The sequence below is a fragment of the Meriones unguiculatus genome (genome assembly GCF_030254825.1).
Source record: "Meriones unguiculatus strain TT.TT164.6M chromosome 13 unlocalized genomic scaffold, Bangor_MerUng_6.1 Chr13_unordered_Scaffold_47, whole genome shotgun sequence".
Lineage (NCBI taxonomy): Eukaryota > Metazoa > Chordata > Mammalia > Rodentia > Muridae > Meriones > Meriones unguiculatus.
Genome location: NW_026843653.1, coordinates 504,143 through 576,231, shown reverse-complemented (window position 1 = coordinate 576,231; position 72,089 = coordinate 504,143). Strand labels below are relative to the sequence as shown.

The following is a 72,089-nucleotide window of genomic DNA, read 5'->3' as shown; positions in this document are numbered from 1 at the left end:
AGGAATGGAGGGTAAGATTGTGAGGAGACGATGGAGGGGGCCACAGCCGGGATACAAAGTAAATAAATTGTAATAAATTAAAATAATAAAACAGCAGGGAAAAAAGGAATACCAATTATGTTGAATGATGACATCTCAGAACAATGTAGTACAATAAGTTTAAATGCTTGGGGCAAGACTGAAGAATGAGAAAAATATTTTGAGTCATTCAGAAAGGTAAACCAGAGTTCACACAAATCTTTCACTGACTTTTTACAAAGATTTACTTGGGATTTAGATAGAGCAATATCAGATCCAGATGCTAGAGAAATTTACTTGTACCTTTAGCTGATGAGTGTGTGAATGCTGAATGGAAAAGGGCTATTAGACCTTCAAGCTCTACATCTGCACCTTTTTCTGAATGCATTAAAACTACTATAGATATTAAGTGTAAAGCTAACAATTTGGTTGTGGTTGAACAAACAATTTCAAAAGATTTGTATGTTCAAAATGTACATTGCTCTGATTGGGTAAGATCAGCTCATTTCCTAAAGGACTGTTGACAAATGGTCCCTAAAGATAATTTATTTTTTTCTGGTAATAATCCAAGAAGAAAGTTTCCTGAGATATGTAGATTTGAGAGGAGCAGACCCAGGTCTTATGAATGTGGATCATTTAGATATGAAAGTGAATGAGGGGCCTAGATCAGACCCTATAAACACAATTTTAAATCCTGATCACTGGTCACTGATGCCTGAGCCCTGAAGCCTCAGGCTTAAGCCCTAAGTCCCAATCCTTGGCCCCTCTGTTATCCTTATGTAGTAGTCAATGCCATCATCATGTCTTGTAGCAGTAGCTTAGACATACTTCAGCTGCCTGTGACCCAACAAGGAGACATCAGGACTCAACACCTGAGACCTGAGACAAAAGGCAGAAAATAATATAGAATATTACACAGTACATTATATCACTATTTAGGAGGTTGTGACACTTGAAACGCTGGCCGCATCCTTGGCCCTCCCCCAGCCCCTTGCATGTCAGGTGGGTCTTCAGCTCCACCCCTAATCTCCCTGGCCAATCCAACCTCTCATGTGATACTTCTGGCCCCTTCCTGGCTCCACTCACATCATGTGACCCCCTCTGGTTCTTCCTCTCTGGCTTCTTCCCTTCTCTGTCACCTGATTTCTTGACACCTCCCACTGACACTCCTTTAATCCCTCCCTACACGTGCAAAAAGTCTTCCCGAAGAGTCCTCCAGGCCTCATCTGTGCTAACACGGATGAGTCATAGACAGCTGATTTTGTGGTCAGTGTTCTCATGGTATCTCTGATACCCCTGGTTCCTTTGATTCTTCCCTTCCTCAAGAACTCCACACTTGTACCTTGCATTTGTTTGTGGGAATCTACATCTATTCCCATCATTTCCTGGAGGAAGTCTCTCTAGTCTCTGATGACAGTTCTTCTAGGCTCCCCTGGCCAGCTCTTCACACTCACTTATCTGGACATGTCCTAAGTCACAAAATATGACTTCAACCAGGCTATAAGAGAGTCCTGACAAGTATGGTGGCACACACCCTTAATCGCAGCACTTGGGAGGCAGAGGCAGGTGGATGTCTGTAGAAGAAAGGCCTGAATAGCCAGGGCTACATAGAGAAACCCTGTCTCAAAAAAACCATAATAATAATAATAATAATAATAATAATAATAAAACAAAAAATCTGAGCCAGGCCTGATGGCACATTACTGGGTTCTTTTCACAAGGAAGGTACACAGTAGAGTTTATAGATAAAATAGCAGATTGAAAAAAGATTTGAAAATTCATTTTATTTCATTTTTTAAGTCTCCATTACAATAAATTCTTAATGGGTTGAAAACAAAAGAAATCAAAGAAGGCAGGAGAAAGTACAGAAGATCCACAGGGCAGGGGTGTGGAGAGACACAGGGTTCTAATTATTTTGTAAAGAGAACATGTGAAGAAGAAAGATGTGAAACACTTGAAATATTTTGCATATCTAGTCCACATAACCACAGTGCCTCTCAGCTGCACCTCTTAAAAATGTTTTTTTCTTGGAATTCCTCTCCATTATGAAACCTTTATAATGATGAAAAATATAGATATATGCAAAGCCCTCACATTTTAAAACATTCATTAATGTCTCTCCAGTATGAATTCTTTAATGATGATGACTATACAAATGTGGAAGAGCTTCACCATGCTAAATGCACTCATAGTCTTTCAGTCCAATATGAATTCTTTCATGACTTTGAAGATGAGTGTGAAGAGCAACTTTTAGAACATTGGTTACATTCATAAGGTTTCTCTCCAGTATATGTTCTTTCTGTCATATGATATTACTATTACGTCAAGAAGCTTTATCACATTAGTTACATTCATAGTTTTCCTCCAGTGTGTATTCTTCTATGTACATGGAGATTATTATGATATGCAAAGGCTTTAACACATTGATTACAGTCATAGGGTTTCACTCCAGTAAGTGTTCTTGTTCAAGATGACTCTTACATGAAAAGCTTTTATGACATTGGTTATTTTCATAAGAATTTTCTGCAACATGCATTTTTATGTATTAGGAGATGACTGTGTTGTACAAAGATGATGCCAAACAGATTACATTCATAATGTTTTTTTCTTCAAGTTGTGTTCTTTTAGGTTTTCAGAGACTACTCTGAAATGCATACACTTTATCATATGAGGTACATTCATAAGATTTCTCTCCAATGTAAGTTCTTTTAGGTACTTCCAGATGACTATTCTGTGCAAAGACTTTACCACATTGGTTACATTCATAAGGTTTATATCCAGTGGGAGTTCTTTTCTGTATTAGGAAATTACTGTTACGTGCAAAGTCTTTGCAACTTTCGTTATATTCATAAGGTTTCTCTCAGGTGTGAGTTTTTTTATGTTTTAGGAGAGCACTGTAACATGCAAAGGCTTTAGCACATTGGTTGCATTCATAAGGTTTCTCTCCAGTGTGAGTTCTTTTATGTACTACCAGATGACTGTTCCGTGCAAAGGCTTTACCACATTGGTTACATTCATAAGGTTTCTGTCCAGTGTGAGTTCTTTTATGTAGCAGGAGACTGCTGTTATGTTTAAAGGCTTTACCACATTGGTTACATTCATAAGGTTTGTCTCCAGTGTGAGTTCTTTTATGTGCTACCAGATGACTGTTCCATGCAAAGGCCTTACCGCATTGGTTACATTCATAAGGTTTCTGTCCAGTGTGAGTTCTTTTATGTATCAGGAGATTACTGTTATGTTTAAAGGCCTTACCACATTGGATACATTCATAAGGCTTCTCTTCAGGGTGAGTCCTTTTATGTACTACCAGATGACTGCTCCGTGCAAAGGCTTTACTGCATTGGTTACATTCATAAGGTTTCTCTCCAGTGTGAGTTCTTTTATGTACTACCAGATGACAGTTATGTGCAAAGGCTTTACCACATTGGTTACATTCATATGGTTTCTCTCCAGTGTGAGTTCTTTCATGTACTAGGAGAGTACTGTTACGTGCAAAGGCTTTACCACATTTGTTACATTCATATGGTTTCTCTCCAGTGTGAGTTCTTTTATGTATTTGGAGACTACTATTACATGCAAAGGCTTTACCACATTGGTTACATTCATAAGGTTTCTCTCCAGAGTGAGTTCTTTCATGTACTATGAGAGTACTTTTACGTGCAAAGGCTTTTCCACATTCGTTACATTCATAAGGTTTCTCTCCATTGTGATTTTTTTCGTGTATTAGATTACTGTTACGTGCACAGGCTTTACCACGTTGGTTACATTCATAAGGTTTCTCTCCAATATGTGTCCTTTTATGTGTTAGGAGGTGACTGTTATGTGCAAAGGCATTACCATTTTGGTTACATTCATAGCGATCCTCACCAATATGCATACTTTTATATGTGTGGGGACTAATGTGACGTGTAAAGACTTCGTCATATCGAGTATCTTCAGAAGCTTTCTCTCCACTATGACTATTTTCAAACCTGCAAAGATGAATGACACATATGAAAGCTTTACCACATTCATTACACTAATGAATCTTTTTGTCCATGTCACTTAGTTTTACAATTTGGTGTAAAATGTAAAGAGGAATTAAATCTTAAATTTTCATCATTATTTTTACATTCATAGTGTTCTCCTTCTCTCTAGGGTTTGCATATTTGAAAATACATGTGATGGTAAAAACATTTGTTACCTGGCTCACACTTACACTATACTTTCTTCTATAAGATGGTTTTCCATGTATTTGTAGAAAAATCCAAGACCTCAGAGCTTTAACACAGTGACTGGATGAATAAATGTCCCTATACTGTGTGCCATCCTAAATCTGCGAAGATAACTGTGACAAACAAACATTTATATATTCCTAAAACTTATATTTTCTGCAGTGTGATTTTGTGAGAATTACTAATGAAGTTAAGGAACCTGTTAATTGATGTTGGTGTATATTTTGTGAAAGTGTGTCAGTATAAGTAAATGCTGATTGCTGAGCCAGCAGAGAACTAAGTGCTGACAAGATTGTAGTATTGTTCTCTTTATGGCCCATTATCACCTGTCCTATATTTTGTAAACATTTGTCATTCCTTACTTATCTATTGGAAATAAAAGCTGACAACTGATAGTAGGGCAAAAATGGAGGGCAGAACTTCTGAGTGAGAGAGGGTTGCTGGGAAGAAGAAAAAAATCAGGCGATTCACCAGCAGGACAGTGAGGTCATCAAATGGACATGAACAGGAACAAAGAGGTAGAGCTGGCCAAAAAGTGGGACACTGTGTTAAGGTTTATTTGTGTTAGAGAAAAAGAGGGTTCAGAATCTGACCAGTTAAATTGACTAAACTTTAAAATATTACAAAGCCTCTGTGTCATTAGTTGTATTGCTTGCATCTCTGAATAGCCCATATAAAGCATAACAGGTATCACCTTTTAAACATCTATTCAAAATGGGGACTACTATTTATTTTAGTTGTTCTGGGTGGTCCATTGTTTCTTTCAATATACCTATAGTAACATGATTTGTATTCATTGTGATATATGATATAACTGTTAAAAGAAAAAAAAATAAATGACATGGTTTCACGTTGCATTCACAGATTTGATTTTTTTTTCATCAGAGACATGTGCTATAGGGATTATGGTTTTTCCACAACAACATTCTTTACTCTAAAAAACTGACCTTCTCACAAAACTTAGCAACATTACTACAAGTAAATAATTAACCCCAGCTTTACTATGGACTATATTGATCAGTATAATGTTTTGGACATACTTTCATTAACTATTTACCGTGAATACCTTTGGCAATATCTGAGTTGTAGGAGACTAAACAAATTGCAGTTCTACCTCATAGCGCTAATGACTAATCAATTTTTTTTCAGAATCACTTTCATACCCGCTTACATATGAAAATTACCTTGCATGTTTTCTAGAACTTTGACAATTCTCTTCAATATTATGATATTCCAAATTGTATCCTAAAATACAGGAAAAGAAAATGTATAATTTGTAATTGGAAATAAGGCAAAATTTAGGTCATGATGTATGCTCAAAGAACCATTCACCTCATCCTTCTTCATCCTCAAGAAAAATTACAGAAGTGGATAAAAAATGAATAAAGAGTCTCCCATATTTTAAAAAGTAAAGAAAATTCACTGTCCTACCTATAGCAGTGAGGTTCCTGTAGGTCTCCAGCATTACCTCTTTGTATAGACTCCTCTGGGAAGGATCCAGCAAAGCCCACTCTTCTCGAGTGAAGTTCACATGCACATCATTGTATGTAGGTCAATGCACTCTAAAATATTCATGCACATGTACATCAGAAAGCATGATACTTAGAATACTGAAAATGTATCCTTCATTTACAATATTTTCAAAGAATTCTGGTGTTTCTTTTATTTATTTCTCATACACAAGTTCTAATGTAATAACCAACTCCTTTTAGGAGGAAACTGAATAGTGAGTTACCTTTCTAATTTTTACATCCTTTAATTAGGATATAGATTTGCAAGAGAAATGCCAATTAACAGACAAAGAGACAGAGAGAGTAAACATATCTATAGTACTGAGCCCACATGAGAGAAATAGTATAAAAGATTCCTGACTATAATAACAATGGGCAAACTGGGTGTATTTTCTGATGTCTTTAATTCCAAAATCACTCAGGAGACAGAGGATGGTGTACCTCATAGAGCTGGATGCTAGCCTGCTCTCTGCAATAAGTTCCAGGACAGTCAGGAGTACATAATAAGAACCTGAATAATCTGCAAAAAAATCAATCAAACTAAAAACATGGAAAGAACTGAAAGATCATTCTCAAGTTTCTACAAAGAGTTATATATTCTATCCAGTACTGTATACATGTCTAGAAACCTGAAGTGCCTCACTTAAATTGTAACATTAATACGATCTTGCTAAAATGAAATGAAAACTTGAACAATTACAAAAGGAGAGATGCAAATATTAGGAATGTAAATGTTGATCATAAATAGGCAACATGGGGGCTGGAGGTATGGTTCAGTGGTTAAGAACACTGTCTGTTCTTCCAGAGGACAGGGGTTCAATTCCCAGCACCCACATGACAGCTCATAGTTATCTGTAACTCCAATTCAATCAATCTGACATCCTCACATCAATGCACACAAATTTAAATTAAATTATTAGAAATAAAAAATGAATGAATAAATAAATGAAATAGGCAACATAGGACATGAGAGATGGCTCAGCTGTGAAGAGATCTTGTTGGTCTTGCAGATATTTGGGCCTGATTGCCAGTACTTACACAGATGGCGATCAGGTACCATGGGGTAGGTGGGTTAGGGGTGACAGGGTCCACACAGAAACCTGATAATCAAACTCCAGAGACAACATTCAAAGGTGCAGATCAAACTTTGTTACAGCGTTACAGCCTTTAAATGACTGAAAGCCCAATCAGACCATCCCATACTAGCCTCAAATACTAGTAACAATCAATCAGGTTGGTGCAACTGTAAGGAATGTGAGAGTTGCCACACCACAACTTAGTTTTGTGGTATATATTTCCATATACCTATATGGAAAGGGGAAGCAGCACCGCACTAGCCTTGGATCCCTTTGAGACTTCACTAGTGTGCTAGGAGTCACTAGTAAAGCAACAGTGTGCATTGGATCAGAACCTTTCAAGGAGAAACAGGAGTTCCTGAAGCTTTACTTGCCATTCCGTATGGGCCTCTTAAAGGCTTACCTTGACCCAACACATAGAGGCTCACACCTATCTATTATTCTAAATTCAAGAGTTCTGAATCTTGTGAGGACCAGGCACACATGAGATATTTATTCACATAAACAGGAAAAATAGTCATATTCATTCAAAAAATTTTAAAACAAGCAATCGTATGATTCAGAGGTTCAAACAGTATTAATATCCTAATGAAGAGCATATGTTTGACATATACAATATGCACATTCCAGGCCTATCACATAATAATATAACAAAGAAACAAAAAGGCCAGGCATGTGGGCCCACAACTAATCCCAGCACTCTAGAGACACTTTAAAGTGGATCTCTAAGTTGAACCCTGCCTGATCTACATACCTACTTACAGGACAGTCAGGACTACAAAAAGAAAATAACTTCAAAAACAAAAAGAACAAACAAACACCACAAAACAAAAAAATAAACATGACCTACATACACTAAGGAAAAAGAAGCAGTCATTAAGTCTCCAAAATAAAATAAAAAGCTCTGAGCCAGCAGGTTTTTGCACAGAATTCTGACAGGCTTTCAAAGAAAAGCTAATACAAATACTCCTTAAACTATTCCACAAAATACAGAAAAAGAAGGAACATTGCCAAAATCATTCTATAGGATCACAATCACCCTATAACTAAATAAAATAAAAACACAACAGAAAAAAAGAATTTCAGAAAATCTCATTTATGAAAGCGATCTAAAAATACTCAATATAATACTCAGAAACTGAATCCAAAAACACATCATTAATATTGCCCACCAAGAGGAGGTAGCCTCCATCTCAGTGATGCAGGGATGGTTCAATATATGTAAATCCATCAATTTAATTCACCTTATAAATAATCTGATAGAAAAAAATCACATGGTCATCTCATCAGATGCTGAAAAGGCCTTTGACAAAAAATCTAACAGCCATTCATCTTAAAAGAATGTAGAGATCATGCACAAAAGGTTCAAACCTAAATATAATAAAGGCAATGGAGTGCAAGCCTATAGACTACATCAAATTAAATTTTAAAAAAATTGAAGCAATTCCACCAAATTCCAGGCTAGAGCAATAAGACAACGGAACATGTTCAAGGAGACAGATTGGAAAGGAAGATGCCAAAGAATCACTATACGAAGATGATATAGTAGAATACATAAGCGAATCTAAAAATTCTAAAAAAGAACTCCTACAATGACAAACACTTTCCACAAAGTGGCGCAGAACAAAATTTACTAAAAACATCAATAACCCTTCTGTATACAGACAGTAAATAGGCTTAGGATGAATTTAGGGAAACAACACCCTGAATAATAGTCACAAACAATATAAAATAGTTTTGGTATAATTCTAACCAAGCAAGTGAAAGATCTGTATGACTAGAAATTCAAGTCCCTGAAGGAAGAAACTGAAGAAGATACCAGAAGACGGAAAGATCTCCCAAACTCAAGGATCATACAATTAGCATTGTAAAAAATGGCCATCTTACCAAATGCAATTGATAGGTTCAAAGCAATTCCAATCAAAATTCCAACACAATTATTCATAGACTTTGAAAGAGCAACCATTAACTTCATAGGAAAGAAAATGCAATATAGATAAAATATTTCTATACTGTAAAAGAATTTCTGGCGGTACCAGCAGCCATAATTTCAAGCTATACTACAGAGCAATGGTAATTAAAACTTCATGGTATTGGCATAGAAACTGGCAGATTGATAATGGAACCAGATTAAAGACCGAGAAATAAACACACATTCCTACAGGAATTTGATATTTGACAAAGTCAAAAAGATACAAAGGAAAAATAGAAAGCATCTTCAGCAATTGGTGTTTCTCTAACTTGATGTCTGCATGTAGACACATGCAAATACAGCCATATTTACCACCCTGCACAAACCTCAAGTCCAATTGGATCAAAGACTGTAACATAAAACTGGATATACTAAACACAATAGAAGAGAGAGTGGGGAATAGCCTTGAACTCATTGGTACAGGAGACACCTCTGTGAATAGTACACCAACAGCTCAGACACTAAGATTAACAATTAATAAAAGGGATGCATAAAAGTGAAAAGTATCTGGAAGTTAAACAACTCTATCAATAGTACAAATGGCAGCACACAGACTTGGAGAGGACCTTTATGAACCCTACATCTGACTAAAGGATAATATTCAAATTAAAGAATTGAACAAATTAGACACAAACAAACCAAATAACCCAAATAAATAATGCCATACAGAGTTAAACAGAGAACTCTAAGCAGAGGAAGTGCTAATGGATGAGAGGTACTTAAAGAACTGTTCAGTGTCTTTAGTCATCAAGGAAATGTAAATTGAAGGATTCTTCATTTCAATCTTACACTTGTCAGAATAGCTCAGATCACGAAACTCAAGTGACAGCACACGGTGGTGAGGAATGTGGAGTAAAGAGAACACACCTCCAGTGATGGTGAGAATGAAAACTTGAACAACCTCTTTGGAAATCCATTTAGATATGTCTCAAAAAATTAAGAAAAGACAAATGTCAATTCCTACATACCTTAATAGCTATACCACTTAGGGTAATATACCCAAAAGATGCTCTACTACACCAGAAGAACACTTGCTTAACTATGTTCACAGCATATTCATTTGTAATAAACACAAACTGGAAACAGCCTAGACTTCCTTCCACTGAAGAATGAATAAAGAGAATGTGATACAGTTGCACAATGGAATACCAATTAGCTATTAATAAAAAAGACTTCATGCAATCAGCAAGAGAATGGGTGGAACTAGGAAAGATCTTTCTGAGTGAGATAACTGAGACCCAGAAAGACCCACATGGTACCTACTTACTTATAAGTAGAAATTAACCATACATTACAGGATAACCAGGGAACAATCCACACAACCAGAGAGTCAAGGAGAGTAAAGGCAGGATGTAGTAAACTCACTCTGAAGAGAAAATGAGATATGTATCTGAATTAAATAGAGGGAAGGTACAGAGTGGGAGAGGGAGTGGGTAGGGTAATGGGGATGGGCATCAGGTATGGGGAGAGTAGAGGGAGGAAGGTAACAAGAAGAAAAAATAGAAATCTGGGTGAGTTTCTGGGTCAAGGGAGGCTCCTGGAATTTTATGGGTGTGGCCATAATGTAACAGCATTGGTTAATGAGCCTGAAGTTGCCAAAAGAGAAATGTGCTCTGAAAAATTTCAAAATTCAAGATGTGAGTAAAGATCAAGTAAACAACGGGTTTGATATGAACAAATTTCAGGTCTATTAGCCAATAATATAAAAAGAAAACAAAACAACACTACAAAGACAGGCATGTGGGCCCACATACAATCCATGATCCAGATTCAGGTGGATCTCTAAGTCTGAGGCCCATGTGATTCACATACCTACTTACAGGACACACAAGACAACAGAAACTTTTTCTTCAAAAACAAAAACAATAAAATTAATAAAATGAAACAACAAAGCCAATAACACCTTAGAAAATGGAAGCAGTCATTAAAAATTCTGCCAACACACACACACACACACACACACACACACACACACACACACGCCCTGGGTCAGATGGCTTTAGCATAGAATCATACCCGATTTTCAAACAAGAGTAAATACCAATACTTATCAAACTATTCCAAAAATACAAACAGAAGAAACATTGCCAAACTCATTCTGATGGCTGTCACCCTGATACACAAACCAAAGTCTCAACAAAGAAAGAGAATTTCAGACCATTCTCACTTATGAACATAGATATAAATACACTCAATAAAACAGTCGAAAACCAAATCCGAAAATACATCAAAGATAAACACAATGAACGCATAGGTTTTATCTCAGGGATACCAGGATGGTTCAACATATGAAAATCCATCAATGTAATCCACCATATAAACAAAGTGAAAGAACAAAATCACATGATCACCTCATTAGACGAGATAAAGCCTTTCACAAAATCCAACACCCCTTCATGTTAAAAGACTTGGAGAAATCAAGCATACAAGGAATCAGGCACATACTTAACATAATAAAGGCAGTAAAAAGCAAGCTGAGAGCCAGCATCAAATTACTTGGAGAGAAACTTAAATTCCACTCATATGAGGTACATGACAAGGATGGGATGCCTATCCTCCCCACATCTCTTCAATATACTACTTAAGTCCTAGCTAGAACAATAAAAAATACTGAAGGTGATCAAGAAGATACACATTGGAAAGGAAGAAGTCAAATTATCACTATTTGCAGATGATATACTAGTATACATAAGTGACCCAAGAAATTCTACCAGAGCATTCCTACAATTGATATATACTTTTCACAAAATAGCTGGGAACACAGTTTACCAAAAAGTTCATTAGCCCTTCTGTATACAAATGAAAAATGGGCTGAGAATGAAATTTGGTAAATAACACCCTGTGCAGTAGCCACAAACAATATAAAATATTTTGTTGTAACTCTAACCAAGAAGTGAAAGACCTCTATGACTAGAATTTCATGTCTTTACAGAAAAAAAAACTGAAGAAGATATCAGAAGATGGAAAGATCTCCCAAAATCATGGATATGTAGGCTTAACATAGTAAAACAGCATTCCTAACAAATGCAAACTACAGATTCAATCCTTTTCCCACCAACATTCCAACATAGTTCTTTACAGACCTTGAAAGAGCAAGCACTTCATATGGAAAAATAAAACACCCTTGAGAGCAGACCGATCCTCTACAAATAAGGTCAGGAATAAGGACACAGAAATAAACCCACGCTCCTACTGGAACTTTACTTTCAACAAAGATAAAACCATACAATGGAAAAATGACAGCATCTTCAACAAATGGTTGTGGTCTAACTAGGTGTCTGCCTGTAGAAAAATGCAAATAGACCCCTTTGTATCACTATGCAGAAACTCAAGTCCAAGTGGATCAAAGACCTTGACATAAAACCAGAGATATATTTAGATAAGACATGGTGAAGAAAAGTCTGGAACTCCTTAACATAGGACACAATAAAAAAACAACAGCACAGGCTCAGAGATCAACAACTAATAAGTGGGATCTCAGGAAATGGAAGAGCTTCTGTAAGTCAAAGGACATTATCAATAGATCAAAATGGCAGCCAACAGATTGGGAAAATACTAACACCAACCCTACATCAGACAGAGTGGTAAAATCCAAAATATACAAAGAACTTAAGAAATTAAACACCAACAAATCAACTAAACCAATTTTAAAAATGGGGTTCAGATTTAAACTGAGAATTCACAACAGAGGAATCTTGAATGGATGAGAAGCACTAAAGAAAATCATCAAAGTCCTTAGCCATCAGACAAATGGAAATCAAAATGACTCTAAGATTCCATCTTATACCACTCAAATGGCTAAGATCAAAAACTCAAGTGACAACACATGCTGGTGAGGATGTGGAGAAAAGGGAATATTCCTCCCATGCTGATGGGAATGCAGACTTGTACAACTTCTCTGGAAATCAATCTGGTGCATTCTCAGAAAACTGGGAATAGTTCTGCCTCAAAACCCAGCTATACCACTCGAGGGAACATATTCAAAAGATGTTCCATTATAGGACAAGGACATTTGTTCTACTATGTTCATAGCTGTTTTATTCATAAAAGCTAGAAACTGGAAACAACCTAGATGTCCCTCAAATCTAGAAGAATGTATAAAAGCATTTCTGGTACATTTACACAATGGGATACTAATCAGTTATTAAAAATAAGAAATCATGGAAACTGCAGGCAAAAGGATCAAACTAGAAAAAAAAATTATCCTGAGTGAGGTAACACAGACATAGATAGAAACACATACTGTGTACTCACTTATGAGCAGATATTAAACCTACAGTACAGGATAATCATACTACAATCCACAGACCCAAAGAAGCAAAATAACAAGGGTCCACAGGAGGGTGCCAGTCTCACTCAGAATAGAAAATAGAATAGACAACAGAAATGGATGAAGAAACTGGGCAGAATTTTTTTTTCTGTTCGTGAAGAATGATATTATGCTTTTCATTGCATTTGCATTGAATTTGTGAATAGCTTTTGGTAGAACAGTCATTTTCAAAATTTTACCATCATCAATCCAGGAACATGGGATGTCTCTTCATTTTCCAGTGTCTTTCTTGATTTCTTCAGGTGTTTGAAGTTCTCATTGTGGGTGTGTTTTTTTCTTTCATCTGTTTATTACTAGATACTTTATTTTCTTTCAGACATTTCTGAATGGGAGTGTGTTCAAGATCTCCTTTGAATGTTTGATGTTGGTATATACAAAAGTAAATAGATTTCTGCAAGTTAATTCTGTATCCTGTCACATAGCTATATTGTTAATCATTTCATAATTTTTTTGTGATAGAATTTTGGGGAACTGCAATGCATATTATTACATCATCTGCAAAGAGTGATAGTTTGAATTCTACTTTCCCTATTTATATTCCTTTATTTATCTTTCTTTATTGCTTAAACAAGCACTTTGAGCAAAATATTGAAAAAAGTGAGGGTGGTGAACATAGATGACAAACTTCTGACCTGAGTATACTTGCCTAAACCTTTTCTCTATTAGGGATGATTGTGGATGCAGGTTTCTCATCTATAGATTTTATTGTGTTGAGAGGTATTGCTTCTGGCCTTACAACTTTTGAAACTTATATGATAAAGGCACGTTGGATTTTTTTAAAGACGTTTTTTGGTTTTTGTTTAAGCTATTGAGATGTTCATGTGATTTCTGTTTATACATCATTTATGTAGTTTTTATATTTATTGACTTATGTTGTGCCATATCAGGGATAAGCAAGTCATTCATAGTGGATAATAGTTTTGATGTATGTCTGTATTCTCTTCAGAGAAATTTTATTAGACTTTTGAGTCTATTTTTATTAATTTATTTTTAAATAAATTAGTTTATTCACTTTGTATCCCCACTGTATCTCACTCCATTATTGCCTCCCAATCCTACCTCCCTCATGTCCTACCATGCCCCACCACAAGATGACTGATATGGAAGGTATTCCTCCCCATCCACCTGAACCTAGCCTATCAGGTCTCATCAGGACTAGCTGCATTGTCTTCCTTTGTGGCCTGGTAAGGCTGGAGCCCCATCAAGGGAAGGTGATCAAAGAGCCAGTCACTGAGTTCATGTCAGAGGCAGTCACTGTTCCCCTTTCTACAGAACCCACTTGGAGCTGCCATGGGCTACAACTGTGTAGAGCTATTAAAGATTCTATGTTATCTCCATGCATGGTTCTTGATTGGAGTAGCAGTCTCAGAAAAGACCTTTAAGTTGGGAGCCGTGGCTCTGGCAGCTGCTTTGATATTTATATCTCAGTGGAAAGACTGCTTTTACCAGGACTTCACTGAAGTCAGGGAAGAATTTGCAAGTCCATCACCTTTTGTTTGTGACAGCAGGTGAGATAGCTTGTGAAGATCATACCTCTTGCTCCAGCTCCTTGTGGAAATTTAACCCATTGTTCTGAGCTGTTTTTACTGTGGCTTAAAAGCTGTCTACAAAAAAAATCAGGCTGTTGTGGCTAAGGCGTGTGGCTTGCTGCTGCTGCTACATCTGTTTGCTACTTGTGACTGCGGCTGCTGCAGTCCGGAGCCTCTTTAAAAAAGTTTCCTGTATGCTGTGTATTTGGGGTTTTTTGTTTGTTTGTTTGTTTGTTTTTTCATTAATTTCAATCCTCACTCCCGACTCAAGAACCATTCAACTCTCCTGGTGGGCTCTGGCACCCCTATGCCTAGATTTCTTGGATCTATTGTTCTCCTTGTGGAGATATTGTCCCCTCCAGGTCCTCTCATCTCCCCTTCTTTCATAAGATTACCTGCACTCTGCCTAAAGTTTGGCTATGAATGTCAGCATCTACTTTGATACCCTGTGGGGTACAGTCTTCAGAGGCCCTCAGTGGTCAGTTCCTGTCCTATTGCCTGGTATCTCCCACTTCCAATATCTGTCCCATTTGTCATTCTGAGTGAGGACTGATCATGTAACCAGGGTCCTCCTTGTTTACCTTCTAGAGGTGAACATATTTTAGAATGTTTGTCCTACATATGTCTAAAAATCCATTTATGAGTATATACCATGTGTTTGTTTCAACTTCTGGGATACCTCAGTCAAGATGAGCATTTCTAGTTCCCACCATTTGCCTGCAATTTTTATGATTTTCCTGTTTTTAATATCTAAGCAGTATACCATTGTGTAAATGTGCCACAATTTCTGTATCCATTCTTCATTTGAGGGACATCTGGATTGTTTCCAGATCTGGCTATTACAAATAAAGCTGCTATGAACAGAGTTGAGCAAATGCCCCTGTTGTATACTTGAGCATGTTTTGGATATATGCCTAGCTAGGAGTGCTATAGCTGGATCCTGAGGAAACAATATTCCTATTTCTCTGAGAAAGTGCCAGATTGATTTCCAAAGTGGCTGTACAAGTTTATATTCCTACCAGAAATGGAGGAGGGTTCCCCTTTCTGGACATCTCCTCCAGCATGTGTTGTCACTTGAGCTTTAGCCATTTTGATGGCTGTAAGATGAAATCTCAGGGTTGTTTTGATCAGCATTTCCCTAATGATTAAGGATGCTGAACATTGCTTTAACTGTTTCTCTGCAATTCAATATTCCTCCACTGAGAATTCTCTATTTAGCTCTATACCACATTTTTAATTGGACTACTTGTTTTATTGCTGTTTAACTTCTTGAGTTCTTTATATATTCTGGATTAGCCCTCTGTCAGCTATAGGGCTATACTTTCTCAATCTGTAGGCTGTCGTTTCATTTTGATGACAGAGTCCTTTGTTTACAGAAACTTTTCAGTTTCATGAGACCCCATTTATTAATTTTTGATCTCAGAGCCTGAGCTATTGGTGTTCAGTTCAGGAAGTATTCTCCTATGCCAATGAGTTCAAGGCTCCTCACCAATATTTCTTTTAACAGGTTTACTATGTCTGGTTTTATGTTGAGATCTTTGATCCACTTTGGACTTTAGTTTTGTGTAAGGTGATGAATATGGATCGTTTTGCATTTTTTCCTACAAGCAGACATCCAGTTAGACCAGCACCATTTGTTGAAGATGCAGGCTTTTTCCATTGTATGGTTTTGGCTTCTTTGTCAAAAAACAAGTATCCATAGGTGTATGGGTTTATTTCTACATCTTCTATTCAGTTCCATTGACCCACCATTCTGTTTATATGTCAGTATTATGCAGTTGCTTTATAGTATTGCTTGAGATCAGGAATGGAGATGCCTCCACACGATCTGTTGTTGTACAAGATAGGTTTAGTTCTGGGGATTTTTGTTGTTCCATGTGAAGTAAAGAATTGTTCTTTCAAGATCTATAAAGAATTGTGTTGGTATTTTGATGGGAACTGCATTAAATCCATTGATTGCTTTTGGCAGGATGGCCATTTTCACTATGTTAATCCTACTAGTCCATGAGCATGGGAGATCGTTCCTTCTTCTGATACCTCTTCAATTTCATTTTTCAGAGCCTTGACATTTTTTTCAAACAGGTGTTTCACATGCTTCGTTAGAGTCACACCAAGGTACTTATTACTGGCTAATGTGAAGGGTGTAGTTTCCCTAATTTCTTTCTCAGCCCTTTTGTCTTTTGTACACATAAGGGCTACTGATTTTTTTTCAGTTAATTTTGTATCCAGCCACTTTGTTGAAGGTGTTTAGCAGCTGAAGGCTTTTTCTAGTTCAATTTCTGCAGTTACTTATGTATATTATATCATCTTCAAATAACGATACTTTGACTTCTTCCTTTCTGATTTGTATCCTCTTGATCTGCTTTAGTTATCTTACTGCTCTAGTGAGGACTTCAAGTACTATGTTGAAGAGATACTGAGAGAGTGAGCAGCCATGCCTTTTCCCTGAGGTTTACTGGGATTGATTTAAGTTTCTCTCCATTTAGTTTGATGTTGGCTAAAGACTTGCTGTATATTGTCTTTACTATGTTTAGGTATGTGCCTTGTACCTCTCATTTGTCCAAGACTTTAAACAAGAAAGGGTGTTGGATTTTATCAAATGCGTTTTCAGGATCTAAGAAGATCATGTGCTTTTTCTCCTTCAGTTTGTTTATGTGGTGGATTATATTGATAGATTTCCATATACTGAACCTCCCCTGCATGCAGGGATGAAGCCCACTTGGTCATGGTGGATATCTTTGATGTTTTCTTGGATTCAGTTGGCAAGTATTTTATTGAGTAATGTTGCATCAATGTTCATAAGAGAGGTAGGTCTGAAGTTGTCTTTTTTTGTTGGGTCTTTTGGGACTTTAGGTGTCAAGGTGACTGTGGCTTAATAGAATGAGATTTCACCTCTGAATTTGATTATTTCTAATCATTTACTCCACTTGAGTGTGTCTGCTTAAGATGAAGTCACACCAGAATTCTACCAGACATTCAAAAAGGAGCTATAATAATCCTTCCTAAACTATCAAGAAAAGAAAAAAAGGAAAAGAAACAGAAGAAGCACTTCAAAACTCTTTCTAGAAATCCAGCATTCCTGTCATAAGCAAACTAATTAAAATCACACACACATGCACACACACACACACACACACACACAACCCACAGGCCAATACTCTTGATAAAAATAGACTTTCAACCAAAATTAATGAAAGAAGATGAGGAAGGGCAATTCATTCTCATCAAAGGAAAAATATACCAGAAGGACATCATAATCCTGAACATCTAGGCCCCAAATTCAGAAGCTGAATTTGATGATAAATGATACATGATTAAAGCTTAAATCACACATCGATCCCAACAACTTAATAGTAGGAGACTTCAACACTACACTCTTACCAAGGGACAGATCATCTAGACAGAAGCAAAATAAGGAAATAACAATTACAGAGGTCCTAAATAAAATGGACCTAATAGATGTCTACAGAACTTTTCGCCCAAACACAAAAGAGTATACCTTATTTTCAGCACTTCATGGAACCTTCTCAAAAATTGACCATATAATCAGGCACAAAGCAAGCCTCAAAATATACAAGAAGATCGAAATAATCCCTTGTATCCTATCAGACCAACATGGATTAAAACTAGACTTCAACAACAACAGAAATAACAAAAAGCCTACATACACATGGAAACTAAGCAACTCTCTACTCAATGACAGCTTTGTCAGGGAAGAAATGGAAAAAGAAATTAGAGACTTCCTAAAATTCAATGGAAATGACGGCACAACTTACCCAAACTTGTGGGACACAATGAAAGCACTGCTAAAAGGAAAGTTCATAGCACTAAGTGCCTCCAGAGAGTAGTTCATCTCATACAAGCAATTTAATGACACACCTAAAAGCCCTAGGAAAAAAAGGAAGAGGCACACCCAAGAGGAGTAGACAACTAGAAATAATGAAACTCAGAGCTGAGATGAATGAATTAGAAACAAAGAAAACAATTCAAAGAATCTAGAAGACTAAGAGCTGGTTCTTGGAGAAAATCAACAAGCTAGACAAATCCTTAGCCAATATAAGTAAAGGGGAGAAAGAAATTATCCAAATCAGCAAAATCAGAAATGAAAAGTGGGACATAACAACAGACACTGAGGAAATCCAAACAATCATTAGGTCTCACTAGAAAAGTCTATATGCCACACAATTTGAAAATCTAAATGAAATGGACAATTTTCTTGAGAGATTCCATCTACCAAAATTAAATCTAGATTGGGTAAATAAATTGAATAGTCCTATATCTCCCAAGGAACTAGAATCAGTCATCACAAGTCTCATGCCAAAAAAAAAAAAAGCCCAGGGCCAGATGGTTTCAGCACAGAATTCTACCAGACCTTCAAAGAAGACCTAACTCCAATTCTTTTCAAACTATTCCACAAAATAGATACAGAAGCAACCAAACTCATTCGAGGAAGCCACAGTCACCTTGATACCAAAACCCCACAAAGACCCAATCAAAAAAGAGAACTTCAGACCTATCTTTCTTATGAACATCGATGCAAAAATACTCAATAAAATACTTGCAAACCGAATCCTAGAACACATTAAAGATATCATCCTCCCTGTCCATAGAGCAGTAAGACAAATAAAGGAGATCAAAGGGATACAAATTAGAAAGGAAGAAGTCAAAGTATCAATATTCACAGATGATATGATAGTATACATGAGTGGCCCTAAAAATTATACCAGAGAACTCCTACAGCTGACAAACACCTTCAGCAAAATCGCTGGATATAAAATTAACTCAAAAAAAAAATCTGAAGTCTTCCTGTATACAAAAGACAAGTGAGCTGAGAAAGAAATTGGGGAAACAACAACCTTCCAATAGTCACAAATAACATAAAGTACATCAGTTCAACTCTTACCAAGCAAAGGAAAGATCTGTATGAAAAACAAACAAACAAACAAACAAAAACCCTTCAAGCCTCTGAAGAAAGAAATTGAAGAAGATATCAGAAAATTAAAAGATTTTCCATGCTTATGGATCAGTAAGAATAACAGCAAAAATGGTCATCCTACCAAAAGAAATCAAGAGATTAACGCAATTCCCATCAAAATACCAACACTATTCCTTACAGACCTTGAAAGAACAATTCTCAACATCATATTAAAAAAAACAAACCCAGTATAATAAAGAACTTCTGAAGTTATTTCCATCCATGATCTAAAGCTATACTATAGAGCAATAGTAATAATAACAGCATACAAAGTACTGGCAGAGAAACAGACTTGGAGTGTCAATGGAATTGAATCAAATACTCAGAAATAAACCCACACACCTACAGAAGGCAGGACTAAGGCCAGAAATTTATACACTGAACCCCCACAGTATGTCCTCCCCATCAAGCTACTTAAGACCTCCAGCCCCTGGTACTACAGCACAGAATCTCCACTTCCCCCCGCAAAAGAATAGCATATCAGTGTTTTGTCTGAGAGAAAAATCCTGCTTTTGGAAATGCCTGTCTGTTCTCTTTTAAGACCATGTCAACTGTATCAATCCTGGTCTAAAAGATACTACAATATGTACTAAGGAAAGCAGAGAATGATAGGTTCATATTTTAAAAGTCTTCATTCAACTAAGCATTTAAATGTAAAAAAAAAATAATAAATGGGTAGACTTCTAGATGTATAAAATCTAACAACATTAAATCAAGAAGAAGTAAATTATTAAAACAGACACATAACAACCAAGATAGAAATGATAATTTAAAAATCTCTTAATTAAAAGAAAAAGGAAAGCAAGCCTAGGTATAGTGATTCACCATGAATTCTACAAGAGTCTCAAATAACTCACTGCAATACTCCTCAAAGTATTCCACAAAAGGGAAAAAGAAGAAAAACTTCTATATTTTTGTAAAGACACCAGTATTATCTTGATTACAAAAAAATTAACTTTTAAAAATAACACAACCTGATATTGTGTTAACTAATTAATAACTTGTGTTATAAAGAACTTCTATATAGGTACTTAGTTATCTGTACAAGAGACATACTTACCTATTTTATGACTGGAAGCCATGACTACAGACTATGTCAATATCAATGTCAAACATTACTGATTCCTATAATACTAAATTATATAGTATACAAACATTCACATTTCATCTTTTATTTGCCTAACGTTGACTGAATGAAAAGTTTAATTGACTTGCTCAACAATCTTCTTCATGATACCCTATTTGAAGGTGATCTCCAAGGGTCATAAGTGTAAATGAGTCCTAGTTTATATCTTGTTGGTTTAGAACCCACACATTACACTTATCACTAACATGTTGAGATACGGCTCAGCTCATGAGCACTGTCTGTATTTTAAAATCTAATAATGGGAGCACAGTTTTGGTTTCACCTTCATCATACTGTATTAATATTAAATGATCTGTGAAAGCAATTATGTTTCAGTTACTGCCTACTCTAATACAAGTTATTTATTGTCCACAAAAAGATCTTCTTATGGTCTCTTGTCATGAATATAGATTGTATTTTAGATGAAATGGTTGCTTTGGATATGATGCCCTAGTCTTATGTCATTGGACATATTCCATGAAATCATAAAAATTTTCGTTATTGAACTTGCTATATTTTTATAGTATTTACACATATATATTACAGAATCTCATCTCACACTAGGAAAATATTCGTTGAAAGACATTCAAATTTAATGTCTTCAAATGAGTGTTTTCAGTCCCCAAATCATGTAAGATACAGATATATACACATACATTTTGACAAAATCTTTTTTCCATTTTAATTTGTACTTTCAATGATAAGATGAAAACGTTTTACTGGCTTGATGACAGTGAATTACTTACCAATAATATAAGATCTTGATGCTTCCCTTGCTTATGAGTGAGGCTTACCTGGCATGGTAGAAGCCAGTCAGGATTTCTGTCTTTAGATTCCATTTCAATTTTGCTCAAAAGCGTTTAATGGAGGGCATGGGCCACTGAATACACTGCATTCCATATGGAATAGCTCAGAAACAGTCACCACATCATTTTCTTCTGGCTTAATCTCTATAGAAATTGGGTATGGGTCATGATTTTCACATAACAAAGCAGGAGGTGAGCAATCAAACCTGTCAATCCAGAATTTATGGAAGTAAGAATCTCCTGGGTACTAGGAGGGTGTAGGTGACTAGAGAAAGTTCATTCAGCCAGGGATAGCTCTTGTGTTTGAATATGAGAAGCTTCCTCTGAAAAAGTTCACCAAGTCATTCCTATTTGATACGGACTCTAAATAAAATGTGTTGGTTTGCCACGTTCTACACCTCCGTTCTGGCTGAAAATAATTTATTTACCATGTGGAAAAATGTCAATTACTTTTATCACTACAGAATACCTGCACATTTACCTGTGTATGTTGGCTTAAATTCAGCAAACCAACGCCAAATAGTACCCAAGTTTCAATTAGCTGACTTTTTTCTGTAAAAACCAGATTTCTTTCTTCCTTTGTTCTCTCTTTCCTTCCTTCCTCTTCTTTCTTCTCCACCGCTTCCTTTTTCTCTTTGCCCCAGATCCTTCTGTACTGAGTCCCCAGCACCCTAACAACTAAGCCCAGTGAACCTTACCTACTCAACCCCCAAAACATCGTTTATAGGGTCCTCCCTGCTCATGCACACGCAGGCCAGCAGAGGGCGCCAGGACAACATATACAAGGTCGTGCACAACCTCACCCAGGGCGGCATGCACCCATCTCCCCCAGGAAGCACACAGGCCTGGTGGGAGAGAAGGACTGGGCTTCTTCTCTTCCCGCCATCCCCCTTGCCCCACGCAGGAGCCGCTCGGGGACTCCAGGACGGACGGCGGGCGATGGACAGGTGCGGGAGGCGGCGAGCCCCAAGGTTCTTCCCCTCCCCGCCCCCTCGTGTGAGCAGGACTATGAGTTCATTACTGCTTGGGATAAGACTGCTGACAGGGGACAACAGGTCTGGGTAGCGGCGCGCCTCTAGCGGAAGTCCCTCCCTTTGGGCTTCGCTTCTGGATCTGCCCTGCTGAGACTTCCGGGTGCAGACGCTCCGAGGCCGCCCCGCCATCTCCCTGTCCCCCGCCACAGGGATGTAAACTCAAACCTAGTCACAGACGGACCTTCATCCTTTTTCCCCACTTCTGAGCGAGCGCTCGCTGGTCAGGGAAGTAACAACAGTAACACGATGCTTTGCGGAAGAGACCCACCTGCCTGAAAACTACAAACATGGCGTCAAGGCAAGGACTTCTGGGATTGTATCTGAGAACTACTAAAATGGCGTCTGGGCGGCGCAATGCCTTCTGGGATTGTTTGCAGTCCCATCTTTGTTTCTCTCCCGTTAAGCAGCATGTACCAGGGCCGGGGACGCCTACAAATCCCAGAATGCCCGACATGCTGTTCCCACCAAATCGCGCCGGCGTCCCTCACCTTCCCTTACGGAGGAAGTAGGCACGGGGGACTCTTCACGCTGCTGCTACTAGTTTTCAGAGCCTGCATGGCCATTCCCCTGCTCCAAGTGCCTGCAAATCTCCCTGCCATGCCATTCTGTCGTTGGGTCACGATTGGACAGTTGCTTTGTGACGTCATCGCCCAGCCCCATGTCTTGGAAGCTGCTGCTACAGTATAAAATGTCCAGTGCCTGGGAGCTGGAGAAGGGATCCTTGGGTCTCTGCACATTTGATTACGTCATTAGGAGTCAGACACAGGAAATAAATCTCTTCCAAATATATAAAGGCTGGGTATGGCAGCACACGTCTGTCATCCTAGCATTCCTGCAGGCAGTGACAGGAGGGTCTCTTGAGTTTTCTTCACCCCAAAATCCCAGTATCAGATCAGTTGTAGGGATTTTGTTTGACAGTGATTAATGCTTTTTTTTTTTAAATTACATAACAAACTGCTGGAGGTGCCTGCTGCTCCAGATGGTACTAGGCTCAATTCCCAACACCTACCACTGTTCTGAATCCACTTCCAGCAGATCTCACAACGTCACACACAGGAAGGCGAGGCAGTTTTCTAAAAATAAAATTTCTTAATCATAACAATAAAACCTTTTATCTAAGAAGGACTGTGTGTGTTATGCCAGCATCACAAGGTCCTTAGAAACCACCAGGAGACTACATGATGTAAAAGGAAGAGAGCTTTATGAGAACGATCAGACTCGGGACCGAAGTCTAACTGATGCAGCAGTAGAGAAGGGGGACCCCGAGCACTGGGTGAACAGGGTTTTTAAAGGAAAAAACTGAAATCAGGGGGTGTTCATGAGAGCAAGCAGGGAGATTCATGCCTTCGCATTACAGGATTGGGTAAAAGTCATAGTGAGGTAACCCTCTAGCTGAGGCACATAATCACAATTGGAATTCTTTTAAACTACATCTGGAACATTGGGGAGAATTTGCCCAACCAATTCTCATTGATTGTTGCCGGGGAGAAGGTCTCTGTTTTCTACCAAGTATTTATTCTGTGATATTTCCTGGAGGCTGTTGCTAGGAGAGTTAACTTTGTTTTCTGCCAAGTGCACATTCTGTGATATTTTGTGGTACCCGAGTTCAGCTCCTGATCAAGATGGCTTCTCATTTCAAAATGGAGTCACCCAAGCTAATTTAAACTCTTCAATCACAGAAGTAGAAAAGTAACTAAGATGTCACACACACATGATACATACCCAATAGAATGCCTGATCACCAAAGTTAAGATGTAAGATTCTGCCGGAGGCATAAATGTCTTCTATTGCGGAACTCTGATGAGTGTTCCCTTACATGTTGCCTGTTTTGACTGGAGTATGTTTTCACAAATTCCACAGGAAAATGAGTGTCACAAATTAGAGGCTAAAAATAGGGACTGGAGGAATGGCTCAGCAGTTAAAAGGACTTGCTCCTCTGCCAGGGGAACTAAATTTAGTTCCAGCAATCATGTTGGGCTACTCACAACTGTTTCTAACTCCAGATCCAAGTGATCTGACACCCTCTTCTGGCTCTGAGAGCACCTACATTCATCTGTAAACAAAAGGAGAGAAAGAGAGAGGAGAGGCTAGAAGTTGATTTTGTGTAAATATGTGACAGGGTCTCCCATTTGTATTGTCTTTAAAAATTATATATAAACTAAAATGATCTTGATCTTCTGATCCTCTTGGCTCTACCTCCTGGGTGCTGAGATTCCAGGTGTGCAGCACCACACCCTAGTTCAAGCAGTGGTGAGGGTGGGACTCAGACATTCTCAATCAACTGAACCATGTCTAGATCTCCTAACATGACCCTTTCATTTCTCCATGCACTCTGCCTGCTGGGAGAATTTTAGGAGGAAGTGCTGATCTAATTGGATATCAGTGGGGATATTTTGGGGCTCAGTGGGACTGTACTGACTGACCATTTCCTCACCTCCTGCCCTCTCTCATTCTTCAGTTTAAAGTTCCCTCCGTGAACTCCAGGCCACTCTTGGGAGGAAAATGGCAGGCTAATTAGCGTTCAGGAACCTCCAACATCAGCTGTAAGACAGTCTGCCCTTCTTCATCAGTTCTTTTGGTGTGTACAATTATATTTCATTGCATACAGGTTTTCATAATGGATAAATCCAACTACTGTCATTTCTTTTTAAATATAACTTTTATTTATTACAATTTATTCATTTTGTATCCCAGCTGTAGCCCTCCCCTCATGTCTTCCCAATTCCCTCCCTTCCTCCCATGACCCTTCCCCAGTCCACTGATAGTGAAAGACCTATCCCCCCTCCAATCTGACCTTAAACTATTAGATCTCATCAGGACTGTCTTTCATAGTCTTCCTCTGTGGCCTGTTCAGGCTATTTCCCCCTCACAGGGAGGTGATCAAAGAGCCAGTCACTGAGTTCATGTCAGACAAAATCATAAATAACCCAGATGACCCTCAACTGAGGAATGGATACAGAAATCGTGGTACATTTACACAATGTAATACTACCCAGCAATTAAAAATAAGGAAATCATGAAATTTACAGACAATGTGTGGGAACTAGAAAAAAAAAATCAGTGAGTTATCCTAGACAAAGAAAGACATGCATGGTATAGGCTCAATTATAAGTGGATATTAGACATATAATATAGGATAATCGTACTAAAATCTGTACACCTAAGGAAGCTAAGTAAAAAGGAGGCCCCTGGGTAAGATGCTCAATCTTCATTCAGAAAGGCAAAGAAGATGGACATTGGAAGAAGGTGAAAATAATGAACAAGACAGAGAGCCTCTGAAAGACTCTACCCTGAAGGGTATCAAAGTGGATGCTAAGACTCATAGCAAAGTTAGGGCAGAGTGGAGGGAAACTTATGAAGAAGGGGGAGATAGAAAGACCTGGAAGGGTCTGGAGCTCTACAAGGAGAGCAACATAACCAAGAAATCTGGGCCTAGGGATCTTTTTATGAGACTAATACTCCTCATTAGCTCTTCCCAAGGAGGGTGCTGTTCTGGTTTCACTTTGTGGCTGTGCTGATAAAACTTTCTACCCAGAAGCAACTGGCAGAGAAAATGATTTGACTTAACACTTCCAGGTCACAATCCATCTATGAGAGAAATCATGAAAGGACCCATGTAATAACAACCGTGCTTGGTGGCTTGCTTGCTCACAGGCTCACACTTACCTAGCCTTCTTATACTGCCCAAGATGACTAGAGTTGCCACAGTGCCACCCGAAATTGGCTGGGTACTCCTGAATCAGTCAGTAACCAAGACAATTTTCCATAGATATTCCCCAAGGCCAATAAAATCTAGTTAATTGCCCCATGGAAGATTTCCTCTCAGATGAGATTCCTATGTCTCAAGGTAACAATTAAAATGGGTTTAGAAGAAGGTGAAGCCACATGGTGAAGGCACTGGCCACCACTGGTTTCATCCCCAACAGATCTGTACAGCAACTATACATCCCTTCAGTGGACAGTCTGAAGAACCATGGAGGGTCTTTGAGAATAACTTTCTGAAGGAAACTTTGAGAACCACATGGAGCTTGGTAGAGGGGGCACACACCTTTGACCCCAGCACTTGGAAAACAGAGGCAGGTGGATGTCTGAGTTTGATGCCAGCCTGGTCTATAGAGGCGTTCCAGGACAGCCAGAGCTACATAGAGAAACCATGTCTTTAAAAAAATTAAAAATAGAGAGATAGAGAGGGAGGAAGAGAGGGAGACAGAGAGACATTATAATGTATATACTAGAGATCAAAGTGCACACATATGGTGGAACCAACAATTAAAATCTAGCCACAAAGGAAGTGGCAGATGACCCTCCTTCCTGCAACACTGGCCAGGGCTGCAGCTCCCAGCCACGGGATCACAAAGGAAAGCCAATCATACAACATGGAATTTGGCCATGCTGAGCTATCAAAGCTAGTCCATTAGGTGTGAAGATGGTCAGTTAGTAATTATCAGGTTACTGAAATTCAGAAATGGCGATTGTTAATTGATAAAGGAAGACCTAGGCCCTAGTGGGCAGTGGTATTCCCGAGGCAGGGCATTCTGAGCAGTATAAGAGATAAGCACTTGGGGGCTGCAGAGATGGCTCAGTGGTTAAGAACACCAGCTGCTCTTCCAGAGGTCCTGAGTTCATTTCCCAGCACCCACAAAGGCAGCTTACAACTATCTACACTGGCATCTGAGGCTCTCTTCTGGGATGTGATAAAGCACTCAAATGATTTTTTGTTTGTTTGCAAGAGTAAGTTCCAAACCACCTTACATACATACATATAGGTGGATGGAACAAACTCCAAAGAGCAAGCACCAAACCACCTTACCTACATATGCATACATCATGATGGATGGAACAAACACAAAAGAGCAAGCTCCATCCCAACCTTAACCTTACATACATACATACATACACATACATCTTTTCAGATGAAACAAATTCCAAAGAGTGTGGTCCAAACCACCGGACATACATACACCTTGGTGGATGGAACAAGACCCAGAAGGCCAGTTCAGACCACACTTTTACTCTTTTTCCACAGCTTATCTGTCCCAGCAAGATCTTTCAAGCTAAACACACAATGTGGTTTCACTCAATTTTTCTTTAAGTGAGTGAGTACAATGAATATATGCAAAAAAACAAAAAAACAAAAAACAAAACCAAACACATATTCCCCTATACCTTCACATGATCAAATGTTTCACGTATTTTGGGTGAAACATAAGATCAATTCCTTTGGTGCTAATTAATAATGAGCCCACCTGTATTTAATTGTAGCATGTAACACTCAAATATAAAATGGTTTAAGATGAATGTGGCACACTAAGATTTCATAAAGTGAAAAGTATTATGTTGAATGAGTTAGACAACAGTTATATTGGATATATTCAAAAGGTCTTATCACATCAACATTATTTTGTTGATGAACATTTTTTTATCCAAAGTACAACCCTTACCCATTGCGCTATTCTTTTCTACAATCTTTTTTAATTTACTTTATAACTTATTCACTTTGTATACTTGTAATTTCTCCCTTCTCTCCTCCCAATCATGCCCTCCCTCCTTCTTCTCTTCCCCTACACTTTCCAGAGTCCAGTGATAGAGAAGGAACTCCTGCCCTTCCATCTGACTCTAGCCTATCAGGTCTCATCAGGATTGGCTGCATTGTCTTCCTCTGTGGCTTCATAAGGCTGCCCACAACCCCTCAGAGGGAGTTGAACAAAGAGCCAGCCACTGAGTTCATCTCAGGGACAGCTCCTGTTCTACATACTAGGGAACCCACTTGGACACTGAGCTGCCATGGGCTACATCTGTGCAGCGATTCTAGACTATCTGCACATACGGTCCTTCCTTGGAGAATCAGTCTCAGAAAAGATACCTGGGCCCAGATTTTTTGGTTCTGTTGCTCTCCTTGTGGAGCTCCTGTCCCGCTCCAGGTCTCCCCCTTCTTTCATAAGGTTCCATGCACTTTGCCCAAAGTTTGGCTATGAGTCTCAGCATCTCCTTCGCAAGATCCAGCTTTACAACTCCTAGGCACATATCCAAAATATCCTCAAATATACAAGGAAATTTGCTCAACCATGTCCATAGCAACTTTATTCATAATAGACAGAATCTCCAAAGAACCAAGATGTTCCTCAATTGAGGAATGGATACAGAAATTGTGGTACATTTACACAATGGACTACTACTCAGCAATAAAAGCAAGGATATCATGAAATTTGTAGGCAAATAGTAGGAACTAGGAAAGATCATCCTAAGTTATCCCAGAAGTAGAAAGATACACATAGTATATACTCACTTGTAAGTGGATATTAGACATAATATATAGGGTAAACATACTAAAATCTGTATACCTAAAGAAGCTAAGTAAGAAGGATGACCCTGGGTAAGATGCTCAATTCTCATTCACAAATGCAAATGGGACAGACATTGGAAGAGGGAGAAAACAGGGAACAGGAAAGAATCCTACCACACAGGGCCTCTGAAAGATTCATTCCACTCTTCTTAATTCTACTATTTTATAGACCTATGCCAGGTATTGTTTTTCATTCATAAGCTAAAATGTGAGTTATTTCAAATTTCTGAAAATTGCGATCCTTGTTGCCAGGAACATTCAGATACATTTTACTTCTCTTTTGCCATGGTTCTACATACATAAATGGAGCTGCATATCCATAATGAAATTCTGTGACTGATTCTTCACAAGAGACTCTCACCTTTCATGTTTCCACTATTAACTGCTCACCCACTTTATATTCTGCCTGAAACCATTCTTATCAGAAGGGTGGATTATGTTTGTGGCCCTCAATATGCATGTGTAAACAGATAATACATCTAATATCACCAAATTAAAAGGTGGCATAGATAGAAACATCAAATGAATTTGGTTATATGCATTATTGAAAATGCCTGGTGCATATTTAATTGAATGTGCACTTAGTGTCAATTTGACTTCCAAATTTCACTCAGTCATAAAAAGAAAAGTTTAATGGAAATGTCAGTAAATACTTCATATATCTCTAGACACAGTATCTTCTCATATTCTAGATGGGAGAAACACCAAAAATTAACATAGAAAATCTTCAGATATATTACAAAATGACAGAAAATATTGAGAGAACAACACAAAGATGATCTTCTTATTCAAGTGTATGGAAATGCTTTTCCAGGTAAAGAGTAAAGTCACAGAACCCAGAAGTTTATACACTTGCAAGCACTTATGTTAATTAAGTCAACTCTGTGATGAGACTAGATATATGGACAGAGGAATGAAGGGGGTTGCCTGTGATGAAACTTTAATGTGGAAAAGACATGAATTCTGGTGTATACTTGCATGGAACAGAAGGTTTACACTACATAATCCCTGTGATTCCAACCTTCATATTCAAGATATTCTCAGTATACCATGATCACATCTTCTCTTGAAAGATCAGAATGTGAATTTGAAATTTACCTGCAGTGCACAAATCAGTGATTCCGATGGTATAATGACACTGGTCCTCATCTGTTGAATATAGACACCAGTGATATTCTGCTGCACAGACATTTAAGACCTTTTGTAGTCTAAGGGTAATTATTTTTATGTGTACAATCAAATACAACTTTTAGGAAATTAACTTGAGGGTATAGGAGGTAGTTTTTTCAAAATCAATTATACTACACAATATCACTGAGGAGAGATCAATTTGTATACTTTAAAAACACAGAAAATACCAGGTCATTTTGCAGTGAGGAATGTGAAGAATGAGGTAAGGCCTGGTCCTGTCACGTTCTTCATATGACACAATGCACTTCATTTTCACCCCAAGGATTTTGTGGAGTCCTGATGAATATCACAGATCAAAATCTTAAGGAACGTACTTATATATAGAAATGTGTGTACAGACATACTCAGTATTCATAGAAGTGGAAAACTTGAGTTGGTAGCTTGCATACAATTACACTAATAAATTCTTATTTAGTAAATATTCTGGTGAAGAGATTTATATTTTCTATGTGAGTTAGCATTATTCTGACCCACAATTTGTACAGCCATCCTTTTTCTGAACACAGGTCCAAGCTGTAGGTCTTATCAAAAAGTGGCAACAAGATGTTTCTTGGGACAGAACAGGTGAATGGACTTGCCAGCAGAGCTGCTGTCTGTCCTGAATATGTCCACAAAGTCATCTATCCCTAAGTAACTCAGTGAAATGGACTCTTATTTTAAACCTTTCTTCCCCTAGAAGGAGAATCAAGTATTTGTTAATTTGCTTTTCATTATAGTTGGAATTGCTTGTAGTAAGACCCAGTTCTTCCTGTCCCAAAGCAGAGGAGGACTCATAAGTCTCTATGATCAAGGCACAGCTTATGCCATGGTACACAGACAACAACAAAGTTAGTGTTGAAGGAAGTCACTGAGTACACACTTTTTGATGGTCACAAATACCCGTAGACTGGTCTTTTTCTGATTAGTGAGTGTTTTGTAGTATAGGTATACTATGGATTTTAAAGGCATAGCATTTTTAAAAGCTATCTCAATATTTCTCCCCCCCCCATTTAATTAAATACTAACCTTTTTTGCATTGTTTATTTCCATAATTTCATATTAAAATTGGTTAAGATTTTTTATTAAATAATTTTGATAAACTTTTCAAAATAAATACTATAGAAATACTGTCTGACATAATATTCACATTCCATTGTCCTTTACCCTGTACTAAGTAAAGGACAATTTACTTAGTCATGCCAGCCTACTGCTGTTGCTCCTTCAGTGAACCCACGATGTGCAAGTAACACAGAGGATTCTTTTTTCCAATAACCTCATCCATTGATTACAAATGGCATCTTATCAAGCATTCTGATGTTATCAAAACTGTTCTTGAAAAACAATTACGTGGGAGCCTAAGTCTCATTCTTTCTTTACACTTTTTATATGAAGTTGGTTAAGAATTTCATACACATATGTAATGTGTTCTGATTAATTTTTCTCACTTTCTCCTATCTCCTGAGAGTTCTCCTTCCCACATTTGTGATTCTTTTGCATTATTTTTATGACAGACTGAGAATTTTCTGGGGCATTTGTTATGTAAACCTGAATTTGGAATTCTTCATTGGATACTGGTGGACTGAAGATAATGACTCTGACTCTCTCAGATTCAGGAGAAATTAGGTCACAAGTATAAACCTGATTCAAAAATCCTACACGTAAATATTTCTAAAATCCAAAATGTGAAGAAATAAAGATTTCCCACCCATCTAACATAACATCCTATAGTGAAAATACAAGCATATCATGTAACATGTACTTCAGGATACACATATACACACAAACACCTCAAATATATGAAATATTCATATTTACATTTGCTTTCCACCCTCAAGACTTGTGAATTTATGCATATATGTATGAATGTATATATACATATATGTATATACATAATATATATACGTACATATACATATACATATATGAACCAAAATTGGGAAGTAATGCTTCATGAAACCTGTAACTTCTAATTCTAATATTTCTCATTAGAAATAATCTACATTGAAAATGGAAAAATGATAACCATCCCATAAGCTTGATAATCCTTTTTATAATATAAATGATAATCTCAAAACATTTTTAATTACTATTCCAATTCAACCACAGAGGAACAAAAGATTTTTCAAAGAGGAACAAAATAGATTTTCTTTTAAGAAAATCAAACATTTTTTAGTTTCCATTATCTTCAAAAGTCAAAGTGAAATTCACCAGTTTCACAAACACATTGATGGAAAATGATCAGTATTTTTTTTTTTTATTTTAAATGAGTTGATTACTATCTTTCAAAATAAAATTAGGATTTCCAATTGTGGACTAAAGTGGAGCTGAGGAGAAATGACAAAGATGGACAGACAGCTGGGCCATTCACTTAGTTTAGGCCTACACTGGTCAGACACTAAGTCACCCTTTTCTAGGGTGGGAGCTTACAGTGAGAGAAAAATGTTGAGGGTTGAGTTTTCTCTCAGGGTTGAGAGAAAAATGTATGCATTTGGTTGTCTCTATAATGTATAGAAGAACTCTCTCCTTTCATTTTTTTTCACAATTTATGAAATGGATCTTCAGGAATATTACTCAATAACTGGAAAATTTACGCCCCAAACTGAGACTGTTTTATTGATGTCTGTCCTAAAATCTATTTACATACTTATAAGAATACTCCTTAAAATATGTACTTGATGAGGTCAGGACCAATTTTATTTCTCTCAGAATATGAAGGCTATGATCATGGCCCCTAGAGATTATATGTGATGTGGTCCTAAAAACACCTCTATGCTCCAATCACAGCAGTCCTTAGCATCTGCAGGATCACCAAGCAGGACCTACTTGGTACCAGCAGTTCCCCTGATGAGTGTAGGGATAGTGTCTGCTTCTCATCTCTTCACACTAATTTGGAAGTTATGAGTTCAGAGGCTTACATATATGATCCCCTTTGAGCAACCAATATAACCAGTGATTTTATCTTTCATATTTTAAACAGTTTTTGAGAAAAATTTTAGTGTAGTCCACAAACTTCCAATACTCATAAGTCAGCTTCAAAATAACTATAATTGCTGATATCTCTCTCCTTTTCATGATTTTTGCTATTTTTTTCTCAATTCAAACAGCAGAATCACACTTTAAATAATTCATTTTTTAAAATATGACTGAAACATTTGTGATAACAAAGTGAAAATGTGTACAGAAGAAAGTCCACTAAGCTTCAACTCTACTTCAAAAAGTCTGTGCCGCTGTGCAATTTTGAGAGTAAGAGAAATACCTCTCATAGGAATAGCAGACTAATTGGCTATCAATACCAAATGGTCAGTCCTGAAAAATATATATACAATTAATATTATACTGACTGAGCTGATTATGTAGTTACGAATACATATATATATATCCACACACATATACATCTGTGTAACAATTATTAATTAAAAAAGAAGCTATGATTTGAAAAGAGACCAAGTAAGGAAACATGGGAGGATGTGTAATAAGAAATAAAATAGGGAAATAATGAAGTAATTATAAAGCAAAACAGAACAAAAAACTATTTTATTTTTGTACAGTAAAGCCTAATCAAAGTGTAGCCTCTAATACTATGGCAGGCATGAGGGACATACTCATAGGTTATTAGTCACAACCAAAACATCATTAAACAAGGAGAGATGTAGTTTTTCTTTTTTTTCCTTGTTCTGTCTCTTCTGAGTTTCCTGGAGCCTTGGCATAGCAAGGTCCAGTATATTCCATCGTTGGTGAACTCCTCATAGGCTTCCATGTGGGTAAATATGGATTCTCCTGGGACAGGTCTCAACCTAACAGAACAGATATTCAGTGGATAATTACAAGACTGATATCCATACTAAATTTCAAAGGGTGCATAGTTTTAAAACATAGACTCAATTTGCAAGAGAAGTCATTTTCCTTGCCTCTGGCAAAAGCGACATATGGCACTCCACCAACCTGTGATATCAGGATATCAGCCACCAATGCTGGCCTCCAGGTCAACTGAAGGGGAAGTAAAAGTACTTATTATACATCTCAGAACCCACACCTGTATTCCTGTTACTTCCCAAACAAGCCTACACTCTGCTAACTCCCAAAATATTCAAGCAAAATATTTTATAAAGACAGTTTCTTTACTTGTCTGAGCTATCTCCACTTTCCTGTCTTAATATTGTTTCTTTTCTCATAGACAGCTTGGTCACATGAAATTTTTTTTTCTCCCCCCAGGTCTGAAGTTTTCTAGAATCCTCTGAACATTTTTCATCTTTTATCCATAACAAAATTCTTTCCTATAATCATCTAAGATTTGGTGTTTTTTTTTCCTGTTATCCAGATCATTTAAATTGAACATTTAAAATGTATCTGTACTTAAGTGACTATTACTCTGCTAAAAACAAGGAATGTATAGCTTTTAGTTAGAAAACACTTAATGAGAGATACTCTGTAAGTTTCATAATAAAGAAATGTAGTATACACTGGACATATAATGGTCATAGACAAATCATTCAAAATTAGAATGCCTGTCTTTAAAATGATAGTATTTCGGTGACAGTAATAGTCTTTGCCTTCTGCACAGTGTGCAATTTCATTAATATGTGTAATTATATACTTCTAATTAAGATAGCAAAACTCTACCAGACTGTTAGGTTCTTCATGAAGATATTCTGCTGAATAATTATGATTTTAAAAATATAACACATTTGAGTATGGGAAATAAAAACACATCAGAAGGAAATCTCTATAGTGTCACGTGGTAACCAACCCCATTATTTTCAAAATAGTAATAAATACGTGTAAAGAAAGTAATCGGGCTTTCCTAATAGCATAAACTATTTAGGTCCCAGGGAGTGCAATTATCCAAACATGCCAGTCCTGGACCTACTCAACATGCATTTTCAAAGGAATTCTGGTGATTAGATAGAAACAAGCAAAAAACAAACAACACACATACCAAAAATAGCATTCATCAAGAATTTGTGCAAAAGTTCTGGTCCAGCAAAATAGCCATTTTCCTTGCTCCAACAAAAGGGACAAATCGCACTCTATTGACCTGTAGCTCCTATGAGGATATCAACACCCATGGTGGCCTCCAGGTTCCTTGAAGGGAAAGTAAATGGACTTGTTATATATCTCAAAACACACGTCTAGATTCCTGTGCCTTCCCAAAGAGCCTCATCTCTTTCTGCACTATCCTAATTTTCTGCATAGTCTAGAAATACCCTGATTTTTTTTTACACAAATTAATTTATTTATAAATTTCATATCTTCATCCCAGGCCCCGTCCCTTCTCTCTTCACAGTCCCACCATCATTCTTCCCTCCCCCATTCCCTCTTTCTCTTCAGAGAGGCTCACTGTGTGTAACAACCCACCCTGACACATTACATGAGGTAGGACTTCCTCTCTCACTAAGGACAGGCAAGACAGCCCAGCTAGGGGAAAGGAAACTAAGGGCAAGCAACAGAGTCAGAGATAGCCTTCAGTTCAATGTTAGGGGTCCCACATGCTGAGCAAGATGCACATCTGTTACATATGTGTAGGTGGACCTAAGTCCAGCCTGTACATTTATGAAAGCATAGTTTGTCTCTGTCTAAGCTATCTTTACTTTTCTCCTAATATTCTCCATTCTCTTCTAGACAGTCTTGGTCATATCACGTCTGCTTCTTTTTCTCTGTGCTATGAACTCTTCCAGGTGCCTCTGAACATTTTTCCTCTCTGACCCATAATAAAATTATTCCCTGTAATAATGGAGTGGCTACAATTTTAATGGTTTCTCTGTTGTTCTTGCTCATACAGTTGGAATATTTAACATATATATTTTATTAAGTGAATATTACTATGCCTAAGTCATTTCATTTCATTCAAGGAATATGTACTGACAAGCCATAGTTTTTACTTGGGAAGGATTAAAGATCCCTGTGAATTGAACAGTCAAAGAGAGACATCAGCCAAGGTTGTCATCAAATGCATCTGGCAATAATGTAAAGGTATTTTATAAAATATTGCCAATGCAATTTCATTATAAAATTGAAATTAAATGAGTATGTCTGGAAAGTCATTCCTATCTAGTAGAATCAATGTTCACATATTGAGAAATATATGTTTGAAACTAGAAGGTTGTTGAATTTGGGGCTGAAATTTGAGCAGTTTCCAACAAAACTTTGTTGGCACAATGGGTAATACAACTAGATGAAGAGAAAATAATCTCTCATATCTTGGGCATATAGTTTTGAAGGTACATGGCTATCATTCCTTGTAATAACTCAAAGCATTACTCTCTGTCATGATAACTTTGTTTCTTTGGGGGAATGGTACTGATTATTGCTAACAGGAGTAGCTTTTCATGAAAAAAAAAACTGTTAAGAATTAGGTCACAGGTTCTAGAGAACTCAAGACAGAACACTTCCTGAGACCATTAGTCTAGCATGAAAATCATAATGAGCATTTTAAAATACCTTTACATCGGAGCCTGGAATGGAGAACCTTTCACTGGGCAAAAAATTATCCTTTTCTTTCCTGGCACTAACCAAAATGGCTACAGCAGTTTGTAGACAAACCCCTGAAGTGTAAACATTCTGTAGTAGTCAGGGGAAGAAACCACTGTGATGTCAACATTCCAAGGCTCAGGCCATAACTGACAAAGTGACGCATGCATTTCAAATTTTGACTTTAAGACATTGATTTAAAAAAAAAACAATTGAGCCACATGTGTTTTGAAGAAATATTCAAAACTGTGTGTGTGTATGCGTGTGTAATAGATATATGATACAGACAATAGACAAAGAATAGATGTTAGATAGAAGGATAGATAACTATAATGCTATCAGCACAACAATAGGAGGAATACTTATATAGGGTCAAATAGGGGGAATACTTGTACAGGGTCAAATAAAAGGGGAGGACAACCTTCCCTAACAGTGGACTAGGGGAGGGGTGCAGGGGGAGAAGAGGGAAAGAGGGTGGGATCTGAGATGAGGGAGAGGGCCACAGCCACAATATAATTTGAATAACTTGAAATAAATAATAATAATAATAATATTTAAAAGACAGTAATGTAAAAATATCGGGAAATTTATATTCATCTCCAAAGATTATTAATTCCTAATTTTTTAACCTGTTAAAGGCCCAGGTAAAAAAAGGCAGCATGCAAAATCATTAAAACTCTGAAACTTAGAGTCTAACACATGCAAAAATCACAGAATACTTGAAAGATGAATGCGCTTTATTGAGATATGGTCAGAAAGCTTCATGCACAGAGAAGTCAGAAAGCTTAAAGGAGAGGAGTACACATGCTTATGAGTATACAGTAAATTTTATATATTAATCCTAGATACACAAAGAATTGTAACTGAAACATGGGAGATGCTCTGTACATTTAGTAATAAAATATGTAGTATACTTTGGACATATAACAACCATGAACAAACCATTCAAAATTAGAATTACCTGTCTGTATGGTGATTGTATTTGGTGATAGTAATGATTTTAGACTTCTGCAAAGTGTATAATTTCATTAATACATTTAATTATACAGTTCTCTTTAAGATAGCAAAATTCTACCAGACTGTGAGATTCTTCATAAAGATGTTCTGCCAAATAATTATAATTTTAAAAATATGACACATTTGAGTATGGGAAATAAAAACACATCATAAGGAAATCTCTAAAGTGGCATGTGATAACTAAACCCATTACTTTTTAAAAGGACATAATAGGTGGGAATAGTTTAATCAGGCTCTCCTGATTACACTATTTAATTTAAATAATTTAAAAAACAAGTTTAAACTTGTTAGGTCCCACGAAGTGCAATTATCCAAAAATGCTCAACATGCAGTATCAAAGGAATTCTGGTGATTAGAAACAAACAACAACAAAAACAGACAAACAAATAAATACATATACCAAAAACAGTATTCATCCAGAATTAGTGAAATAGTCCTTGTCCAGCAAAATAACCATTTTTCTTGCTGTGACAAAAGGAACATACTGCTCTCTACTGACCTGTGGCTCCTATCAGGATATTAACACCCATGGTGGCTTCCAGGTTGCCTGAAGGGGGAGTAAATGTACTTGTTACACACCTCAAAACACCCATCTAGATTCCTGTGCCTTCCCAAACAGCCTCATCTCTTTCTGCACTATCACAATTTTCTAAATATTCTAGAAATTACCCTGTCTTTCTTTCCACCAATTAATTAATTAATTTCATACCTTCATCACAGGCCCCCATCCCTTCTCTCCTCACAGTCCTACCATCATTATTCACTCCCCCATGACCTCATTCTCTTCAAAGAGGCTCACTATGTGTACCAACCCACCCTGACATATTACATGAGGCAGGACTAAGAGCATCTCGCTAAGGGGAAGGGAATTAAGGGCAAGCATCAGAGTCAGTGAAAGCTCTCAGTCCAATTGTTAAGGGACCCACATGTTGCCCAAGCTGCACACCCGCTACTTAAGTGAGGGGGGCCCTAGGTACAGCCTGTGCATTGATGAAAGCATACTTTGTCTCTATCTAAGCTACCTCTACTTTTCTCCTAATATTCTCTATTTTCTTTGAGACAGTCTTGGTCATATCAAGTCTGCTTCTTTTTCTCTCTGATCTGAATTCTTCCATGTGCCTCTGAACATTTTTCCTCTCTCATCCATAAAAAATTACTCACTGTAATAATGGACCAGATGCTATTTTGCTGGTTTCTCTGCTGTCCCTGCTCATACAGTTTGAATATTTAAAGTATATATTTTATTAAGTGAGTATCACTATGTCCAAGACATGTTACTTTGTTTAAGGAGCCCCGGTCCTAGTGTGGGTGGCTCCTCCTCACATGCTGAGGAGGCCCTAGATGGATGACTCCAGGGTCTGGAGAAAGCAGAGCTCTGTCAGCCCTGGAGACCTTGGCTCTCCGCCACATTGCTGTACTCCCTGGCCTCAGGGCATGGAATCTCTTCCCCCAAGAGCTCACATCACCTCTGGCTACACAGCCTTCCTCCTTTCCTCCCTCCCTCCTTCCTTCCCTCTCTTCCTTTCTTCCCTCCCTCCATTCCTTCCTTTCCTCACTCCTTCCTTCCTTCCGTCCTTCCCTCCTCCCTTCATTCCTCCCTTTCCTCCCCTCCCACTTCTTCTTCCCCCCACTGCCTGGCCTGGCTGGTCTGGAACTCTGTATACCAGGCTGCCTCCAACTCCATGGAGACCAATCTTCATCTGACTCCTGGAATTAAAGACATGTGTCCCTAAGTCTGGACCTTTATTTCAGGATTTATTTATGTCTTTTTTTTTTTTTTTTTTTTTTTGAGACAGGGTCTCTCTATGTAGCCCTGGCTGTCCTGGACTTGCTCTGTAGACCAGGCTGGCCCTGAACTCACAGAGATGCCCCTGCCTCCGCCTCCCTGAGTATTGGTGTCACAGGTGTGCTATACCACCCAGCTAATTTATGTATATATGCATGTAAGCATGTATGTATGTATGTATGTTCGTATTTTTGCATACATCACATGTGTGCCTGGTGTCTGTGGAAGGTGGAAGAGCATCAGAGTTCATGGGCATGGTCGTGAGCTGCCAAGGGGGTGTCGGGAACCAAATCCTGAGGCCTAGGCGAGTGCTCTTAACTGCTAAGCCATCACTCCAGGCCCTATACTACTTTTTGTATTATCACACTTGTTGCATGTATGTGTGTGTGTGTGTGTGTTTGTGTGTTGCATGCATGTTCTATCTTCTCGGCTCATTGCATTATTTTTTGGTGTGTGTGGGGTAAGGTTCTATCATCTAGCTCAGGCTAGCACCAAGCTCAGAGCAATCCCTCTGCTTCAGCCTCCCAAACCTGGGCATTCCAGGACCGAGCCCATAGCCAACTGTGTAAACTGAGAAGCTGTGTCTGTGCACAGCTGTGTGGGCTGCTGGCTTCAACACGGCACCAAGCTTTCCTTGTGACGAGGGTGGCTAAGAACCACCACCCACCCACCTGCCAGGGACTGTGCTCCCCCTGTCTTAGGGACTCTGGGGCCAGCTCTTCTGCCAGGCACTGTGGCAAAGTGGCTCAGTGGATAGTGCATGCATGGCCCGGGCTGCACCCCAGTGCTGCCAACTGCCACTGGAGAGACATACCTTGAAATCCCAGATCATCATGGCCCCATTGATGCCAGTGGTGTATAATTTGCGACTGTCCTGCTGGTCCACCTTGTAAATGGACACCTGGCTAAAAGAAGAGCGAGACCATGAGGTTGGTGGAGGGAGTGAGGCCATTGCCCCAAGCCCCGCACCGAAAGATGGCTGGGGGTGCACTAGGCTCCAGATTCCTCAGGGCCACACGACAAGACCCTGTCCTAGAGTGGGAGGGCTCACTCACCCGGGATGTGGCCCAGGGGGTAGGCCCGAGACTACATCAGGCCCTGGCCAGGTCCCCAAAGACACATACACTGGCTACTGGTGCTTGCATGGAGACCTACCTATCTGAAGGTGGAGGCCAGAAGGCTACAAGTTCAAGGTCAGGGGGCTGCAGGGATGGGTCAGAGGTTGAGAGTGCTGGCTGCTATTCCAGAGGTCTTGAATTCGAGTCCCAGGACTCACACGGTGGCTCATAGCCATCTGGTGCAGAGGAGAGGGAGAGGGAAAAGGAGGGAGAGAAAGAGAGAGGGAGGGAGAGGGATGGAGAGAGAGAGGAAGGGAGAGAGAAAGAGGAGGGAGAAGGAGGAGGAAGGAGGGGAAGGTAGAGGGAGAGAGAAGAGGAATGGAGAAGTAAGGAAAAGGCGAGGGAGAGGGATACAGGAGAGAGGAGAGCGAGGAAGGGGGAAGGAGAGGGAGGGGAAGGCGGCAGGAGGAAGACAGGGAAGGAGGGAGGAAGGAGAAAAGGCCACAGCCTCAGCATGGGGCTGGTAGGGACAGAACAGGGCTCAGCAGATGCAGACACAAAGAACTACTTTTTCCTTCCAAGCTCAAAAGTGACCGGAGCATGGCTGAAGCCAACCAGTCCTCAACAAGGCCTCTGAAAGCAGCCTGCCTGGGCAGCCACAGCCTTCCTGGCTTTTGAAATCGGCCTTCAGGAGTTCCAGGTTCCATCCCAACCCACAACCCCAAAGGAAACAAACAAATAGGGAGACTCCCTACAGAGCCTTCACCCCAAGATGCCTGCAGAACTGGGCAGACAGGGGATACCCGGGTGAGCCAACCCATCTGCAGAGCTTCCAGAGAGACTCCTCCTCCTCCTCAGATGCCAGCCTGGCTGTGTGGAGGCCCCAGCACAGCCGGTGAGAAGAGCCTTTACACACTCACAATCATTTCAGGTTGTTATTAGTTCGTTAAGCTGTGTTTTTGGTATATAGGTCAGTAAACGACTATGAGAATCTGTTCTCTCCCTTCTCCGTGTGGGCTCTGGACAGCACATGCGCCTTGTTTGACTGGCACAGGCAGTGGCACCCTGCAAGTGGGCACACTGTGTGCGGGAAACTGTGTGTGGGGGAGGGTGTGCGGAGCATATCCTGGGACTGGCACAGGCAGGTGGCACCCTGAGAAGGGGCACACTACAGGAGACTATGTGCAGGGGACTGTGTGAGGGGAGCACCCTGGGAATGGCACAAGCGGGTGGCACGCAGCTAGGGTGCCCACTGCGGGGAAGTGTGTGCGTGGGAGGGTGTGTGAGGCAAGTCCTGGGCCCAGCACAGGAGGCATCCCAGGAGGGGCACACACTCACCTCGGCCACGATGCTCTTCTCTGAGGACAAACTGAGCAGTGGCAGAAATTCTGTCTTCAGACTCGACACACTGCACAGGGGAAACACGCATCACACATGGTTCTCCTCCTTTGTGAAGCGCACACTGAGGACCAAACTTGGGCAGTGCCACCTTCATGTGAGGGTCCTACCCTGCAGACCAGGCTGGCCTCAAAGGCATGATCCCTTTGCCTCGGCTCCCCGGATGCTGGGATTGTGGGCCTGCACTACCGTGCCTGGCTTGGAAGAGTGTATTCATGTGGAAGGGTGAAAGCTTGACACCAAGGTCTTTGGCTTGACCTCCGTGGTTGGCTCCTTGACCTCCCCTACCACCACCAAGGGAGGAGCAGTCTTGCCAAGCCAGAGGAGGACACTGTAGCCAGTCCTGATGAGACCTGATAGACTAGGGTCATATGGAAGGGGGGGGGGGGGACACTTCCCCTAGCAGTGGACTGGGGGAGGAGCAGGGAGGAGATGAGGGAGGAAGGGATGATGGGGAGGGAGGGATGACGGGAAGGGAGGGTGGCAGGGATGATGGGGAGGGAGGAAGGGATGATGGGGAGGGAGGGAGAAATGTGCGGAGGGAAGGAGGGATGATGTGGGAGGGAGGGAGGATTGGTGGGGAGAAAGGGAGGGATGACAGGGAGGGAGGGAGAGATGATGGGAGGAATGACAAGGGGAGGGAGGGAGCTGCAGCTGGGTTACAAATAAACTATAGCTAATATAAAAATAGAAATTTAATTTAAAAACAAAACAAAATGCAAACAACCAAAAAACAAAATAAAAGCTTGACACCAGCAAAGCTGTCGCAGAGCACAGTTCTGCCATGGTGACCCTTTCATAAGAGAACTAGTAGAGTCAGCACGGGGAGGACCACATCCATACTGTCCACGCCACTGCATCCTCACAGGGTGGCCAGGAGGAGGCCATAACCCAGGCACATTCCTAGGCTGCCCATGGGAGGGCAAGTGCCAAGCTGCCTGAAAGCGGACTCTGGGCTTCTTCCCTTGCCACCGAGCCACCTTCACTGCAGTCTGGTGAAAAAGCACCATTCAGACTCTTCCTGAAGACCTGGGGTGGCACGAAGGCAGGAGAAAGATGGCCCCTGTCCTGTTTGGGGTGGTGTCAGGGGAAGGAGCTGAGGGTGTGCATGTGCTGGGTGGTGGCAGCAGCTTCAGCTCTGGTTTTCTGGGACAAAGACCAGGCTGGCCTTGAACTTCTGAGCCTCCTGCTTCTGCATCCTGGGCCACCACGCTCTGTCTCATCTCCCTGGGGGCTGGTGGGGACCACAGATGTGAGGAGACATTCAGGCATCTGAGGTGCCATCCTCCCAGCTCCCAGACATCATCTTCATGAGGGCGGCTTGGACCAGGCCTGCTGTCTACAAGTGCTGCCGGAAGGGTGGGCGTGGGTTACTGACCCCCAGTGAGACCCAGCTGCTCTATCCTGGGAGCTGTATACACTCCCCCTAGCTGCAGTGCTCTAGGTTACTGTGTCCAGAGTGACTGTGGCCAGCTGTATACACTTCCCCCAGCTGCCAAGGAGAGTCAGCATGTCCAGATCGGTAGCTGTCCACCCTTCCCCTCGCTGCCGTGTAGGGCCAGCATGTACAGATCGTTAACTGTACCCCCCAACCCTCCCCTCAGCCAGGCGAGGACTCACTGAACACTCTTGGAGGTGTCAGCCACAGACACTGTGCTGTCGCAGGCGGCTCCCACTGGCCGAGCAGCTGACACTGTGCACCCAGCCACCAGTGCAGCTGCTTTAGTGCTGGGTTTACAGGTGTGCAGCACCTACCGGGCTTCTGCAGTGCTGGGGGAAGGTAACCAGCTCAGCAAGTTCTCTACCTGCTGAGCCACATCTCAGCCCCAGCTCCTTTTCTAAATGAAGAAGCTCTCTTTATCACCCAGCTGCTCACATGGTACTGTACTTTGCAAATAAAGGAGCCCAAAGGGTACCTGGCAGTGCTGAGCAATAGGCAGTACCCATTTATCCTCACCTGGATTTGAAGTCACATGACCCTGCAGCCAGCAAAATGTTGTTGGAGTGCCAGCCCAACCTGAGGACTGTGGAGCGAATCAGCTTCTTAATGTGCTTGCTCACCCACCTAAGGAAGGAGAAAACCTAGTTTACACTGTCTTCACAGACAAAAACAGCATCATTTGCCAAGACGCCCCATAAACCCCCTCCAAATAAAACTGATCTATATGTTTATAAAAACCATTTCAATTCTGAAATCTACTAGCAAAGTTAGCTACATTTACAGAGATAAGTCATATAGGCACTTTTAATGTTGTAAGGCTGCCCTTTGACTTAGGCTTGAGTATTTTCATGGGCTCCCTACAGTTCACAGCTGCTCCTGCTGAAGGCTGGCTTGCTCTCCGTCAGGGAAGAGCTTCCTATACAGAGTTCAGGCTGGCCTCTGATTTGCTGTGAACCCCACACTGCTCTTAAAGTCAAGCTAGAATTACAGGCCTGTGCACCACACTGGCCTGAGGGCTGACGTACAGCTCATGTTTAGGGACTACATTTGCGACCACAGTAAGGTCCAGTCCACTAACAACCTCTCTGCAAACACATAGAATCAACTGCTCCAAGGCAGTCAGGAGGAAATGCTTCCTACATGAATTAAGAAGAGTGGGGGGCTGGAAAAGGAAGGATGGAGATGAAGGGATGAAGGAGGAGGTAGAGGGAGAAAGAAAGGGAAGGGGGATTAGCATGGCTCACCAGTTGTTTTCAGACTCAAAGTAGCAGACTGAGGAGATGAGCCAGCCTCCACTCCCCACAGCAAACTTGTTATCCAAAGAGGACTACTTCACAAAAGTGGCACAGTTGATCCTGAGCAAGGGCAGGGGTGGTGGCAACCTCAAGGTTGTCACTTTTCCAAAGCCCCTCCTCCTTGGCCCTGCAGAGGACTTATGAGGTGGCCGTGCACCTGGCTCTCCACTTCTCCAAAGCCCTTCCTCCTTGGGTGCACAAGGGACGCAAGAGGTGGCTGTGTGCCCTGACTCTCCTGGAGCACCCTGGGGCTGTGGCGGTGGCAGAACAGCATCTTTAGGTGGTTTCTCTTCCCTTTCGAAGTCCATCCCCAGGGGGACGGGGGGCGCGCCTTGTACCCAGGCCTGCGCAGGCTTGGTCTCCTCCTTGTAGTCCTCTTACTGCTTTGGGATCAGGTTAGGTTTCAGGCAGCTTGGTTCTCCAGGCCTGAAACGAGAGAATGTGAGCAGAGAGAGAATGGGCCCAGCCCGGGACTCCAATGTCAGTGTTAGGACCCAAGGTCTCGGTGGGGTCAGGGGGTCAATCTATAAGAACTGTTCCCCTGAGCGCTTAGGGAGAGGGAGGTGGGGGGGATGGGAACTGGGGGATACTGGGAAGAAGAGGGGTTCCAGAGGCAGGACAGGAACTGGGGTATTCTGGGAAGGACGCTTTATCACAGCATCCAGGAGGAGACCCTGGCTCACCAGAGCCATGCGGACCTCAGGGCGTCAGAGAGGAGCCTCACTCACCCGGCACGGTCGTGCTCCCTTAGTCCTCCGCGCTCTCTTTGCACGAGCCGTTCTGGGGATCCACAGCCAGCTGCTGCCATTCTCCCTGGGTTGGACATTCAGCCTCGGCCTTGAAAGTCGGGGTGCCCTGGAGGGGCGCAAGACCTCAGTTAGTACTCGCTTTCTCTGCTGAGTAGCAAGGAGCTGGTGAGCCGAGTGGCAGGGTAACAAAGCGACCCACGTCACTTCGACTGGACTCAGGGACCCCTGAAACACGGCTTCGGGACTAGCCTGAGCTAGCCAGCATCTCCCGGCAGCTTTGACTAAGCTGAATGTGCGGAATGGAGACAAGGGGAGCGCCGGTGTCCACCTCCTCCTCACCGCTAATTGGGAAACAAGGGGACCAGCCCCACCCCTGCTGCACCTTCCTGGGCCTGGACTGTGGCTCTTGTTCTACCCTGACACCCCAAAATAAGCCCTTCCCTCTCGGAGCCCTTAACACAGCGGCGGGAAGAGTCATTCGCCTACGGTCTCGGGGTTTGGGGGGGTCCTCACCTGCGGGGAGGCCGGATGCAGGGAGCGCGCCCAGGCCGCCGCCTCCTCCCCGCTCTCGGGGCGCCGGTGGCGCAGCCGGCGCGGGAGGAGGCTGAGGAACTGCTCGAGGACCAGCAGCTCCAGCATCTGCTCCTTGGAGCGCCGCTCGGGCCGCGGCCAGCGGCGGCACAGCTCCCGCCGGCGGCTCAGCGCCTCCTCCGGGCCGGACACGTCCCCGGAGCGCAGCCGCCCGAAGCGTCCCCGGGGTCCTTCTCTTCCTCCTCCGCTTCTGCTTTCAACGCCAGCACCACCGCGCAGGCCGCCGCCAACGCTGCCTCCGGGGCCCCGAGACCCCGATGAGATTCCCGGAAAGCAGGGCTCACGGGCACCGTCTCCTCCAAAGCACAGCCACCACAGCTCACTACCCCGGCCAGCGCGCCAGCGGGAGAAAAACAAACCAGGCCGGAAGTGCGTCATCAACCCACGCCTACTCCGGACAGAGGGATACAGAAGCCGGGCCTGTCATGGGTCTCTCCATGTGCATCTCTGCCTCCCAGCGTTTATAATGCTGGAAAAAGCGCGCATGGGATTCTGGGATTTGTAAGCGACTCAGTGTCCACGGTCCAGCAACGGACAGGGAAGGAATCAAACTCGGGACTACGAGCAATCCCAGAATGCATCGCGCCACGTGGACGTCATTTTTGTAGTTCTCCGATACAATCCCGGAAGTCCTGGCTCCGAAGCCATGTTTGTAGTTCTCAGGCTGGTGGGTCTCTGAGGCGATGTATCTTGGACCGTTGGGACTTCCGTGACCAGCAAGAGCTCCGAAGTGAGAAACGAAGGGATAAAGGTCTGTCTGTGAGTAGAGGGTTTGTGTTTACAGCCCAGGCCAGGGAGATGGTAGGGTGGCCTCGGTGCCTCCGAGCCCGGAAGTCTCTGCTCTCTGCGGGGCGGATCTGGAAGCGAAGTCATAAGGGGCGGGACTTCCGCTATAGACGCGCTGCTACCCGGAACGGTTTTCCCAGGTCAGCAATCTTCTTATCTCAAGCAGTTATGAATTCATAGTCCTGCTCACACGTGGGGTGGGGGCGGGGAGGAAGGGGAGAAGGAGGGATTTTGGGGTTCCCCGCTTCCCTCCTCTGTCCACTCCTCGCCTTCCATCCATCCGCCTGGAGTCCCCGAGAGGCTCGTGCAGAACTGCAGGCAGGGGATGGCGGGAAGAGAGGAGGCACAGTCCTCTGCTCCCACCATTCCTGCATGCTTCCTGGGGGAGATGGGTGCACCCCGTCCTGGGTGAGGCTGTGCACGACCTTGTATTGGTTGTTCTGGCGCCCTCTGCTGGCCTGCGGGTGCACGAGCAGGGAGGATCCTATAAATAATGTTTAGGGGGCTGGGGGTTGAGTAGGTAGGTGCACTGGGCTTAGTTGTTAGGGTGCTGGGGACTCAGTACAGAAGGATCTGGCTACCTCTGCTGTTCTAAAGGCATATACATATGGGCAAAGAGAAAAAGTAAGAGATGGAGGAGGAAGAAGAGGGAAGGAAGGAGAGAGAGAAGAAAGAAAAGGAAGGAAAGAACGAAAGAAATCTGTGTGGTTTTGCAGAAAAACAACAGCTAATTAAAACTTGGGTACTATTTGGTGTTGATTTCCTGAATTTGAACCAACATACACAGGTAAAAGTGCAGGTATTCTGTACTCACATAAGTAACTGAAGTTTTTTCCACATGGTAAATAAATTTTTTTCAACCAGAAGGAAGGTGTAGAACATGGCAAACCAATACAGTTTATTTTGAGTCCCTATCAAATAGGAATGACTTGATGAACTTTTTCAGAGGAGGCTTCTCATATTCGAAGAGAAGAGCTATCCCTGGCTTAATGAACTATCTCTAGTCTTCTACAGCCTCCCAGTACCCAGGAGATTTTTACTTCCATAAATTCTGGATTGACAGGTTTGATTGCTCATCTCCTGCTGTGCTATATGAAAATCATGACACATACCCAATTTCTATAGAGATTAAACCAGAAGAAAATGATGTGGTGACCGTTTCTGAGCCCAGCTATTCCATATGGAATGCAGTGTATGCAGTGTCCCATGCCCTTCATAAAATGCTGCTGAGCAAAATTGAAATGGGACCTAAAGAAGACAGAAACATGGACTGGCTTCTTCCATGTCAGGTAAGCCTCACTCATAAGCAAGCGAAGCATCAGGATCTTATATTATTGTTAAGTAATTACTATCCTCAAACCTATAAAACATTTTCATCTTATATTTGCAAGTACAAATTAAAATGGAAATAGGTTCTGTCAAAGTGTATGAGTATATATTACATGATTTGGGGACAGAAAGCACTCATTTGAAGACATTAAATTTGAATGTTTTTCAACAAATGATTTCCTAGTGTGAGATGAAATTCTGTAAGATACAATTATACATAGTGTAAAAATATAGCAAGTTCAAGAACCAAAATTTTTATGATTTCATAGAATATGTCCAATGACATAAGATATAGACTATGGCCTCATATGCAAAGCAACCATTTCACCTAAAATACAATCTGTATTTATGACAAAAGACCATAAAAAGATCCTTTTGTGGACAATAAATACCCTGTCCTCAAGCCAGCAGTAACAGAAAAGTAATTGCTTTCACAGATGATTTAGTATTAATAAGGTAAGATGAATGTGAAACGAAAATTGTGGTTCCATTAATAAATTTTAGAACACAGACAGTACTCATAAGCTTGGGCCACAACTCAGTGTGTTAGTGATGAGTATAATGTGTGGGTTTTAAACCAACAAGATATAAACTAGGACTCGTTGACACTTACGAATCTTGGAGATGAACTTTAAGTAGGATATCAAGATGATTGTTGAGCAAGTCAGTTGAACTTTTCATTCAGTCAATGATAGGTAAATAAAAGATGAAATGTGAGTGTGTACTATATAATTTAGTATTATGGGGATCAGTAATATTTGACATTGATATTGAAATAGTCTGTAATCATGGCTTCCAGTCATGATGTATTAGGTGAGTGAGTTTGTCTCTTGTATGAATAACTGAGTACCTATATAGAAGTTGTTTATAACATGAGTTATTAATTAGTTAACACAATATTAGGTTGTGTTATTAATTTTCAGAAGTTGATTTTTTTCTAATCAAGATAATACTGCTGGTGTCTTAACAAAATTATGGAAGTGTTTCTTCCTTGTCCCTTCTATGGAATACTTTGAGGAGTATTGTAGTGAGTTATTTGCAACTCTTGTAGAATTCATGCTGAATCTCTAGACCTAGGCTTTTCTTTTCTCTCTTTTTTTTTTTTTGAGAGATTTTTAAGTTACCATTTCTATCTTGGTTGTTATGTTTCTGTTTTAATAATTTATTTCATCTTGATTTAATGTTGTTAGATTTTATACATCTAGAAGTCTACCCATTAATTTTTTTGCATTTAAATGCTTAGTTGAATGAAAACTTTTAAAATATGAACCAATGATTTACAGCTTTCCTCAGTGCATGTTGCAGTGTCTGTTAGATCAGGATTGATGCAGGTGTCATGGACTTAAAAGAGAGCAGACGGGCATTTCCAAAAGCAGGATTTTTCTCTCAGACAGAACACTGATATGGTAGTCTATTGAGCGGGGAAGTAGAGATTCTATGCTGTAGTACCGGGGGATGGAGGTCTTAAGTAGCTTGATAGGGAGAAGGACATAGCGTGGGGGTTCAGTGTATAAATTTCTGGCGTTAGTCCTGCCTGTCTGTAGGTGTGTGGGTTTATTTCTGGATATCTGATTCAATTCCATTGATCCACAAGGCTTTTTCTCCGCCAGTACTATGTCATTATTATTACTCTTGCTCTATAGTATAGCTTTAGATCAGGGATGGAGTTAACTTCAGAAGTTCTTTATCATACTGGGTTGTTTTAACTATTCTTTTTTTTAATATGTTGTTGAGAATTGTTCTTTCAAGGTCTGTAAGGAATAGTGTTGATATTTTGATGGGAATTGCATTAATCTCTAGATTTCTTTTGGTAGGATGACCATTTTTGCTGTTATTCTTACTGATCCATAAGCATGGAAAATCTCTCCATCTTCTCATATCTTCTTCAATTTCTTTCTTCAGAGACTTGAAGTTTTTTTTTTCATACAGATCTTTCTCGTTCTTGATAAGAGTTAAACTGATGTACTTTATATTATTTGTGAATATTGGAAGGTTGTTGTTGCCCCAATTTCTTTCTCAGCCCACTTGTCTTTTGTATACAGGAAGACTTCGGATTTTTTTGAGTTAATTTTATATCCAGCAATTTTGCTGAAGGTGTTCATCAGCTGTACGAGTTCTCTGGTAGCATTTGTGGGTCCACTCATGTATACTATCATAACACCTGTGAATAGTGATACTTTGACCTCTTCCTTTCTGACTTGTATCCACTTGATCTCCTTTAGTTTTCTTACTGCTCTAGCCTGTACTTTCTCTAAAATTGACCATATAATCGGGCACAAAGCAGGCCTCAAGAGATACAAGAAGATCAAAATAATCCCTTGTATCCTATCAGACCACATGGCCTAAAACTAGACTTCAATAACACCAGAAATAACAAAAAGCCTACATATACATGGAAGAGCCTTGAACTCATTGGCATAAGAGAGTACTTCTTAAACATGGTGGATGATATCTTTAATGTGTTCTTGGATATGGTTTGTAAGTATTTTATTGAGTATTTTTGCACCAATATTCATAAGAGAGATAGGTCTGAAGTTCTCTTTTTTCTTGGATCTTTGTGTGGATTAGGTATCAATGTGACTGGCTTCCTAGAATGAGTTTGATAATGTTCCTTCTGTATGTATTTTGTGAATTCGTTTGAAGAGAATTGGGGTTAGCTCTTCTTTGAACGTCTGGTAGAATTCTGCGCTGAAACCATCTGGCCCTGAGCTTTCTTTTTTTGGAAGACTGATTCTATTTCCTTGGGAGATATAGGACTATTCAATTTATTTATCTGATCTAGATTTAATTTTGGTAAATGGAATCTATCAAGAAAATTGTCCATTTTATTTAGCTTTTTAAATTTTATGGCATATAGGCTTTTGTATTAAGACCTAATGATTGTTTGGATTTCCTCAATGTCTGTTGTTACGTTCCATTTTCATTTCTGATTTTGCTGATTTGGATAGTTTTTCTCTGCCTTTTACTTAGTTTGGCTAAGGATTTGTCTATCTTGTTGATTTTCTCAAAGAACCAGCTGTTAGTCTCATTGATTTTTTGAATTGTTTTCTTTGTACCTAATACATTGATTTCAGCTCTGAATTTGATTATTTCTAATCATCTACTCCACTTGGGTGTGTCTGCTTAACATGAAGTCACACCACAATTCTACCAGACATTCAAAAAGGAGCTACAATAATCCTTCCTAAACTATCATGAAAAGAAAAGAAAAAAATGAAAAGAAACAGAAGGAGCCTGTGAAAACCCTTTCTAGAAATCCAGCATTGCTGTCATTTGCAAACCCATTAAAACTACACAAAAAGAAAACCATAGGCCAATATCCTTAATAAAATAGACTTTCAACCAAAATTAATCAAAAAAGATGAGGAAGGGCAATCCATTCTCATCAAAGGAACAATCCACCAGTAGGACATTACAACACTGAACGTCTATGCCCCCAAATCAAGAGCACCTGCATTTGCAAATGAAATATGATTAAAGCTTAAACCACACATCAATCTCAACACTTTAATATTGGGAGACTTCAACACTCTACTCTCACCAAGGGACAGATCATCTAGACAGAAACTAAATAGGGAAATAATGACAATTACTGAGGTCCTAAATCAAATGGACCTCATAGATGTCTACAGAATTTTTCACCCAAACACAAAAGAGTATACCTTCTTTTACCTTCTTTTCAGCACCACATGAAACTTTCTCTAAAATTGACCATATAATCGGGCACAAAGCAGGCCTCAAGAGATACAAGAAGATCAAAATAATCCCTTGTATCCTATCAGACCACATGGCCTAAAACTAGACTTCAATAACACCAGAAATAACAAAAAGCCTACATATACATGGAAGAGCCTTGAACTCATTGGCATAAGAGAGTACTTCTTAAACAGAACACCAACAGCTCAAGCTCTAAGAGCAACAATTAATACGTGGGACCTCATGAAACTGAAAAGTTTTTGTAAACAAAAGACATTGTCATCAGACTTAAACAACAGCCTACAGATTAGGAAAGGATCTTCACCAACCCAATAGCTGACAGAGGGCTAATCCAGAATATATAAAGAACTCAAGAAATTAAACAAAAATAATCCAATTAAAAATATAGTAAACAGAATGGAGCTAAACAGAATTCTCAATAGAGGAATATTGAATGGCAGAGAAACACTTAAAGCAATGTTCAACTTCCTTAATCATCAGGGAAATGCAAATCAAAACAACCCTGAGATTTCACCTTATAGCCATTAGAATGGCTAAGATCAATAACTCAAGTGATAGCACATGCTGGAGAGGATGTGGAGAAAAGGGGCACCCTCCTTCACTTCTGGCGGGAATGTAATCTTGAACAACCGCTTTGGATATCAATCTGGCATGTTCTCAGAGAAAAAGGAATGCTCTTAATTCAAGATCCAGCTATAGCACTCCTAGGCATATATCCAAAACATGCTCAAGAATACAACAGGGGTATTTGTTCAAACATGTTTATAGTAGGTTTATTTGTAAAAGTCAGAATATGGAAACAATCCAGATGTCCCTCAACTAAAGAATGGACACAGAAATTGTGTTACATTTACACAATGGAATACTGCTCAGGTATTATAAAAATTATAAAATTTGCAAGCAAATGGTGGGACTTAGAAATGCTCATCTTGACTGAGGGAGGTTTCCTAGAAACTGAAAGAAACACATGGCATATCCTCACTTGTAAGTGGATTTTAGACATATAATACATGGTAAACATACTGAAATGTGTACGGCTCAAGAAGCTAAACAAGAAGGAGGACCCTGGTTTAGATGATCAATCCTCACTCAGAATGGCAAATGGGATGGACATTGGAAGTGAGAGATACCAGGCTATAGGACAGGACCCTACCACAGAGGGCCTCTGAAGACTATACCCGACAGGATATCAAAGCAGGTGCTGATACTCAGCCAAACTTTGGGCACAGAGGAGGTAATCTTACAAAAGAAGGGGGAGGTAGGAAGACCTGGAGGGGACAACATCTCCACAAGGAGAATGACAGATCCAAGAAACCTTGGCATATGGGTCTTTTCTGAGACTTCTACTCCAACCAAGGACCATGCATGAAGATAACCTAGAATCCCTAGTACCCCTACACAGGTGTAGCCCATGACAGCTCAGTCTCCAAGTTAGTTCTCTAGAAAGGGGAATAGTGACTGTCTGACATTAACTCAGTGATTGGCTCTTTGATCACCTCCCCCTAATGGGACTGTAGTTTTAACAGGCCACACAGGAGACGATGCAGCCAGTCATGACAAGAGCTGATAGGCTAGGGTCAGCTAGGGATGGGAGGAAGACCTCCCCTATTAGTCGTTTTGTGGTGGGAAAAGGGAGGACATAAGCGAGGGAGGGTAGGATTGGGAGGGGATGATGGAGTGGGATAGTGGGGATACAAAGTGAATAAACTAATTTATTGAAAAATTAATTAATAAAAATAGACTCAATTCTAATGAAATTCTTGTAAAGAGAATATAGACATACATCAAAATTATTATCCACTCTGAACAAATTTCTTATCCCTGATATGGCACAACATACGTCAATAAATATAAAAATCACATAAATGATGTATAAACAAAAATCACATGAACATCTCAAGATTTTAAACAGAAAAACAACAAAAATCTTTGAAAAAAATCCAACATGCCTTTATCATAAAAGTTTCAAAAGTTGTAAAGCTAGAGGCAACACCTCTGAACATAATAAAAGCTATAGGTGAGAAACCTGCATCCAGAATCATCCCTAATGGAGAAAAGGTCCAGGCAAGTTTACTCAGGTCAGAAGTTTGTCATCTATGTCCACCACCCCCAGTCCTTTTCAATATTTTGCTCAAAGTGTTAGTTTAAGCAGTAAAGAAATATAAATAGGAAAATTAGAATTCAAACTATCACTCTTTGCAGATGATGTAATAATATGCATTAAAATTCCCCAAAATTCTATCACAAAAAATTTTGAAATGATTAAAAAGTATACCTATGTGACAGGATACAGAATCTGCGTACACAAATCTATTTACTTTTGTATGTACCAACATCAAACATTCAAAGGTGATCTTGAACATATATTCAGAAATGTCTGAAGGAAAGTAAAATATCTAGTAATAAACAGATGAAAGAAAAAATATACCTACAATGAGAACTTCAAACACCTTAAGGAATCAAGAAAGACACTGGAAAATGGAAGACATCCCATGTTCCTGGATTGATAAAGATAAAATCTTGAAAATGACCATTCAACTGAAAGCTATTCCCAAACTCAATACAAATGCAATAAAAAGTATATTATTCTTATTCTTCACAGATAGAAAAAAAATTTCTGCTCAGTTCCCTCTCTTCATCCAATTCTGCTGTCTATTCTGTTTTCTGTTCTGAGTGATATTCTGGCACCCTCCTGTGGACCCTCCTTGTTATTTAGCTTCTTTGGGTCTGTGGATTGTAATATGGTTATCCTGTATTATAGGTCTAATATCCGCTCATAAATGTGTACATACTATGTGTTTTTATCTGTGTCTGTGTTACCTCACTCAGGATGATTTTTTCTAGTTCAGTCTATTTTCCTGCAGTTTCCATTATTTCTTATTTTTAATAACTTGTTAGTATTCCATTGTGTAAATGTACCAGAAGTACTTTATCCATTCTTCTAGATTTGAGGGACACCTAGGATATTTCCAGTTTCTAGCTGTTATGAATAAACAGCTATGAACACAGTAGAACAAATGTCCTTGTTATATAATATAAGAGAACAACTATTGGATATATTCCCTGGAGTGGTATAGCTGGGTCTGGAGGTAGAACTAGTCCCAATTTTCTGAGAATGCACCAGATTTATTGATTTCCAGAGAAGTTGGAGGAACGTTCCCTTTTTACTACATCCTCACCAGCGTGTGTTGTCACTTGAGTTTTTGATCTTAGCCATTCGAGTGTAAGATGGAATCCTGGAGTCATTTTGATTTCTGTTTCTCTGATGACTAAGGACTTTGATGATTTCCTTTAGTGCTTCTCAGCCATTCGAGATTCCTCTGTGGTGAATTCTCAGTTTAGCTCTGAACCCCATTTGTTAATTGGATTAGTTGATTTGTTGGTGTTTAATTTCTTGATTTCTTTTTGGATTTTACCGCTCTGTCTGATGTAGGGTTGGTGTTGTTATTTTCCCAATCTGTTGGCTGCCATTTTTTCTTTTGATAATGTCCTTTGACTTACAGAAGCTTTTCAGTTTCTTGAGATCCCATTTATTAATTGTTGATCTCAGAGCCTGTGCTGATTTGTTCTATTGTCTCCTATGTTAATGAGTTCCAGACTTTTCTCTACCTTGTCTTCTAAATGATTTAGAGGCTCTAGTTTTATGTCAAGGTCTTTGATCCACTTGGACTTGAGTTTCTTCAGGGGATACAAAGGGGTCTATTTGCATTTTTCTACAGGCAGACATCCAGTTAGACCACAACTATTTGTTGAAGATGCTGTTATTTTCCCATTGTATGGTTTTGTCTTTGGTGAAAGTAAAGTTTCAGTAGGAGTGTGGGTTTATTTCTATGTCCTTATTCTAGTTGTACAGGATTGGTCTGCTCAAAAGGGTGTTTTATTTTTCCATATGAAAACTTCAAACTTCAAACTTCAAACTTCCATATGAAATTTGTTTGCTCTTTCCAGGTCTTTAAAGAATTACGTTTGAATGTTGGTGGGAAATGGACTGAATCTGTACATTGCATTTGTTAAGAATGCTGTTTTACTATGTTAACCCTACATGCCCATGATTTTGGGAGATCTTTCCATCTTCTGATATCTTCCTCAGTTTCTTTTTTTAAAGACTTGAAATTCTAGTCATAGAGGTCTTTCATTTGGTTAGAGTTACTACAAAATATTTCATATTGTTTGTGGCTACTGTTTAGGGTGTTGTTTCCCAAATTCCATTCTCAGCCCATTTTTCATTTGTAAGCAGAAGGCCTAATGATCTTTTTCATTAAATGTGTTCCCAGCCTATTTGTCGAAAGTATATATCAATTGTAGGGATTCTCTGGTAGAATTTCTTGGATCTTTATGTATACTAGCATATCATGTGTGAATAGTGATACTTTGACTTCTTCCTTTCCAAGTTGTATCTCTTTGATCATCTTCAGTTGTGGTATTACTCTGGCTAGGACTTAAGTAGTATATTGAAAAGATATGGAGAGGGTAGGCATCCTTGTCCTGTACCTCATATTAGTGGAATTTAAGTTTCTCTCCAAATAATTTAATGCTGGCTCTCAGCTTGCCTTTTACTGCCTTTATTATGTTAAATGTGTGCCCAATTCCTTGTATGCCTGATTTCTCTAAGTCTGTTAACATGAAGGGGTGTTGGATTTTGTGAAAGGCTTTTTCTCATCTAATGAGATGATCATGTGATTTTGTTGTTTGTTTTTTTTATATGGTGGATTACACTGATGGATTTTGAACCATCCTGGTATCCCTGAGATGATGCCTATTCGTTCATCGTGTATATATTTGATGTGTTTTTGGATTTGGTTTGTGAGTATTTTATTGAATATGTTTTTTTCTATGTTCTAGAGTGAGATTGCTCTGAAATTTTCTTTCTTTGTTGAGACTTTGTTTGGTTTGTGTATCAGGGTGACTGCCATCACAATGAGTTTGGCAATGTTCCTTCTGTTTGTATTTTGTGGAATACTTTGATGAATATTGGTATGAACTTTTGTTTGAAAATCGGGTATGAGTCAATGCTAAAACCATCTAGCCCAGGGCGTGTGTGTGTGTGTGTGTGTGTGTGTGTGTGTGTGTTTGGCAGACTTTTAATTACTGCTTCCATTTTCTAAGGGACTATTGATCTATTGTTTTATATTATTAATTTTGTTGGTTTTGTTTTTGAAGAAAAAATTTCTCCCATCTTGTGTGTCCTGTAAGTAGGTTTGTAAATCAGAAGCCTCAGACATAGAGATTCATCTGAATCTTAAACTAGAGTGCTAGCTTTGTAATTTTGTTTTGTTTTTATATTACTGGCTGATGACCTGAAATGTAGGTATTTGTACATATCAAATCTGTTCTTCAATTGATCTTCATCCACATGTTGAATTTTGAGATTTAACAGAGCATATTATATTTCTCATTTGGTAACTTCATGGTCCGTAACCCATGCTGCTCTGGTTTCTCATCTAGGGCCACACCTGTATCCTGCCAGGGGCCTCCCATGACCTCCAAATTCACCCACCCTGATTTCTATTCTCTCTTTTGATTCCTTCCTTGCCTCTACTTTCCCCAAAGCTGATGTCCATCCCCATTATCCTCCTCACTCCCTCTCCCACCCTATTCCTTCCCTCCATTTAATTCAGATACCTATATTATTTTCTCTTCTGAGTGAGTTTCCTACATCCTCCCTTTGCTCTCCTTGACACTCTGGGTCTGTGGATTGTTCCATGGTTATCCTGTACTTTATGGTTAATTTCCACTTATGAGTGAGTAGGTACCATGTGGGTCTTTCAGGGTCTGGGTTACCTCACTCAGAAAAATCTTTCCTAGCTCCATCCATTCTCTGGCTGATTGCATGAAGTCTTTGTTATTAATAGCTAATTGGTATTCGGTTGTATAACTGTATCACATTTTATTTATCCATTCTTCAACAGAAGACATCTAGTTTTTTTCCAGTTTCTCTTTGTTACAAATAAATCTGCCATGAACATAGTTGAGCAAGTGTCCGTGTGTTATGGTAGAACATCTTTTGGGTATATTCCCCGGAGTAGTATAGCTCTTCAGGTATATAGGTATTGATGTTGGACTGTTGTAAAGTTTTTGAGAACTGTCTAGATGCATTTCCAAAGTGGTTGTTTAAGTTTTCATTCTCACCAGCACTGAAGGTGTGTTTTCCTTACTCCACATCCTCACCACCATGTGCTATCCCTTGAGTTCATGATCTGAGCCATTCTGACAAATGTAAGCTCAAAATGCAGAGTCCTTTTGATTTGCATTTCCTTGATGACTAAGGACAACGAACATATCTTTAAGTGGGTCTCAGCCATTAGCACTGCCTCTGTTGAGGGTTGTCTGTTTAGTTCTTTATGCCATGATTTAATTGGGTTATTTGGTTTGTTGGTGTCTAATTTCTTCAATTCTTTATTTTAGATATTATCCTTCAGTCAGAGATAGGGTTGGTGAAGGTCCTCTCCCAGTCCATATGCTATCATTTGTTCTATTGATGGAGTTGTTTACCTTCCAGGTGATTTTCATCTTCATGTGTCCCTTTGTTAATTGTTGATCTTATTGTCTGAGCTGTTGGTGTAGTGTTCACAGAGGTGTCTCTATGTTTTTTATTTGGTTGATTAATTTTTACAGAATATACAGGTTTTTATTACATACCCCTGACTGTCCTGGAACTTACTGGATAGATCAGGCTAGCATCCAGCTCTATGAAATACTCCTGGGCCTGTCTCCTGAGTGTTCTTGGAATAAAAGACTTGAGAAAATACACCCAGCTTGTCCATTGTTATTTTAGTTAGGGATTGTTCATACTATTTATCTGATATGTGCTCATTACTGTTAGTGTTTACTCTCTCTCTCTATGTCTGTGAATTGGCATTTCTCTTGCAAGGCTATATCCTCCTGAAAGGATGCAGAAATTAGAGAGGTGAACCTCACTATTCAGTTTCCTCCTAAAAAGATTTCATGATTACATTAGAACCTGTGTATCAGAAAATAAGTAGAAGAAACACCAGAATTCAATGAAAATATTGTAAACGAAGTATACATTTCCAGTATACTTTGTCCGTTTCATGCTTTCTGTTGTACACATGTGTGAATATTTTAGAATGCATTGACCTACAATGATGTGCATGTGAACTTCACTCGAGAAGAGTGGGCTTTGCTGGATCCTTCCCAGAGGAATCTTTACCAAGATGTGATGCTGGAGACCTACAGGAATCTCACTGCTATAGGTATGAGAGTGAATAATCTTTACTTTTTAAAATGAGGGAGGAACTCTTTATTTATTATTGATGTACTTCTGTAATTTCACTTGCCCATGGGGAAGACTAAAGTGAATGGTTCTTTGATTGATCATAGATTATGACCTAAATTTTGCCTTATTTCCAATAATAAAACCTACATTTTCTGGTATTGTATTTTAGGCTACAGTTGGGAAGATCATAATATTGAAAAGCATTGTCAGAGTTCTAGAAGACATATAAGGTAATTTTCATATGTAAGCTGATATGAATATGGTTCTGAGAAAATGTTAATGTGTCTTGGAAATTTGAAAGAAAAGGGACAGTGTAAATTTAAGTATATTTACTGATGATTACTAACTTGTTACTAAACTATTTACCTCCATGTTAGGTATTTGATGTGTGTTTGCAAGGCACTCCTCTAAGAATGCAAGGAAACCATACCTCATGCAAGATCAACATTTAAATCATAGCCTTGTTAGCGCTATGAGGTGGAGCTGCATTTCTTTAGTTTCCTACAACTCAGATATTGCTAAAGGTATTCACAGTAAATAGTTGCTGAAAGTATGTAGAAAACATTATACTAAAGTAGTCCATAGTAAAGCTGGGGTTACTCATACACTTGTAATAATGTTGCTAAGCTTTGTGAGAAGGACAGATTTTTAGAGTCAGGAATGTTGTTGTGGAAAAACCATAATCCCTGTAGCACATATCTATAATGAACAAAAATCAAATGTGTGAATGCAACGTGAAACCATGTCATTTATTATTTTTCTTTTAATAGGGACATCATATATCACAATGAATACAAGTCATAGATATATTGAAAGAAACAATATACCACTCAAAACAACTAAAATAAATGGTAGTCCCCATTATGAGTAGATATTTAAATGGGGATACCTATTATGCTTTATATGGACTATTCAGAGATGGAAGCAGTATAAATAATGACACAGAGACTATTTTATATTTTAAAGCTTAGGCAATTTAACTGGTTGGATTCTGAAACCTCTTTTTCCCTAACACAAATAAACCTAATACAGTGTCCTGCTGCATGGGCAGCACTACCTCTTTGTTCATCTTCATGTCTATCTCTTAACCCCTCTGTCCTGCTGGTGAATCGCCTGTCATTTGCTTTCTTCTTTCCAGCAAACCTCTCTCACTCAGAAGTTCTGCCCTCCATTTTGTGCCCTGCTATCAGTTGTCAGCTCTTTATTATTTCCAATGTAAGGAAGGACAAATGTTTACAAAATATAGGGCAGGTGATGGACCATAAAAAGAGAATTATGCAATCTGCTCAGCACTTAGCTTTCTGCTGTCTCAGCAATCAGCATTCCAATACAGACACACTTTCACATAATATTACAACAACATCAATTAACTGGTTATTCAACTTCATTAGGAATTTTCACAAAAATCACACTTCAGAAAATGTAGTTTTAGGAATATATAAATTATTCTGTTTCTCACAGTTAACTTTGCCAATTTACCATGGTGTGCAGTATAGGGAAATTTATTAACCCAATCAGTGAGTTAAAACTCTGAGGTATTGCAGTTTTGTACAAATATGTGGCAAAACACCTTAAAGAATAAAGTAAGAAAGTATAGTATAAATGTGAGCAAGGTGACAAATATTTTCACCATCACAGGTATTTTCAAATATGCAAAACACCCCCTAGAGAAGGAGAAAACCGTGAATGTGAAAATAATGATGAAAACTAAGATGTAATTCCTATTTATCTTTACACCAAATTGTAAAATTGACATGGACAATTAGATTCATCAGTGTAATGAATGTGGTAAAGTTTTCATATGTATCAATTATCTTTGCAGGTATGAAAATACTCATAGTGGAGACAAACCCCCTGAAGATACTCAATATGGTGAAGTCTTTACACATCACAGGAGTCCCCACACATATGAAAGTAAGCATATTCGTGAGGACCGCTATGAATCAAACCAATATGGTAACGCTTTTGCACATAACAGTCATCTCCTAAGACATAAAAGGACACATATAGCAGAGATATCTGATGAATGTAACCAATGTGGAAAAGCCTTTGCAGGTAACAGTACTCTTATAATACATAAAAAAGCTCACACTGGGGAGAAACGTTATGAAAGTAACCAACGTGGTAAAGCCTTGGCAAATAATGGTTATCTCCTAAGACATAGAAGAACTCACAATGGAGAAAAACCCTATGAATGCAACCAGTGTGGTAAAGCCTTTGCATACAACAATGGTCTCCTAATACATAAAAGAACTCACACTGGAGAAAAACCTTATGAATGTAACCAATGTGGTAAAGCCTTTGTACAGAGGAGTACTCGCCTATTACATAACAGAACTCACACGGGAGAGAAACCCTATAAATGTAACCAGTGTGGTAAAGCCTTTGCATACAACAATGGTCTCCTAATACATAAAAGAACTCACACTGGCGAAAAACCTTATGAATGTAACCAATGTGGTAAAGCCTTTGCACAGAGGTGTACACTCCTATTACATAACAGAACTCACACGGGAGAGAAACCCTATGAATGTAACCAGTGTGGTAAAGCCTTTGCAAACAGGTATATTCTCCTAGTACATAACAGAACTCACACTGGTGAAAAACCTTATAAATGTAACCAGTGTGTTAAAGCCTTTTCATCTAAACAAAAGCTCCTACTACATAAAAGAATTCACACTGGAGAGAAACCCTATGAATGTAACCAGTGTGGTAAAACCTTTGCATCCAACTACGTTCTCCTAATACATAAAAGAGTTCACACAGGAGAGAAACGTTATCAATGTAACCAATGTGGTAAAGCCTTTTCGCAGAACAGTCATCTCCTAAGACATAAAAGAACTCACACTGGAGAAAAACCTTATGACTGTAACCAATGTGATAAAGCCTTTGCATCTAACACTGAACTCCTAATACATAAAAGAACTCACACAGGAGAAAAACGTTATGAATGTAACCAATGTGATAAAGCCTTTGCATGTAACAGTAATCTCTTAAGACATAAAAGAAATCACACTGAAGAAAAACCCTATGAATGTAACCAATGTGGTAAAGCCTTTGCATGTAACAGTGATTTCATAAGACATAAAGGAACTCACACTGGAGAAAAACCTTATGAATGTATCCAATGTGGTAAAACCTTTGCACAGAGGTATACTCTCCTAGTACATAACAGAACTCACACTGGAGAAAAACCCTATGAATGTAACCAATGTGATAAAGCATTTGCACAGAACAGTAGTCTCCAAATACATAAACGAACTCACACGGGAGAGAAACCTTATGAATGCAACGAATGTAGTAAAGCCTTTGCATGTAACAGTGTTCTCCTAAGACATAAAAGAACTCACACTGGAGAGAAACCTTATGAATGTAACCAATGTGGTAAAGCCTTTGCATATAACAGTGTTCTCCTAAGACATAAAAGAACTCACACTGGAGAGAAACCTTATGAATGCAATGAATGTCGTAAAGCCTTTGCACAGAACAGTCATCTGGTAGTACATAAAAAAATTCACACTGGAGAGAAATCTTATGAATGTACCCAAAGTGATAAAGTCTATGCATTTCAGAGTAGTCTATAAAGTCTATGCATTTCAGAGTAGTCTCTGAAGACAAAAAGAACACATCCTGGAGAAAAACCTTATGAATGTAAGCCGTGTGGAATCACCTTTTTACAACAGTCTCATAATAAAGTCTTTTCATGTAAGAGTCATCTTGAACAAGAACACTTATTGGAGTGAAACCCTATAAATGTAACCAACGTGTGAAAAACTTTTCATGCCATAATAATCTCCATCTACATAGAAGAATGCACACTGGAGAGAAACATTACAAATGTAACCAATGTGATAGAGCATTTTGACATAATAGTAATCTCCCATGACATAAAAAAGACATACTGGAGAGAAACTATATGAATGTAAGCAATGTGGAAAGGCTTTGCATGTAACAGTCATCTCCTAATACATAAAAGAGCTCACACTCGAGAGAAACCTTATTAATGTAACCTATGTGGTAACATACTTTCTCCAGCAGGGATACATTTCATAAACATTCCCAAATGATACCACCAACTGAGAAGGATTCATTTCTCTGACTTCAAATGTACGTGTTTGATTTCTGTTACATGAAAGAATTCATGATGAAGAAAACATTTATAGATAAGCCTGTAGTTGCCTCAACACCTGAGTTCAGTAATGAATGCTTATATAAGTAAAACATTCATGAGTAAACATATTTAAGAATTAGTTTTAATTTCCATTATGTGATAACAGTTTGTCTTTGTGTTTTTGATGTGCCTGTCCTTTCTAGTTTCCATGAAGACCAGACCTTATCGTCTGGTCTTTCTGAGACCAGATCTTCTCATACCAGGAATTCTAGAAAGTTGTCAAAAACCTTACCTAGGTCCTGGGAATGAACTTGTCTTAACTGCAAAGCCATGTCTCTAGTATCGTGATGTCAGGAAGTAGAAAAGAATTCATAGGAGAGCAACCCTATTTGTACAAAGGAGTTGATTACTTTGTACATAATAAATGTATCCATTTTCAAGAAAAGAACCTTTTTTGTATCTGTTTTTATCATAGCCTTGGAGGAAGTAAATTATTTACCATGTTCCCTTAAATGTAATGGAGCAGAACACCATTTGTGATTGTGGTCTGAATTTTGAACATCGGAGTAGGTGTTGAATTTGCTGTATGTGTAGCAAATCCATTCACAGAAGTTTATGAGGTTGTTCTGATATTCCTTCTGTGGTGGCTGTTCGTATTCTAATGCATTTCCACTTGGTGAAAGGTATTTTTCTGTGCAATGTATAGAATGGGATCCCCATCATCTATGTGGTCCATTGCTTATTTATATCAGGCAGTCTGTGATCATAGTTTTCAAGGAAGGGTCTCTGAGAACGTGTGGTATTTTTTTTTATGTTTTCACAAATTCATTTAAAATGTTTGTTTTTAAGCCTTGCTTGGATATCAATAATTAATAAATGCTCAATAGTATGTGTGTGTGTATATATATGTATATGTTGTTTGAAGTTCCATGTTTCTGCATTTTCCCACATTTACTATATGGCACATCATCTTCCTAGAGATTTATCTAGCTTTCTTAGAGATTTATCTAGCCTTCTTAGAGATTTATCTAGAGGTGCTAGTTAATGTAACAGCAATGAGATTTATTTCAAAACATGTTGTGTGTTTAGTGGACTATTCATTCTTAGGCTATGACAGATATATGAAGACTGTCTGACACTTTGTGGGGTTTATTTTAGTCATGCTTATATGATCTTCAAGTTTATGTTGTCAGTTTTGCATAACAGTCTTCCCACTGAGCTCACTGACATGCACAAAATTTAGTTGAAACATTACATCAGTACAATATTGTATTTTATTCAGATTATGAATATATTGTCATCAGAGAATGGAATAATATAAAATGATTTGAATAATAAATGCTACTTGCAAATGAAAATTATACACTCCTGTCTCATTTTGGAACGTGTTGGTTCTTAGGAGTAAAGACTTATTCATAAGACTTTCTCAAAACTGCAAGTGAATGTCAGAGAATTGTCTCAGTGGGTAAATTTAGTTATTGCTAAGCCTGATGATTTGAGCTCAATCCCTGAGTAGTCCATATCACTGCTACGGATTTTTCTAATGTTTCTATAGTTGGGCTGCTGTATATGCAAATTCACACACTAGCAGATATGTAAATATATTTTCAGGCTAAATAAGGGCCAGTGTGGTCACTGGCCAAAAGACTCATTGTGTTCCATGTCAAGAACTTATATATGGGATGTAGATAATAAACAGCAATAAGTTGTACTCTCACTAGCACATATACACAAAACATGTAAGTATACACAAACACACTCCAGCATTTTTTAATTCATTTTTATTTTTATTGATTATAGTTTATTCACTTTGTATCCCTGCTATAGACCCCTCCTCATCCCCTCCCAATCCTACCCTCTCTCCCTCTTCTTCTCCTATTCCCCCCCCACTCCACTGATAGGGAAGGTACTTCTCTCCATCCATCTAAACCTAATCTATCAGGTTTCACAGGGACTGTCTTCATTGTCTTCCTCTGTGGAATGGTAAGACTGTTCCCCATGCAGGCAGAGGTGACCAAAGAGCCAGGCCCTGAGTTCATGTCACAGACAGTCCTTGTTCCCATTACTAGGAAACCCTCTTGGACACTGAGCTGCAATGTGCTAAATCTGTCAGGGGTACTACATTATATCCATTCTTTGTGCTTGTTTGGAGTATGAGTCTCCAAAAATCCCTGTACCCAGATTTTTCTGGTTCTATTGCTCTCCTTGTGGAGCTCCTGTCCCTTCCAGGTCTTTCTTTCTCCTCCTTCTTTCATAAGATTACCTGCACTCTGCCCAAAGGTTGGTTATGAGTCTCAATATCTGTTTTGACACCCTGCTGCATAGAGTCTTTCAGAAGCCCTCTCTGGTAGGCTCCTGTCCAGTTCCCTGCTTTTTCCCTCTTCTGGTGTCCATCCTGTTTCTATTTCTGAATGGAGACTGAGCATCTTACTTAGGGTCCTCTTTCTTGATTAGCTTCTTTAGCCCTACAGATTTTAGTATGATTACCCTATATTTATATGTCTAGTATCTGGTTATAAATGATGAAGTTAACAAAGCAATGCAGCCATTTATAGATAACAGAAATTATTTGTAGAATATGAAGACTTATTGCTGTTCATTAAAAGGAAAATGGTTCCTTCGTACATCTTATTTTATTCTTTAATTCCTTGATTCAAGGATAGACCACTTAAAAATCATAGCTTAGCTCAGAAATGCATCCCTGTCATCCTAAATCTATTATTCAGTGCAGGCTAATCTTTCAGACTGAGGCCAGATTGTTCCACAGAGTGTGTTTTCAGTTTGTTTGTTTGGTTGGTTGTTTTTGAGACACAATTTTCTTGTGTAGCTTTAGCTGTTCTGGACTCACTTTGTAGACCCAGCCATCCTCAAAATCACATAAATCTGTTTGCCTCATCTTCCTTGAGTGCTGGGATTACAGCTGTGTGCCACCATGCACACCTCCACGGACACTTCTAAAACAGGCATGGCTACACAATGATTTCAAAATGCAAACTATCTTTCAAAGTATAGATTTTTTTTCCTGAGGGATAGTGTACACAGGGACGTTAGAAGTTTTCTGAAATTGTGCTTTGTCCTTTCTGTAAGTGAAAACTGTAGTATTGTAACATCCCCCTCATAGATAAGACATTATTACCAGATGGCATTGCTCCCTGAGCAATCTACTTTTATGGCCTCCTTTACTTCATTTTGAGATAAGAATTTATGGTCAAAACATTCCAGAGGCATTTCTGTCCATAATTTTAAATTTTTTACATTTATTTCTGCATGACTTTGAGCCAAGAGTGCTTTTTATCTCTTATTTTTACATTATTGAGAATAGGACTTAATTTAGAATGGCTCTGAGTAGGTGAATCCACATTTGAACTTATCTATATGCCCTAAGTAAATTCCGGTGATTGCTTTGTTAACGAAAACCATTGCTTTGGAAAGGACTCTTATGCTCTTCTTGCCTGTGCCAGGAAAATCTCTTTCTCAGGTCCTGTGTCTTAGCTGGTGTAACAAAACACCAACAACACAGGCTCTAAACAACAATCAATAAATGGGACCTCATGAAACTGAAAAGTTTCTGTAAAGCAAAGAACCCTGTCTACAGATTGGGAAAGAATGTTCACTAACCCTATATCTGACAAGAGGGCTAATATCCAGAATATATAGAAAACTCAAGAAGTTAAACAGCAACAACTCAAGTAATCCAATTAAAAAAATGGGATACAGAGCTAAACAGAATTCTCAATAGAGGAATGACAGAGAAACACTTAAAGAAATGCTCAACACCCTTAGTCATCAGGGAAATGCAAATCAAAACAACTGCGAGATTTCACCTTACAGCAATCAGAATAGCTAAGAGACAGCTATTTGTCCCTCTAAAGCTCAAGGGACAAATCATGCTGAAGAGGATGTTGCGAAAGAGGAACCCTTCTCCACTCCTGGTGGGAATATAAACTTGTACAATCACTTTGGAAATCAATCTGGCACTTTCTCAGACAATTAGGAATACTGCTTCCTCAATATTCCACTCCTAAGCATATATCCAAAAGATGTTCAAGTATACAACAAGGACATTTGTCCAAACATGTTTGTAATAACTCTATTTGTAATAGAAGTTGGAAACAACCCAGGTGCCCCTCAACTGAGGAATGGATACAGAAATTGTGGTATATCTACATAATGGAATATTGCTCAGCAATAAAAAAAAAGGAAATCATGAAAATTGCAGGCAAATGGTGGGAACTGGAAAAGATCATCCTGAGTGAGGTATCCCAGAAGCAGAAAGACACACAGGGTATATACTACTCATAAGTGGATAATAGTCATAAAATATAGGATAAACATACTAAAATCTAGACAACTATGAACGAGGATCACTCTGGCTAAGATGCAGAATCCTCATTCAGAAAGGCAAAGATGGTGGACATCAGAAGAGGGAGAAAACGGAACAGGACAGGAGCCTACCAAAGAGGGAATCTGAAAGGCTCTACCCTGCAGAGTATCAGAGAAGATGCTGAGACTTGTAGTCAAATTTTGGGCAGAGTGCAAAGAACTTCATGAAAGAAGTAGGAAATAATATGACATGGAGAGGACAGGTGCTCCACAAGGAGAGCAACAGAACCAAAAAAATCTGGACACAGGGGTATTTTCTGAGACTGATACTCCAACCAAGGACCATTGATTTAGATAAACTAGAACCCTGCACAGATGTTGCCCACAGCAGTTCAGTGTCCAAGTAGGTTCCATTGTAATGGGAACAGGGACTGTCTCTGACATGAACTGATTGGACTACTCTTTGATCACCTCCCCCTGAGGGGGTAGCAACATTACCAGGCCAAAGAGGAAGACAGTGAAGCTATTCGGGATGAGCCCTGATAGACAATGATCATAGGGAGGGAGAGGAGGACCTCCCCTATCAGTGGACTTGGGGAGGCACATGTGTGAAGGACAAGGGAGGATGGGATTGGGAGAGGAAGAGGGAGGGGGCACAGAGGGATTCAAAGTGAATAAAGTGTAATTAATAAAACTAAAAAATGGAAAGAAAAAAAGACACAGAAGCCGAATATACAAGCTCTCATTGGTCAAATGACAAAACAATTTGAACATCAAAATGTTCTGCATATCTATGTCCTCCCAAAATTCCTATGTTGAAGTCCTGAGACCCAAAGTAACAGAACTGCAGGAGATCCTTGGGAGGTACTCAGGTCTGGGAGATGAAGCCCTTATAAATAGGTTCATAACCTTATTGAAGAGATCCTATAAAATCATGTGGCCCTTTAGAACATTTGAGTATAAAGTGAGTACATGACTGTAGACAAGCATGCCCCCAACTAGACCTTATAATTTAACTTTAGACTTTCCAGAGTTCACAACTGTAAAAAGTAAAGCCTTGGTTTATAAATCATCTGTCACTTAGCCCCAGCAGACTAAAACAAAAATAACAGTCCAGTCTGCTGCAGAAGGCACATAAATCATGAATCCATATTGATGTTTTTTAAGTGTATGGCAAATGCATTAACATTCTGATGAGGACCAAGACACAGAGTGTCAAGGTCCTCATGAGGGTGCAGGGTATTATCTATGTAGTAGAAATAGCTTGAAAACACTGATTACAAGTAATCAAAGTGAAAGTATGTACCACCTGATAGGACAGTGTGTTACACTTTTGTGATACACTTGTCCCAGTTTATATATTGATCCATGAGAACACAGAGAGCTTGGAGAGAGTCTATTAAAATAACTAACCTGGGATATTAGCTATATAGTACAGGATAACCATTCCAGAGGCATTTCTGTCCATAATTTTAAAATTTTTACATCTAATTCTGCATGAATTTGAGCCAAGATTGCCTTTTTATCTCTTATTTTTACATTATTATCACATTCAAAATGGGAATTAATTTAGAATGGCTCTGAGTAGGCAAACCCATATTTGAACTTATCCTTATGCCCTAAGTTAAATTTTGGTGCTTGCTTTGTTGAAGAAAACCATTGCTTTGCAAAGGACTCTTATGCTCTTCTTGCCTGTGTCAGGAAAATCTCTTTCTCAGGTCTTGTGTCTTCACTGGTGTAACAAAACACCAAAAGCACAGACTCTTAACAGCTCCAATCAATAAATGAGAACTCATGAAACTGAAAAGCTTCTGTAAAGCAAAGGGTACTGTCTACAGATTGGGAAAGGATGTTCTCTAACCCTATATCTGACAGAGGGCTAATATCCAGAATATATAGAGAACTCAAGAAGTTAAACAGCAATAAATCAAGTAATCCAATTTTTAAAAAATGGGGTACAGAGCTAAACAGAGAATTCTCAATAGAGGAATGGCAGAGAAACACTTTAATGCTCAATGCTGTTAGTCATCAGGGAAATGCAAATCAAAACAACCCTAAGATTTCACCTTACACCCATCAGAAGAGCTAAGTTCTAAAGCTCAAGTGACAATACATGCTGAAGAGGATATAGAGAAAGAGGAACCCTCCTCTACTCCTGGTGGGAATGTAAACTTGTACATCACATTGGAAATCAATCTGGCACTTTCTCAGACAATTAGGAATAGTGCTTCCTCAAGATACAGCTATACCACTCCTAAGCATTTATCCAAAAGATGCTCAAATATACAAGAAGGTCATTTGCTCAACCATGTTTGTAGCAGCTTTATTTGTAATAGAATTTGGAAACAACCCAGATGCCCCTCAACTGAGGAATGGGTACAGAAATTGTGGTACATCTAATTAATGGTATATTACTCAGCAATAAAAAAAAAACAAGGAAATTATGAAAATTGCAGGCAAATGGTGGGAACTGGAAAAGATCATCCTGAGTGAGGTATCCCAGAAGCAGAAAGACACACAGGATATATACTACTCAAAAATGGATATTAGACATATAATATAGGATAAACATACTAAAATCTATACAACTGAAGAAAATTATGAATGAGGAGGACTCTGGCTAAGGTGATGAATCCTCATTCAGAAAGGCAAAGAGGATGGACATCAGAAGGGGAAGAAAACAGGGAACAGGATAAGAGCCTAAAACGGAGGGAATCTGAAAGGCTCTACCCTGCAAGGTATCAGAGAAGATGCTGAGACTTGTAGCCAAATTTTTGGAAGAGTGCAGAGCACTTCATGAAAGAAGTAGGAAATAATAAGACCTGGAGAGGACAGGTGCTCCACAAGGGGAGCAAGAGAACCAAAAAATCTGGGCACAGGGGTATTTTCTGAGACTGATACTCCAGCCAAGGACCATTGATGGAGATAAACTAGAACCATGCACAGATGTTGCCCATGGCAGTTCAGTGTCCAAGTGGGTTCCATTGTAATGGGAACTGAGACTGGCTCTGACATGAACTGATTGGCCTGCTCTTTGATCACCTCCCCCTGAGGGGAAAGCAACCTTACCAGACCACAGAGGAAGACAGTGAAGCTATTTCTGATGAGCCCTGATAGACAATGATCATAGGGAAAAAGAGGAGGACCTTCCCTATCAGTGGACTTAGGGAGGTTCATGTGTAGAGAAGGAGGAGGGAGGATGGAATTGGGAGAGTAGCAGGGAGGGGGCACAGAGGGATTCAAAGTGAATAAAGTGTAATTAAAAAATTAATATAAAAAATGGAAAGAAAAAAAGACACAGAAGCCATATATATAAACTCTCATTGGTCAAATGACAAAACAATTTGAACATCAAAATGTTCTGTATATCTACGTCCTCCCAAAATTCCTATGTTGAAATCTTGAGACCCAAAGTAATAGAACTACAAGAAATATTTGGGAGGTACTCAGGTCTGGGAGGTGAAGCCCTTATAAATAGGTTCATAACCTTATTGAAGAGACCTTATAAAATCATGTGGCCCTTTAGAACACTGAGTTTAAAGTGAGAACAAGACTGTAGACAAGCATGCCCCCAACTAGACCTTATAATTTAACTTTAGACTTTCCAGAGTTCACAACTGTGAAAAGTAAAGCCTTTATTTATAAATCATTTGTCACTTAGCCCCAGCAGACTAAAACAAACAGTAACAGTCCAGTCCACTACAGACGGCACATAAATCATGAATACATATTGATGTAAGTGTATGGCAAATGCATTAACATTCTGATGAGGACCAAGACATAGTGTCAAGGTACTCATGGGGGTGCAGCATATTAACTGTGTAGTAGAAAAGCCTGGAAAACACTGATTACAAGTAATCAGACTGAAAGTATGTACCACCTGACAGGACACAGTGTATTACACTTTTGTGATAACCTTGTCCATGTTTATGCATCGATCCATGAGAACACAGAGAGCTTAGAGAGAGTCTAGAAAAATAATCAACCTGAGATATTAGCCATATAGTACAGGATAACCATGGTACAACCCACAGACTGAAATAAACTAAGTAACATGGAGGGTTGAAGAGAGGATTATTGAATCCCACTAAGAAGGGGACAGACATGGGAGGTGGATCGAGAGAGGAAGTGGGTGGGAGACTGGGGTGAAGAGAGGAACAGGAGGGGGATCAGGTGTGGGTAAAGTGGGAATGGGGGTGAGAGGACTAGGAGAGAAGGGAAATTGGTGTTGAGGCATATCTGAGACAAGATGAAGACCTGAAATTTTGGAGGTGCCTGGGAAGATATGAGGGTGACCCTGGCTGAGACTCCTAAAAGCAGGGATATTGAAACTTAAGTAGACATATCCCATAGCCAGAGGAGGGATAACTCTCAGAAAACTCTCACTCAAATTTGACCACCTACAAGATATGCAGGGATAAAAGATGGAACAGAGATTGAGGAAATGGCCAACCAATGACTGACACAACTTGAGACCCAACCCATGGGAAAGACTCAACTTCTGACACTATTAATAATACTCTGTTATGCTTGTAGACAGGGGAATAGCATAACTATCATCTGAGAGGCTTCATCCAACAGATAATGGAAACAGTTGCAGAGACCCACAGCCAAAGAAACATTGGCAGAATTCAGGGAGTCTTGTGGAAAAATTAAAGGAAGGATTGAGGGAGCTTGAG

The 72,089-nt window shown here is 39.4% G+C and overlaps 3 protein-coding genes and 1 long non-coding RNA gene across 13 annotated transcripts; 1 reads left to right on the top strand and 3 right to left on the bottom strand.

Moving 5' to 3' along the window:
- Positions 1 to 1,781: 1,781 nt before the first annotated feature.
- On the bottom strand, positions 1,782 to 22,894 carry LOC132651345 (zinc finger protein 180-like). Of its 10 annotated transcripts, none has more exons than XM_060376565.1 (5): positions 22,757 to 22,894; positions 21,498 to 21,701; positions 5,664 to 6,263; positions 5,417 to 5,477; positions 1,782 to 3,989 (listed from the first exon to the last, which is right to left on the bottom strand). In XM_060376565.1, the coding sequence occupies exons 3-5, from the start codon at positions 5,695 to 5,697 to the stop codon at positions 2,879 to 2,881; spliced, it is 1,206 nt and encodes a 401-aa protein (XP_060232548.1). In that variant the 5' UTR covers positions 5,698 to 6,263; positions 21,498 to 21,701; positions 22,757 to 22,894; the 3' UTR covers positions 1,782 to 2,878. The 10 variants fall into 10 exon arrangements, with proteins under 10 accessions (XP_060232548.1, XP_060232555.1, XP_060232551.1 ...); XM_060376572.1 differs by having other exon boundaries at positions 5,701 to 6,263; XM_060376568.1 differs by having other exon boundaries at positions 21,546 to 21,701.
- A 10,725-nt stretch (positions 22,895 to 33,619) lies between these two features.
- LOC132651348 (uncharacterized) lies at positions 33,620 to 41,765 on the bottom strand. The gene is made up of 6 exons (XR_009589069.1): positions 40,531 to 41,765; positions 40,190 to 40,280; positions 38,089 to 38,136; positions 35,041 to 35,186; positions 34,047 to 34,091; positions 33,620 to 33,898 (listed from the first exon to the last, which is right to left on the bottom strand). It is a non-coding gene; the product is annotated as an uncharacterized LOC132651348 (long non-coding RNA).
- A 3,186-nt stretch (positions 41,766 to 44,951) lies between these two features.
- On the bottom strand, positions 44,952 to 46,349 carry LOC132651347 (zinc finger protein 394-like). Its single transcript, XM_060376575.1, has 3 exons — positions 45,830 to 46,349; positions 45,296 to 45,422; positions 44,952 to 44,993 (listed from the first exon to the last, which is right to left on the bottom strand). Exons 1-2 carry the CDS (start codon positions 46,283 to 46,285, stop codon positions 45,315 to 45,317), a joined length of 564 nt encoding a protein of 187 aa, XP_060232558.1. The 5' UTR covers positions 46,286 to 46,349; the 3' UTR covers positions 44,952 to 44,993; positions 45,296 to 45,314.
- A 212-nt stretch (positions 46,350 to 46,561) lies between these two features.
- On the top strand, positions 46,562 to 63,976 carry LOC132651340 (zinc finger protein 431-like). The gene is made up of 5 exons (XM_060376560.1): positions 46,562 to 46,833; positions 47,819 to 47,982; positions 58,827 to 58,953; positions 59,146 to 59,206; positions 60,799 to 63,976. The coding sequence occupies exons 2-5, from the start codon at positions 47,914 to 47,916 to the stop codon at positions 62,558 to 62,560; spliced, it is 2,019 nt and encodes a 672-aa protein (XP_060232543.1). The 5' UTR covers positions 46,562 to 46,833; positions 47,819 to 47,913; the 3' UTR covers positions 62,561 to 63,976.
- The last annotated feature ends 8,113 nt before the right edge of the window (positions 63,977 to 72,089 follow it).

What these genes read in the sequence shown, in the direction of transcription:
- LOC132651345 (XM_060376565.1), bottom strand. Translation starts at nt 5,697, where the DNA reads ATGCTGGAGACCTACAGGAACCTCACTGCTATAG. An exon ending in CAGGAACCTCACTGCTATAG is followed by an intron (nt 5,478 to 5,663) that starts GTAGGACAGTGA and finishes CCTGTATTTTAG; the next exon opens with GATACAATTTGGAATATCAT. An exon ending in AGTTCTAGAAAACATGCAAG is followed by an intron (nt 3,990 to 5,416) that starts GTAATTTTCATA and finishes TCATCTTTGCAG; the next exon opens with GTTTGAAAATAGTCATAGTG.
- LOC132651347 (XM_060376575.1), bottom strand. Translation starts at nt 46,285, where the DNA reads ATGACGCACTTCCGGCCTGGTTTGTTTTTCTCCCGCTGGCGCGCTGGC. An exon ending in TGCATCCGGCCTCCCCGCAG is followed by an intron (nt 45,423 to 45,829) that starts GTGAGGACCCCC and finishes GCGCCCCTCCAG; the next exon opens with GGCACCCCGACTTTCAAGGC.
- LOC132651340 (XM_060376560.1), top strand. Translation starts at nt 47,914, where the DNA reads ATGCTGCTGAGCAAAATTGAAATGGGACCTAAAGAAGACAGAAACATG. An exon ending in ACTGGCTTCTTCCATGTCAG is followed by an intron (nt 47,983 to 58,826) that starts GTAAGCCTCACT and finishes TGAATATTTTAG; the next exon opens with AATGCATTGACCTACAATGA. An exon ending in CAGGAATCTCACTGCTATAG is followed by an intron (nt 58,954 to 59,145) that starts GTATGAGAGTGA and finishes ATTGTATTTTAG; the next exon opens with GCTACAGTTGGGAAGATCAT.